The sequence below is a fragment of the Primulina huaijiensis genome, chromosome 7 (assembly GCF_012295235.1).
Source record: "Primulina huaijiensis isolate GDHJ02 chromosome 7, ASM1229523v2, whole genome shotgun sequence".
Lineage (NCBI taxonomy): Eukaryota > Viridiplantae > Streptophyta > Magnoliopsida > Lamiales > Gesneriaceae > Primulina > Primulina huaijiensis.
In genome coordinates, this window is record NC_133312.1 from 18,631,328 (window position 1) to 18,703,416 (window position 72,089).

Genomic DNA, 72,089 nt, shown 5'->3' on the forward strand with positions numbered 1-72,089 from the left:
TAAGTAAATGCAATAAATAAATATACATAAATTTGTTTATGGATGTTCGGAGACTTCAAATGCTCCTACGTCTCCCGTTCTTCCCCTTCAGAAAGATCCACTAGAAGACTTTGATTTATACTACACCTTGTACAAACGAATTTCAACTTATGACTTATATATTGCCTAATTGAAACTCCTAGCACACTCTCTATTGTAGGCTGCAACCTCACGATTCGCATAATGTCTAACGTCTGTTATGCCAAGATTACAAACGCAATCTTTAATATCTTTGTGTAAAGACTCACTCAACTAATCTTTGAAGTTTAACTCTCTTGTATATGTGTGAGTGATTGTGTGTAAGGAATTTATCTTTTATAGTGTACATCTCAAATATATCCTCACGCAAGGGCTTGTGCTCTCAACTAGTAGATTTTTTCATGCTAACTGCCCATGATTTGAATCTCCTTCAAAAACTCTTGTTCGATCTTCAAAATATTGTATTTATGGGCCAAAACAATGATATATATATGTTAGATACAAAAATATGATCGTTTGGAAAGTTTTTGTACTGTTTTTGGAATTGCAACGGTCAAATTCATCTTGCTGGACATTTTCTCGATCCTAAACTGGTCAACTGGTTTAGTTCAACTGATCAGCTACTCAACTGGATCAATTTCAGCTGGTCCGGTTCATTTCAGTTCAGGTCTGGTCAACTGGTCCAATTCAGTTTCAGCTTGTGTGCTAAAATCAGCCTTACAGATTTCAGTTTGTGCAGAACCAGTAGATTAATCATCATTTATCAGCATCTTAAGTTTCGATTCAGACTTTGACTTCTGAAGATGATTTTTATATCATTGTCTTATATTTTCAATGCATACTGAATCGCTTCATTTCAATAACCGAACTGAGAAATATAGTCAAAATGCAACAACTGCTCATACCCAACTGATAACTGTTTTCGTACAATCAGTTTGCAGCGATCAGTTAGACCTAGATAACATCCGATTTTTCCCAACTTACGTGAAATACGACTTGTTTCAAATTGAGTTTTCTGATCAGTCAAGTTGATGGATTGTCATTTGAGTCATCCTACTGAGAGATATCATCAAAAGACCGAAACTCGCCAGAAATTCAGTTTGGCTAAATTCAGTTTCAGTTTTTTTCTTGTGTTTGCAACTTCACACGTGAGTAAATATATTAGAAATACATTAACAAGTTTTGTTAGCATCAAAATAAGATTTCGAACTTGAAATGTTCCAACAATCTCTCTCTTTTTGATGATCACAAAACTTGGTAACATATTTCTCCCTATTTTGTGTGAATCAAGAAGTCATATTTTCAAAAAAATTTAAGCACAAAATTTTCTCCCACTCAATATTTAAAAATAATCTCTCTATTAAAATTATAATGAGTTCTTCCCCTATATATTTTTTAAAATTTGAAATTTATAAAACAAGACGAGCGACTAACTAATTTTTTGCATGGCTCATTTTGTGCTGCAGCACATATGCTTTGTCTTCAATGAATAAAATGATTTTACTCAGGCATAAATAGGCTGCAAATTTTATACCGCTGTAATCGTCTACGAGTCTAGTTTGCACCGCAAAAAGTGGTTTGTCATTTGGACACTTGAGCAAGGAGATATGTCATTTTTCCCATGATTGCTACATGCTGCATGAAAATTCAATTTTGCATATATATGTTCTAAAAAATCTGAAATTTTCGAATTTTAAACACCAAAATCAGTTTCAATATTCTTTTAAGAACAATCAGGTTGGGTAAGGTGTTTAAAAGAAGTGTTGAATAAACATCTCAGTTTATAACAATTCTTTTTATAAACATTAAAAACTTGATCTTTTTTTAGTTTATCCAAAAAGCTAAAAACACTAATAACCTCCTTGGACAGATACATCACTTCTGTTAACAGTTTTTTCTAGATAGGAACCAAGGGGAATGTCATCCACCTTTGGGGAACTAGTCAAGCAAAGCCCAGTTACCTCGAANAAAAAAAAAAAAAAAAAAAAAAAAAAAGGGAAAGAAATGATTAAATTTACATCGGGTGTTAAATGCATGTTATTTTAGCTTGTAAAAAATTTATATGGTACTGTTTAGGCTAAAATTAAAATTTCGCCCTATCGTCAATGCCCAATATTTGAAAAGTTTAAATGAGTTTAGTATGTGATTAAGAATGAAAAATCATTTTTAGTTATTGTTATGATTTAAATTATATTAATTAAATTAATATATTAAATTAAACATAAACACAAATTTTAAGAATAAATGAATAAATTTTTAAGTTATCAAAGCATAATTCTCAAAATCACAAATTATCTGGAGTAAGAATTTTTTCAATCGTTATTGAATCGAGTGTTGTCTCTTAGTCGGTAAAAAATTTTATTTCGATGGATTTAGATTTTCATAAATATTTATTAATGAAGATAAAATTTAAAAGTTGAAATTTCTAAAAGTTAAATTAAAATTTTATCTAAAAAATAGGGTTGTTTCTATTTTTTTTCACTTTTTTTAAATGCTTTTTACACGTTTAATATGATCGACGAAAAAGTTGACGGCTTTTTCGCGTTTTGCTGGAAGAAAAACTTTTCCAGCTTTTTTTCTACGTTTGAAAGCACTGGTTAAAACTAAATTTAACCATTCTGTTCCACTAAACCTAAACCAGTCCAAGAGAAACCACTCATCAATCAAACAATGTGCTTATGTTATAGTACAAATTTAGTGGGGGAATTACTCGACCAACCATATAAATAGGGATAGGGATTAAGTCTCTTGTGAGACAGTCTCACGAATCTTTATCTGTGAGACGGGTCAACCCTACCGATATTTACAATAAAAAATAATATTCTTAGCATAAAAAATAATATTTTTTTATGGATGATCCAAATAAGATATTCGTCTCATAAAATACGATCCGTGAGACCGTCTCACACAAGTTTTTGCGATAAATAGGATAGAAATGCTCAAGAACAAACGTTAATGTCAACTACGTATCTTATTATTTTATTAATAGTTTGTCACATCCTTCCCCAATTCTATATACATTTAATAATTCTTTTTACTCATTAAATTATAAAAATCACGACGCTTTCGATTCAAATAACGTAATTTCCATTCTCAATCTTCAATGCAAAAATATTTACTTGTTATTTTGAAGAATATTAATTATACGATTATCCGATGACAAAATGTGGTTTGACATTAGGAGATAGTTCTATATATGTATATTTTCATATTTATTTGAAGGAAAAAACTTGTGTGAGACAGTCTCACGGGTAGTATTTTGTTAGACAGATCTCTAATTTGGGTCATCTATGAAAAAATATTACTTTTTATGCTAAGAATATTACTCTTTATTGTGAATATCCGTAGAGTTGACTCGTCTCACTCACAGATAAAGATTCGTGAGACCGTCTCACGGTATATATACTATTTAAAAAGTATGATCCCGCTGCACACATTGAAATTCGGAGTTTAGTGCCGTGTGTGTGATATAAAATATTCCAATTATTGCGCCTCGTGGGAATAGGTATTAGGTTAAAAAAATATAAATAGTATGGTCAATGGATTCATATTTGAAGTTGATTTATTTTAATTCAAATGGGCACGTTGATTAAAGATTTAAATAACATTTATTTTGTCTTTTATCTTGGTATTTGTTTCGTGTCTATTAATTAATTCTGGTGTCGTTAATTTTTTAACTTATCTAAATACCTTTACTCTAACAATTATTTTGTGAAATCCAGAAAATAGTTACATGCTAAAATGACCAAAATATCAAAATCTTAAATACCAATATACCTCTAGCTACTAAACAACGTTATAAAATAAAAATTCCTAAAATTCTTAACATATTTATACATTGATCGATTCAATTCCAATAAATATACATAGAATCTCTAATATAAGCATAGTGGGGTGCATGTTGTCACATTAGCGCCATTAAGTTCTTGAGATGCCTTTATTTGGCCCCCTCCTCTTCGCCGTTATTCTAAAAAATAGCTCAAGGGGAAAGGAAATTCCGGCATCTCTAGAATCGCATTTTCGGGAGGTCATGGTCGGAGATGCCTCCTACTCTTCCACTACTCCAAGAATGTATGTCATGACGGTATGACCTTATAAATCAAGAAATACATTGGTTATTTTTATCGCGGAAAGAGAAATAATTCTCACGTAAAAAGGAGAGAATAAAAAGGAAAGCTAACTTTCAAAAAGCCAAAAGGAAAAGGAAAAGGAAATGAATTTCCTTAAAATGTTTGATACTCATCAATGATCCTCCTGAGTTTTGTAGTGTGATGTTTGAATTATTAAAACCAAGACATTCACGGGAAAAACATTTAAGAAGAAAATAATACTTTGGAAGTAAATAGCTGTTTCTGAAAAGTTTAGTAACAGTAGTTTCTGAAAAGTTTATTTCGACTATATGTAGAAAAAATATCGAAATTTCAGTATAACGAGATTATCCTAACGAAAAATATCAAATTTACAAAAAACAAATTGATATGTTATGGAATTGATACCGAAATTTTCGATATGATAATGATATGGAATTTGAATTTTTTTTATATGTATCGAAATACCAATATATCGAAATAATATTTATAAATTAAAATATATATAATATTTTTAAATAATAAATTTTATTAAAAATATAAAGTATTTTTCGGTATAAAACGATATATACCTATACTTTATCAAAATCTAAGTATACCTAAAATATTTCGATATAATCAGTATATTAGGTATATCAAAATTTTCAGTACATTTCGATATAAGCGTTTTTAATACCTAATTTACGATATGGTATAAATATGTATTTTTTAATACTGTAGGATATGATATATCACCTCTAATTTCGACATCAAAAACCACTGAGAAACAGTACTAACTTAATGTGCATAAAATGGAATGATGTTCACATGCTATGTAGGGCCCAAATACTTTTTAACTTTTCTATTTTTTTACAAGAATACTTTTAACTTTTCACCAGTGAATTATTTAGATTATTTTTATACAATAATTGAAGTATTGAAAATTAGCATCCCATGACAAATCTATGAGTAAAGTCTGGGAAAAAAAAAAACAAAAGATGACATATTGAATGTAGTTAAATAATGCTCCATTTTATACAACAATTTTTGTTACACAAATATATATTTCAATAATTTGAAAAAATATTGTCAAAAAATGAAAATTAAGGGTCAAATTTTTTCTTTACATATCCTTAATAATGCTATACTATTCTACTCTCAGTTAGTTTTGTTAGTCAAATTGCTAATAAAAAAAAATATAGAAGTAGAGAACGAAAGCAATCTCGTAAAGATACAGACAGAGCGGCATCTTCAAGAGATAACTTTATCTAATTATACTCAATATAGTAATCTATAAATGAAAAATTTTTGAACCACTGTCAATGAGTAAGTATATCTATGTTCGGCAGAGGGAATTCATCCTTTGGGCAGGCCTTGTTGAGGTCTCGGTAGTCGACAATCAAAACATTATACGAAAATGAGCATACTATTGAAAGTATGGATATCGTGTATAAAATAACAACAATAAAACAGTAAATCAAACTGAGTCCTGTACGAAGTACAGTTTACTTAAAACAGATTTGTCCCCTCCGACGGTGCTTCGAAGATCTCGTCGGAAAACTTTTTCTCAGGATACAACGACAAAACCTTGCAGCAACTTAGCACGAAGTAACTACACCGGCGAACTGAAAACTTACCTTCACTTTATCATCGAAATTTAACGGTGGTCAAATGAAAAGCTAACAATTATAAGTCTCAAAATGCACACCAAGAGTCATGCAAGATTAATTAACTCAATTAATCTTCCCATTAACTCAAGAATATGAAGAGCCAAAAGTCTTCAATTAACTCAAGAATGTGGAGAGCCAAAAGACACTCCCACATTCATGAGACGTAATTTTTATTCAATCTTTAAATTTACTTCAAATTTCCAACAATCCCCCACATAAATGAAAATTAATACAAATCTTGGTGACAAAGTTCTACAGTTGAATCCTGCATAGGATAGGTAGGTGTTATCCTTTGAACATTCCTTTATGAAATATATTTGCTTTACTAGCTAACCAGTACACATGATGTCCTTGAACTGTTCTGTCATTTATGTAAATTAAGATATATTTCACACAAGACTCTCCCTGATACTATTCAGTTCTCATGATCGTGTTCGTTTTGGCCATGAACACATGTGTGGTTCTGCGAAAGGGTCTAGAATTGAGCCTAACAATTCCTTCGAAGCGGCCCCACTTCTCTCTCACATAGGTGATTCTATATTCTTTGTTGAGTGCAATAATTGTCCCTGCTTGGTAGAGCGATCGAACCGTGGTGCTTGTGCTGCTGTGCAGTTTAAAAGATTTGAGTTGCACCATTGCCACCAGCTATAGTTTTTGGTAAAACGGTAAGCACTCGATCCTACAATTGGTATCAGAGCCAAGGTCACAAGTTCGATTCTCATTGATTGCAAGGAGTGCAATTATTGGGAGGGAGATTGTTGAGTGCAATAATTGTCCCTGCTTGGTAGAACGATCGAACCGTGGTGCTTGTGCTGCTGTGCGGTTTAAAAGATTTGAGTTGCACCATTGCCACCAGCTATAACTTTTGGTAAAACGGTAAGCACTCTGTCCTACATTCTTCTCATCAGAATCATTAAAAGTTGTAAGCTTATCCTCAACATTCACGGTTTCATAATAAGAATGGACTAGGGATAACTCCCACAGTGATATACCAAATCAATGCGATTAGGTTGTCCCGTTGAACCCGATTCTTGGGATCTCCAGTCAGCGTAGGTTATGTTTTCCTTTGCACCAATCTATTCTATAGGCTTGAGCCACATTCCCCTTGACGATTTCGCAACTAACTCTCTGTTTAATCCCTTGGTTAGCGGATCCGCTATATTATCCTTTGACTTTACATAATCAACAGAGATAACTCCAGTTGAGAATAGTTGTCTGATTGTATTGTGTCTACGACGTATATGCCTAGACTTTTTATTTTGTGCCCTTCCAATCGCAGATTGGCTATCACAATATATGCATATAGCTGGCACTGGTTTTTCCTATTCTGGAACATCTTCTAAGAAGTGAAGCAGTCATTCAGCCTCTTCACCACACTTGTCAAGAACTATAAACTCATATTCCATCGTGGATCTGACTATTACAGTTTGTTTACAAGATTTCCATACAATTTTTGCACCTCCTAAAGTGAATACAAATCCACTTGTAGATTTTGAGTCTTTCATATCAAATATCCAATTTGAATCACTATATCCTTCAATAACAGCAAAATATCTGGTATAGTGCAGCCCATGATCACGAGTGTACCTTAAGTATCTTAGCAATCTGATAATTGCTTTCCATTGTTCAACTCCTGGATTACTCGTGAATCTACTCAATTTACTCACTTCATAAGCTATGTCTGGTCTTGTACAACTCATTAAATACATTAGACTTCCAATGACTCGAGAGTATTCTAATTGAGACATACTCTCACCTCGATTCTTTGATAGATGTTGACTGATATCTATCGGGGTTCTAGCCAATGCAGAGTCATCCTTATTGAATTTCTCAATTATTTTGTCAACATAATGTGACTGACTTAGAACTAGCCCTTCTGATGTTCTATGAATTTTAATTCCAAGGATTACATCGGCTAAGCCCAAATCTTTCTTGTCAAACCTTGAGTTCAAAAACTTCTTGGTAGATTTGAACATCTTATCATTACTACCAACGATAAGTATGTCATCTACGTAAAGACATAAAATGACTTATCCATTTTTAGTGGTTTTATGTATACACATTTCTCACATTCACTGAATTTAAATCCACTTTCTATTATGTCTTTATCAAATTTTTTGTGTCATTGCTTTGGTGCTTGTTTTAAGTCATATAGAGACTTCACCAGTTTACAGACCTTGTTTTCTTGCCTAGTCGCAGAAAATCTTTCAGTTGTTCGATGTAAATTTTCTCTTCTAAATCTCCATTTAGAAAAGCTGTCTTTACGTCCATTTGATGTACTTCAATATTTCGCAACGCCGCAATAGCAAGTATCATACGAATAGAGGTTATTCTCGATACAGGAGAATATGTGTCAAAGTAATCAAGCTCTTCACGTTGATGGTAACCCTAATTACCAATCTGGCTTTATACTTATTCATGGTTCCATCTGATTTCATTTTCCGTTTGAAAATCCATTTATGGCCTAGTGGTTTGCTTCCCGGAGAAAGATTCACTAATTCCCATGTTTGAATTTGTAAACTGGATTCCATTTCGGAATTGATAGCCTCTTTCCATAGAGGTCTCTCAGATGAACTCACTGCTTCCTTGAAGCTTTGAGGTTCACTTTCCATTATGAAAGTGATGAAATCCGGACCAAAGGATTTCTCAGTCCTAGCTCTTTTGCTACATCTAGGTTTAATATATTGGGTAAGCTCGTGTTCTTCAATCATCTCATATAATCTTTTGGATGAACTTGGTTTTTCCTTATATTTGCAAGAAAAGCTGTGTTCAAAGAACGAAGTATTTCTTGATTCCATTATCGTATTCTTGTGAATATCAGGTATTTGAGATTCGTGTACAAGAAAACGGTAAGCGCTGCTGTTTTGAGCATATCCAATGAAAATGCAATCAACAGTTTTTTGTCCTAACTTTACTTTCTTCGAAGTGGGTACTACGACCTTCGCAAGACACCCCCACACTCGCAAGTATTGGTAGGAAGGTCTTCTACCTTTCCATAACTCGTATGGACTTTTATCTTACTTCTTTCAGGGCACTTTATTTAAAAGGTAATTTGCTGTTAGAACATATTCCCCCCACATGTTCTGTGGTAAACCAGAACTCAATAACAACGCATTTATCATTTCTTTCAATGTGCGATTCTTTCTCTCTGCAATGCCATTTTGCTGAGGTGAGTAAGGTACAGTTCTTTCGTGTTTGATACAGTGTTGAGCACAAAAATCAGTAAATGATGATTCATATTCACCTACATGATCACTTCTTAGCACCTTAATTTTCTTTCTAAGTTGGTTTTCAACTTCACTTTTGTAGTGGACAAATTTTTCAATTGCTTCATCCTTAGTTTTAAGAAGATACACATAGAAAAATTTTGTGCTATCGTCAACAAAGTAATGAAGTATTTATTTCCACCACGTGTTTGCACACTTTTTAAATCACATATATCACCGTGAATTAGATCAAGTGATTCACTATTTCTTTTTGTTGGAAGGAGAAAATTTCTCTTTTTCGAGCTTTGACCATGCTCGACAACATTTGCCTTGGCAACAACAGGAGAAAACAACCGTCTTTCAGAACTCTTGTTGTCTTCCTCAATACGAAGTCGAACAATGAGTTCTTCAACATTCATCTCCCTTCGTTTGTATTTCAAATAGATTCTGAAATCCTTCCAGGCCGGTGGTAGCTTCTTAACAATAGCTGCCACTTGGAAAGATTCGTTCAAAATCATCCCTGCGGCGTGAATCTCGTGAAGAATCACTTGGATTTCTTGAACTTGACTGATCATTATTTTGGAGTCAACCATCTTGTAGTACAAGAATCGACTAACAATAAATTTCTTGGCCTCGACATCCTCGGTTTTGTATCTCCGATCCAGAGACTCCAACAATTCTCGAGTCGTTTTCCTTTCACTATACACATTTTATAGCGAATCAACCGAACCATTTATTTTCTACACAAGAAATATGAGTGGTGACATGCATCAATAGCACTAGCTCTCTTCACATCTCCGTCAACCACATCTGGTTTGGGAGCATCCTCGGTGAGAAACCTTGCTAGATTTAAGACGGTAAGATAGAATAACATCTTCTGTTGCTTCCTTTTGAAATTTGAGATGTCGAATTTTTTTCGTGTATCAGCATGGCTGGAACATCGACAGCAATGACTTTCATCATGGACTAACTTTTGGCACATTCGAGTCAGTAGCCATGTCGCCAACAAATCATATAATGAGTATAATAAAATCTGTTTTAAGATTGTTAGCCAAATTGCTAATAACAAAAATATAGAAGTAGAGAACGAAAGCAATCTCGTAAAGATACAGATAGAGCGACATCTTCAGGAGTCATCTTTATCTAATTATACTAAATAAAGTAATCTATAAATGAAAAGTTTTCGAACCACTGTCAATGAGTAAGTATATCCATGTTCGGCAGATGAAATATATATAGTGCAATAAATTATCACTTCAATTATTGTTTGCATTGATTATATTAATTCATTTAATTCAATTTTGAATTAAAATAATTTTTAAATTAATTCAAATGTAATTTATGTATTATATGTTTTTTATTTTTTAACTCAAATTGAAACTAAACTCTATTGAAAACGTAAATTATATTAAAAAAATTTCATTGATTATATCAATCAATTTAATTAAAAACTGTATAAATAAATTTAAAATACAAATGATTGCAATGTTCAGTATCACTTATGAGGTAAATCATTCAAAAATACATTTTGCTATTTTAAGTAATTTCCTGCCCAAATTACTTACTAACAGAGAAATACAATATTTAATTAGTTTATTTAATTTTTTCTAAAAATAAAATTTGTTGAGTGTTAAAAGTTAGAGTAGGTCTCTTGTGAGACGGTCTCACGAATCTTTATCAGTGAGACAGGTCAACCTTACCGATATTCACAATAAAAAGTAATATTCTTAGCATAAAAATAATATTTTTTCATGGATGACCCAAATAAGATATCTGTCTCACAAAATACGACTCGTGAGACCGTCTCACACAAGTTTTGCCTAAAAGTTATCACTACAACAAGATTTTCCAATGGACATTAAATTATCATTTAATAATCATAAATTTTTTATCTCAAATGCATATTATTTCGAAATTACCTTAATTTGAAAGAATTAATGTATTGTAGTTTTCTTCCAAAATCATATGTATATTGTATATCTTGAATTGTCTTCTTAAAAATTCAAATAAGAGAGCACAAGAAAATTAAAAGAGATAGATTCAAAAGAGTTTTAAATGAACATTAAATTACTCTCAATAAACATGTATATTACCCTCAATAATCAGAAATATTTGACACTCAATGCATGCAATTCGAGATTTTCATAATTTGAAAGAGTTAATGTATGGTATAATTCTGTCAAAAGCATCCAATGTATAATTTTTGTCCTTTGGGATGTCTTATTTAAATTTTAAATTATAAATAATGCAATATTGCATATTATATTAGAAACCAATTTTACTCTATTTATCTTACTAAATTTATCTACTCCAAAATTGAATTCTGAAATGACTCCTCTTTTCAGCACTACATATGAGTTGAATCTTTCCAAGATGTAAAGTTCGTTTAAATCATCCAGTGCATCGCACGGGTTAAATACTAGTAACAACAATAAAACAGTAAATCAAACCAAGTCCTGTACGAAGTACAGTTTCCTTAAAACAGATTTGTCCCCTCCGACGGTGCTTCGAAGATCTCGTCGGACAACTGTTTCTCATGATACAACGGCAAAATCTTGCAGCAACTTAGCACGAAGTAACTACACTGGCGAACCGAAAACATACCTTCACTTTATCATCGAAATTTAACAGAGGTCAAAAGGAAAGCTAACAATAAGAAATGCAAGAGAATGCTTGAAAGAGATCTTGAATGTTTGTAAAAACCATTTTTATGCATATGGAATGAGGAAATGAACACTATTTATAAGTCTCAAAATGCTTACCAAGAGTCATGCAAGATTAATTAACTCAATTAATCTTCTCATTAACTCAAGAATATGAAAAGCCAAAAGTCTTCAATTAACTCAAGAATGTAGAGAGCCAAAAGACATTCCCACATTCATGAGACATAATTTTTATTCAATATTTAAATTTATTTCAAATTTCCAACAAATTTTGGTTACGTTTAATTATTATTATTATTTCATATAATATATCCGCTTTAATTGTGGTATGTGATAAATGTTGATTTTTTTTTTGAGATGGGGTCGAACCCAATACTTTGTTCCAAATTTGAAACTTTGTACTGAGATAAATTATTGACAAAAATTTGTGTGAGACGGTCTCACGGGTCGTATTTGTGAGACGGATCTCTTATTTGAGTCATCTATGAAAAAATATTACTTTTTATGCTAATAGTATTACTTTTTATTGTGAATATGAGTAGGGTTGACCCGTCTCACATATTAAGATCCGTGAGACGGTCTCATATGAGACCCACCCTAAATTATAAGTCATCTCGAAAAAAGAAAAAAGTCACAGCACTTGTAATTTGCTATGCTCATTTTAATCCCTCGAATCACGTGATAATCAAATTTCAACTAACGATCTCCTTGTATTTAGATAAATGATTTCATTTGAATAATACATAATGAATATTATAAATACCTTAGGTGAATTTACGCTCTAGTAGATTAACTAAATGTATGAATAATTATGATACATTTTAAATACAATCAAGATTTATACTAAATCATAAATCCAAATTTGAAATCTATTTTCGAAATCATACCCCTCGCGATTAAAATAATTCATTCTTTTTTTCTACGATTACATAGATTGGGGCCGTTGGGGTGTTTTTGCTATCACCTGAGAACGAACTCATGTCTTCTTCCAATTGAGAGCAGTTTTATGTCACTTCACTACAAATTAAGTAAAAAAATTCATCCATTCAAACATAATTTAGAAACGACTTAAATTTAAAGTCCGATATCCACCGAATCGTTCTGCCCAGATACAACTTCAGTGACAACACAATTTCAATAAACACCTCTTAATCAGATCTCCAAAACATGTGCCAAGATTGCACAAGTCAAGAAGGTCTGGATCTATTATAATCAATTATCTTTTAAATTAATTATTAATAATTAAAATGGGGAACTCGTGTTAATTATTTAGTCTTGTGGTCCAACTCTAATTATGGCAGTTTACGTGGTTCAATTAATGGCGGCCTACCCTTCACACTATATTTTGTTTGATTGCCCCTTCACACTAATTTCAAAATGAGATATGTTTAATATTTGACAAAAAATTTATGTGAAACGGTCTCACGGATCGTATTTTATGAAACGGATCTCTTATTTGGGTCATCCATGAAAAATTATTACTTTTTATGCTAAGAGTATTACTTTTTATTGTGAATATCGATAGGGTTGACCTGTCTCACAGATAAAGATTCGTGATACCGTTTCACAAGAGACATACTCACAACATTTATATTTTTTAAACTAAATTATATCTCTCCATAAAAAAATTATAAAATTTTCTACTAATACTGCTTATATATATACTTCAATATATATAATTGGATCTCGAACAAATCACTTCGTCTCAAACTTAAAATATTTGTGTTATATTGGCTACAAGCCACATATAAACTTCCCAATTGATACTCTAATTTTCTATTTGTCCTTGTGCGCGACAAGCGAGTTAAGGCAGCACTTTGCTTGCTAGGCTGTGCACAAAATAGTATATTTTTATTAAAAGAAATTAATAACTTAAAATAGGACTGGAAATCAATTAAACACTTCCCGGTTAATATGCTAATTTTCTGTGGTCTTGGTGCACGACAAGCGAGTAAAGTTACCACTTTTCTAGACTGTAAGGATAGCTCTCATCTATATAACATTACTAATAGAATTTTTAATTTTTACTTCGTAGAAGTCAAAGTTACTTCGGTGATTATTAATTATGAAGTTGTATGTATAAATAAACTTCGGTAATAACACCGACGAAGTAAAACATTATTTTTTACTTCACAATTTAAAAAACACGGGCTTCACTTCTAATTTTTTGTAACATTTTACTTCGACAGAGTAGTTTTGATGAAGTAAAAAATAAAAAAATTTGAAATTTATATTTAGTGAATTAAAAAAATGAATCATAATTTTAATTAATTTCTCTTAAATTATCTCTTAATCCATTGAGATCCTCATTGAAAAGAAATCGAGATTTGCGGATATATGTGTGTATATAGTGGTATTATTGTATATTAATTAAATTATTTTGACAAAGTGAAAATTATGATTGTACCTCACTACTTTATTAAATTGGTGTGGTTATAGTGATCAAGAATTACTTCGTTAAATTAAAATTGTATTGCAATAAAATATGATTATTTATTTCAACACTAAATTAAATGATGAAGTAATAAAATACAAAATAACTCGTCATATTAAAATTGTGTCGAAGTTAAAGAAAAAATTTATTTCACCACAACTCAATAATTGTGAAGTTGTTCTCTATTAATTAATTCACTACAATACAAAAAAATGATGTCATTTAAATCTACTACTTCGTCATTAAATGTAAATCGTGAAGTCTATTAAATCTAAAAGTTTTTTTTTTTTTGTTTGGGCGGTTGTTGTGTTAAATATTTTCAATTTTAGCGACATATTATAAACTGTCGCTACTCACGGTTTAATACAGTCCGTCGCTAAACTAAATCGGCGACGGTTTTTGAAATTGTCGCTAATGGCGACTGTTTTTAAACAACCGTCGTTAATTAGAGACAGTACAATTAAAACAGTCGCTAATACCTTAAACCGTCGCAAATTACCTATAAATATCTCCATTCTCCTCCGCACCACTTCGCATCTTCGGTCCATTTTTCTCTCTCAGGCGATTTCAGTTTCGCTTTAAGTTAAATTTTTTATCTTCAATTTTTAATTTATGATCAGAAATTTAATTTTGTTGTTCGTTTATTTTATCACAAGTTTAAATCATTTTATAGATTAATTACAAATTTAAAAATATTATATTTAGATGAGTTGAGGAAATTATTTAAAAATATATACAAATAATTATAAAACTAAATATATTTTTTATTAAATTATAAAAATAAATTTTTTTAAAAAATAATATATTTAACCGTCACTAATTAAGACGGTTGTAATAAACCGTCGCTAATTAGCAACGAATTTTGGCTTAAACCATCGTTAATTCACCTCACAATAATACAAAACATGTGAAGTTATACAACACATTTACTTCGTCATTCAATGTAAACTATGCAGTTATATATAAGCTATTACTTCTGCACTTTACGAAATCGATGATGTATAAGACGTTGTTCTATTTCAGCATCGGTCTAATTCCAGATCGGTTTTCTCTCGTTGAACTGGTAAAAGACTTCGCTAATTTCTTGTATACGACTTTAGTGATAATGCGAAGTAAAATGGTACCCTATTACTTCACGTGCGTCTAATTCGACAATTATCTATCTATGACTTCATTGAATAAGCGAAGTAAATCAAGGAAATTCTACTAATGCATGTGTAATAAATAGTATACCTTAATTTTAAAAATAACTTTAAAAGTTATTGTTTGCACAACATTTATGTGACGCGGGTGTGTCGGGTATAATGATAGACCAATTTGTGTAAAAAATCTAACTCCTAAAAGTTCAAACGATGTAGGAGCAAAATTTGATCGCAATTTCTAATTTCCTAACAAAATATTATGCTAAAAACAAAAAAAAATATAGTCTTAAAATTGAAGACATAAACTCCAAACATAATTTATGTATCTACAATATTATGTAGGAATTTAGAAATAATAAAAATATATTAAAGTTGCTAAAAACGCTCGACTGGAATGAATATTGAAGAAAATGTCTAGAATCTAATATGAAAAATTGAATTTACTTGGACTAATTGATACGAATCCGGTTATCCAAGAAAATCAAACGCGATCTTGACCGAGTCGTGCCATCGATCATATGAACAACATAATTTCTTTAAGCCGGATCTTTAATCTTTGAAAACAAGTAACATGTATTCGCCCCTAAATCACGTTGTTTAGTAACAAATAAACAATCGAACTCCACAAAGATCGAGTACTTGATAAGTTTGGTTTGATAAAACACACAAAAGTGTGAAACAAAAGCCGAAATTTCTTGTTGGGAGAAAAACTCACAAAACCATTCAATAATTATCAAATATCCTTCAACAATGTTTTTACAAGGAGGAGCGATGGGGCGCTTGTTTCTGGCCGCTCGACATGTCTTCATGAAAAGCTTCATTGAACTCCTTCAATCGTTCGAATGTGCTTGATTCTTCACCTTTAATCATCATCAAGTTTGTACGATCGAGACAACACAATTGTTTGAATCTCCTCCGAAAATTTAGCTCATCACGCTCGGTCATATTCATATCATCATTCTCTCCTTCTTCAAAAAGATTTATACCAACACAAAAACGAAGCACGTTAGTAATAAAAAATATTATATTATCAACATGATTACCTCTGAACTATAGTCCATAGGTGTTATCGCCCACGTGCTCCATCACCGCTTGGAACCCTAACTCCATGGTTACCTTCACCATGTAGTGATCAGCTTCACCATAAACCAAATAACATATGACACCAAATGATAATAAAAAAAATATCGTTAAGTATCACAAATATCATATTCCTCTCCTTCTTCGACCTAATTAGCACAAAAATAAAATTCGTACACATGAACAACTAGAGTTCACTAGGAATAAGATTTAGCTCATGCAATACAAAAGAATCAAGCATAGATGCCCTCTTCCTATGTACAACGCACCTATCACAATCACACTCAACATATCTCTTCATATGCAACCAACACATAAAATCATGCATTATATCTAATCCGTACGTGCCTCACTATCAACTAGCTCAAGCAATTAATAAAGATTGACAATGTTATACTCGCTAAACAAATATTCATCATAAACATACATATTGTCATTGCCAATCATGCACATCTCAAAACCATCACCAAACAAATATAAATCATGTAAATAGAACATACTAAATATATTATCCATGAAATTGAAACGTCTGCTATTCGTTTTGCTTAAAAAGTAATAGAAATTTTTTTTTTACTCTCATAACTCGGCCGAACCCTTAACCAAATTATAAAATACTTTGACACAATTTAAAAATAAATCAACCAACTAATATTTGAAAATCAAAGGAAATATTTTAACATTAAACCAAACCTAAAAAGCATTAATTTGAAAAGTGTAGCACATACTAAACATCTCAAAAAGCATAAATAAATAGTTTTAAAATCTTTAACTTAAATCATAAACTTGAATGCGGAAAGTAGAAGCGCTGGTCCTCGGGTCATGTGCACTTTCAGTCCAGTCAAATCAGACATCCAAGCCTCCCTCAACATTATTATCATACTCACCTGCATCAATCACACCTTATGAGTATAAAGACTCAACACATCATATTCTTGATACCAAATAATACGTATAAAAGCACAAGCAATAGTGAAAAATACTTAAACGTAAAAATGACATTTGCATGACATGCATAAACTTTAACCATACACATTATCATAAGCATTTTCATATCATCTTCAACATATTCATATACATATTATCATCAACATATATGTATTCTTTTTTCCTTTTCGTTGAATTCAGATCGTTAATTGTGACTTTCGTGTTCATCTACGTATTAACATATCATCGTATACATATCTGTATCCAAGAAAATACGATCGTCGGGGCTCCCACTGGGACAGTCAACCTCACGAAATCTCCAACATATCCTCGTGTTAGTCACAATTATTTCACTTCCTTCAACATTTCATATTCTCATCACTTTATAAAATCTAAACATGCATATAACGTTTTTCTTTTAAATCAAGCATGCACATGTCTTTTAAATGTCCACGTTAAATCATAAAATTCATAAATATTTTAAAAATAACATTTTTAACATATACATATCCATGAACATTTAAAATACTCATATTAACATATAAAACAGCAATCAGAGCACTGCCATTACGTTTACTAATTTCAGGGTGTAAAATTACCGTTTTACCCTTAGACCTAAAATTTCCCGTTTTTGACATTTTCTTAATTTTATTGACTCTAGCATGTCTCAAATAATTATTTAAGCTTAAATTAAAATTCTCATAATTTTATTTAGCTTAAATACTAGGCTTTTTAATTAATTCTTAATTAATCATTTTGAAGGCGTTTTAATCCCGAAAAATTCCAAACTTTAATATAAAATTTTCATATTTAAAACTTTTTTATAATATTTAGCCCTCGTGAACCATGACTCGACCCCCATGAGCCGTGTTTTGATTTATTTAGCAAAGGAAAACCCTAACTTGACTTATCTTTCTCAACCCCGAGCCATGTCCCGATTTCCTCGAGCCATGCTGGACCAGAACCTGACCAACCCCTTAGGACACCCTCCTGGACTCTTGGAACCCACAGACTAGACCCCTAGCTCGAAACCGAAGAAATACACTCAGAGCTTGCCACAGCCTAGAACCCTTCATGCAATGGACTCTACGTTTTACTCGCCTAGGACTCTATCCGACCAAGCCACCCTTGAACCAACCTGTTGTGCACTCATCTAGGACCCCAAAGAGTCACCCTAGCCTAGCCCTGAGCACCTTGGCCGAGCCCCTTAGCCCCTGGACGCCTGCGAAGCTTGCGCATGTGAAAGCGTTTCTCAGGTGGAAGTCCTAGCAAGCTAGGACTCCTTCCCCAGCCCATGACTCGAGTCCTAGCATGGCTAAGACTCTTCCCTTGACCCTTCCCAGACTCTGGCTAAGCCCTGACCCAAGCCAAGACCAAGCTGAGCCCCTCCTCCACAACATGACAGCAACTTGATACCAGCTTTGTGTTTCGTTTTGTGCAGCGTTTGTTGCTTGTTTCTACGGCTCTAAACTCATGTAAACAATGCTTGATCATAACCTATATCATGGCAGCCCCTTAACACATACAAACATGATTTTTGAAATCAAAAACACAAGTTTAGAACACATATGCATGAAGTTACGAAAATTCAACTTGTGTGCCATGTTTTTCCTTCAAAATAAGTTTAGATGATTAATATGGTGTGATAGATGTTGAAGGAAAAAATATGCGTGTCTTTGCATATTTAACACACGATTATTCGTTGACGAATCGAAGAATGATGACGACGGAACCTTGGCTTGAAACCCTTGAAGCTTTCTTCGAATTTTTCCTCTTAAATTGTGTGTGTGTCGTGTGATATTGGGGAGGGGATTTTCTGAAAGTGGCGTGTAGTATGTAGGTTTGGGGTGGGGTTTTTTGTACTTTACGTACCTTTAATTAATCAATGATAAGGCTTAGGCCCATTAAGTAGGTAATTAGGCCCATTAGTGCTTAATTAAAGTTTAAAAATTAATTTTGTTTAGGAAAGTTTATGAATTTATTAGCCGGGTTGCTATTACGTTTGTATTTTTGTTGAAAAACCAACACCGATAAAATTTACGTCCCGGCGTATAAAATCACCTCAAAACCCCTTATTTTCAAAAATAAGAAAAAGCATCAATCATATTTTAAATAATTAAAAATAAATATTTAATAAAAACATTTTCTATTTTTCATCCCTCGGTCTTCGTTCCTCGATCGCAACTCGAATAATTCTTAAAATACAGTTTTATGTATAATGACAATAAAATCTTTTTTAACATATAATCATGCATGTCACATAATCAATTAAGCAGCTAAAATCAATTAATTTTTCATTTTGCATATTTCCTAGGTTTGCATGCAGTTGGATTACGTCGTCTTAATTTTGGACCTTACAATTCCTCCCCCCTTAAATAAAATTTCATCCTCAAAATTAGAACTTACCGAATAGCTCTGGATAGCGACTCCTCAAGTCCCTCTCGGTTTCCAAAGTAGCTTCCTCTTCCAAGTGATTCAGCCACTTGACCTTGACCATTAGAATGAATTTGTTTCGGAGTCTTATTTCCTGTCTTTTCAAGATTTGGACAGGTCTTTCTTCATATGTCATATTTGGAGTCAATTGTAGAGGTTCATAATTTAGCACATGTGATGGATTTGACATGCAATTTTATATGCCGCTGCATTAATTCGCATCAGACCAAGTGCATATCATAAATACTTCCATCGCAGCTTGCATTTGGTAAAGAACCAGACATTTCTCATCTGAGAATTTTTGGATGTATGGTGTATGTGCCTATTGCACCACCTCAAAGAAAGAAAATGGGACCTCAAAGAAAGATTAGAATTTATATCGGCTATAATAGTCCATCAATCATTCGATATCTTGAACCTCAGACAGACGACGTGTTCACAGCACGTTTTGCTGATTGTCATTTTAATGAGGAAATCTTCCCAATGTTAGGGAGAGAAAAGAAACATACCGAAAAAGAAATTACATGGTATGTATCATCATTGTTACATCTGGATCTAAGAACAAAACAATGTGAAAAAGATGTACAACAAATTGTGCACTTGCAAAGAATACCAAATCAAATACCAGATGTATTTACAGATGCAAAAGGAGTAACTAAAAAATATATACATGCTGTAAATGCTCCTTCTCGAATTGAAATTCCAAAGAAACAAATTGAAAAAACTCATGATGTCGTAAAACGCCTGAAGCGTGGAAGGCCAGTCGGTTCCAAAGATAAAATAGAGAAACACGATGATCTTAAAATAGATAATGATGTTCCTGAAAAAACACATGATTATCACAAAATAGAGAATGATGTTCCTGAAGAAACACATGATGATGAAATGTTTTGTCAGAACCACAAACTGAAGAGAATCGTGAAATCTCTATCAATTATATTAATACTGGAAAAATATGGAACCGAAAAAATATAGAAGAAATTGATGATATATTTTCTTATAATGTGGCAATCGACATTATAAATGATAATGAAGATCATGAACCAAAATATTTTGGTGAATGTAAAAATCGACAGGATTGGATAAAATAGAAAGATGCCATCCAGATTGAATTAGATTCGCTAAATAAACATAATGTTTTTGGACCTATAGCCACCTGAAGGTTTAAAACTTGTTGGATACAAATGAGTTTTTATTAGAAAGCGAAATGAGAAAAATGAAATAATAAGATATAAAGCTCGACTTGTAGCACAAGGTTTTTCTCAAAGGCCTGGAATTGATTATGAAGAAACGTATTCACCCGTGATGGATGCAATTACATTTCGGTATTTGATTAGCTTGAAGGTATCTGAAAATTTAGAAATGCGTCTTATGGATGTTGTTTGTGGGGACCCGGACGCTAATCCATGTCTTAATCATTATTAACATCAAATAACAATTAAGAAAAGTGGGACTAAAAATTTTCTTTTTAAATTATGAATGCGGAAACGTAATGTAATCTAGTTAATATACATATCAGTATAAAAGTACAACATATGTACTACAGATATCTATCTCAACTAGGTGCAGCATCTATACATCAAGGGCTGAATCCTACTCTGCTTCTGGGCCCGGATCTCCACGCTAACTCTACTCTCTCATCCTCTTCCTGATCCTGATCCTGTCCCACCTGTTGTCAAGCACACATACAAACAAGACAACAGCCGGATAACTCCGGTGAGAATTACATTCCCAGTATAAATCATGTATACATGCATTTCATATAAACAGTTATAAAAACATGAAATAAACATTCATAACATGTATCAAATTCAGAAACATGAATCAATATAAACTCTGAATATAACATGTATCAAATCCGACACATGCATCAACGCAAACTCTGAATCACCCTCAGTGACTCATAGACTCTGACTCGACTCGTCCTAATCTAGGGATCCCGATCTGAATAAGAACTTAACACCCACCTACTCTCCCGATCGCGATAGTGGTAAGTCCTCATTCACGGACTTTGGCCCTCTCTATATCGAATTTCAGTAATAGAAGAAACTCCAATTCTATCCACTTCGATATGACCAAACATCCGGTGTCTTGACCTATCCGTCACAGACTTTGGCATTTTCACCAATATCCTATCCTGTGACAATGTGCAGTGTGACAGTGATGATTCCATCACTATCCGGCACTACTGTCACAAGATTACTCATTTACAATTAGGCGTACCCGCTTATGACTCAATACATAAATCAATAAATCAAAGATATCAATCTCATTTAATTGCAAATATCAATGCAATAAAGTAAAGTATGTGATTTTGGGAAACTCAAGTCAATCGGACTCGAGTTGTGCAATCCCGCATCAACATAAATTTATACCTTTGTCTTCTTCGTTTTACGAAGTCGAAGTCTCTATTTCAAATCTGTCCATACTCAATCTGGCAATGGCAATATCGAATAGGCACAATATCAATATACATTCTCAAATCAATACTGAATATACTGTGTCACTGTACAACTCAATTCAAGACACGTTCTGATCAATGCTCAAATCAAAACCCAATCTGATTAATATCAACGACATACGATACATTCTCAACCAATACAGAATCTGATCAATATCCATCTACTGATGTTGCGACGGCATAATAATACAATCTCAGTAATCCCGTCAATCTCCACATCACAGATATACTATCACAACTCATAATCGATATCAATACAATCATAATCTCAACCATAACCGATCATAATCTCAAATCTGTACAATCTCAGTCATATCATTTCAGAAAATCATAACAATCACATAGACAGTCTGTTCTTCGATCTGACTTCAATTATATACTGATCAGTATATCCAGAACACATAATAATAAGCAAATCACAATTTCCCCAATATCATAATTTCAAGCCATGTCTAAACACAATAAAACTTATGTCCAGTCGAAGCTCTCGTCGAGAGGATCACGGTACTGTAGTTGGATGCAAAATCGAATAAGCGAATCTTGCTAAATCGCAATTTAAAACTACGATGGAACTTGGAGGATTTCGAAAGAATTCTCGTTCTTTGTTTTGCTGGGAATCTGAAGAATACATTATATATAGATATATATATACATAACAAGTGGCATGCCAAGGAAACGTAGCTGATTTGCAAAATGCATGCGTCGCGCATATGCGCGCCCAAGGCCCGCGCATATGCACCTGACTTCCTGTCCGGCGTTTCAGCAACTCGCGCATATGCGCGCACTCTCCTCGCGTATATGCGCGAGACCTACTGTCTCGGCATACAATACGCGCGCATATGCACGCCTCTACGCCGCGCATGTGGGCCCAACTCTCTGGACTCGCCTTCCGGGAAATCACCCTCTCGCGCATATGCGCGACATGTCTCGCGCATATGCGCGAGATGTTCTGTTTTGCACAATGCTCAGCTCATTATTCCGCGCTTGTGCGCGCCTCCAGCAGCACATGTGCGCGCAATGTTCTGTTCCGGCTTCTTGGTTACTGCCTTCTTCAACAAATTCCATGCTTCCTCAAGTCTTTTGCTACTCAATTCAAGTCTCGGAATGATCTTTTATAATTATATTAATTTGTTGATCATTAATCTCAAATCACCGAAATCAAATCTCGGGCCTTACATTGTTACAGCTTACTTATATGGATAACTTGATAGTAATATATATATATATATACGATGCCTGAAGCAAAAAGTTCAAAACCTAGAGAATGTTATTCTGTGAAATTACAAAGATCATTATATGAGTTAAAGCAATCCGGCCAAATGTGGTATAATCGGCTAAGTGATCACTTGATGAAAAAAAAGATATGTAAATAATTCAATATGTCCTTGGTGGATTTGATCATCTTATCATTATTACCAATGGTAAGTATGTCATCCACGTAAAGACATAAAATGACATATCCAATTTCAGTGCTCTTTATGTATACACATTTGTCACATTCACTGAATTTAAATCCACTTTCTATCATGGCTTTATCAAATTTTTCGTGTCATTGCTTTGTTGCTTGTTTTAAGCCATACAGAGACTTCACCAGTTTACAAACCTTATTTTCTTGCCCAGTCGCAGAAGATCCTTCAGGTTGTTCCATATAAATTTCCTCTTCTAAATCTCCATTTAAAAAAGCTGTCTTTACAACAATTTGGTGTACTTCAAGATTTCACAAGACGGCAATCGCAAGTATCACACGAATAGAGGTTATTCTCGATATAGAAGAATATGTGTCAAAGTAATCAAGCCCTTCACGTTGATGGTAACCTTTAATTACCAATCTGGCTTTATACTTATCTATGGTTCCATCTGATTTCATTTTCCTTTTGAAAACCCATTTACAACCTAGTGGTTGGCTTCCCGGAGGAAGATTTACTAACTCCCACGTATGGTTTTGTAAAATGGATTCCATTTTAGAATTGATAGCCTCTTTCCATAAAGGTCCCTCAGATGAACTCATTGCTTCCTTGAAGCTTTGAGGTTCACTTTCCATCATGAAAGTGATGAAATCCGGACCAAAAGATTTCTCAGTCCTAGCTCTCTTGCTACGTCTAGGTTCAATGTCTTGATCAAGCTCTTGTTCTTTATCAATTGTCTCATATAATCTTTTGGATGAACCTGACTCTTCCTTAAGCATTTCTTGATTCAATTATCATATTCTTGTGAATATCAGGTATTTGAGATTCATGTACAAGAAAACGATATGCGCTACTGTTTTAAGCATATCCAATGAAAATGCAATCAACAGTTTTTGGTCCTATCTTTACTTTCTTTGGAGTGGGTACTGCTACTTTGGTAAGACACCCCCACACTCGCAAGTATTAGTAGGAAGGACTTCTACTTTTCCATAACTCATATGGACTTTTATCTTGCTTCTTTTGGGGCACCTTATTTAAAAGGTAATTTGCTGTTAGAACAGCTTCCCCCCACAAGTTCTGTGGTAAACCAGAAATTAATAACAACACATTCATCATTTCTTTTAAGGTACGATTCTTTCTCTCTGCAATACCATTTTGCTGAGGAGAATAAGGTGCAGTTCTTTCGTGTTTGATACCGTGTTGAGAACAAAACTTAGCAAATGGTGATTCATATTCACCTCCACGATCACTTCTTAGCACCTTAATTTTCTTGCTAAGTTGGTTTTCAACTTCACTCTTTTATTGGACCAATTTGTCAATAGCTTCATCCTTACTTTTGAGGAGATACACATAACAAAATTTTGTGCTATCGTCAACAAAAGTAATGAAGTATTTATTTCCACCACGAGTTTGCACACCTTTTAAATCACATATACCACCATGAATCAGATCAGGTGGTTCACTAGTTCTTTTTGTTGGAAGGAGAAAATTTCTCATTTTCGAGCTTTGGCCATGCTCGAATATATTTGCCTTGGCAGCAACTGGAGAAAACAATCGTCTTTCAGACTCTTGTTGTCTTCCTCAATACGAAGTCGAACAATGAGTTCTTCAACATTCATATATTTTCGTTTGTATTTCAAATAGATTTCGAAATCCTTCTAGGCCGGTGGTAGCTTCTCAACAATACCAGCCACTTGGAAAGATTCGTTCAAAGTCATCCTTTCACGTGAATCTCGCAAAGAATCATTCGGAGTTCTTGAACTTAGCTGATAGCCGGCTTTGAATCCACAATTTTAAAATCCAGAAAGCGGCCTACAAGAAATTTCGTGGCCCCGACATAATCGGTTTTATACTTTCTGTCAAGGGATTCCTATAGCTCTTTAGCTATTTTCTTTTCGCAAAACACATTGTAGAGCGAATCAACCAAACCATTTATTTTCTACACAAGAAATATGAGTGGTGACACACATCAATAGCAAAGTAGTCTGCACATCTCCGTCAACCACAGCTGGTTTGGGAGCATCCTCGGTGAGAAACCTTGCTAGATTCAAGACGGTAAGATAGAATAACATCTTCTTTTGCTTCTTTTTGAAATTTGAGCCGTCGAATTTTTTTCCGTGTATCAGCATGGCTGGAACATCGACAACAATGACTTTCATAATTAGGGACTAACTTGTGGCACATTCGAGTTGGTAGCCATGGCCCATGTCGTCAACAAATAACATAATGAGTATAACAAAATCTGTTTTAAGATTGTTAGAAAAATTGCTAATAACAAAAATATAGAAGTAGGGAACGAAAGCAATCTCGTAAAGATACAGACAGAGCGGCATCTTCAGGAGCCATCTTTATCTAATTATACTCAATATATCAATCTATAAATGAAAAGTTTTCAAACCACTGTCGATGGGTAATTATATCCATGTTCGGCAAAGGGAATTCATACTTTGGCATACCTTGTTGAGGTCTCGGTAGTCGATAATCAAAAATAGCATACAAAAATGAGCATACTATTGAAAGTATGAATATCGTGTATAAAATAACAACTATAAAACAGTAAATCAAATCGAGTCCTGTACGAAGTACAGTTTCTTTAAAACAGATTTGTCCCCTCCGACGGTGCTTCGAGGATCTCGACGGACAACTGTTTCCCAAGATACAACGACAAAACCTTGCAGCAACTTAGCACGAAGTAACTATACGGGCGAACCGAAAACGTACCTTCACTTTATCACCGAGATTTAACGGAGGCCAAATGGAAAGATAACAATATGAAATGCAAGAGAATGGTTGAAAGAAATCTTGAATGTAAAAACCATTTTTGTGTATATGGAATGAGGAAATGAACACCCACTATTTATAATCCCCAAAGTGCACACCAAGAGTCATGCAAGATTAATTAACTCAATTAATCTTCTTATTAACTCAAGAATATGAAGAGCCAAAAGTCTTCAATTAACTCAAGAATGTGGAAAGTCAAAAGACACTTCCACAATAATGAGCCGACACTAACTCAAGAATGTGGAAAGCCAAAAGACACTCTCACATTCATGAGACATAATTTTTATTCAATCTTTAAAATTACTTGAAATTTCCAACAGAACGTTGAAAATAAGAGTTTTAAAAATTAGAAATTTGTGTGTGATGATGAAGGTAATGATGTAATTTATTTTTGGATTATTACCAAAGAAATTATATAAATAGCCTCACCATTTGTGAAGAAATTCTCAATTGCGTTGAGAGAAAAATATTATAAAGTTTGTAGTTTGATAATTTTGAGAGTTTGATATTTTTTATTTTTTTACTATAAATTTTTACTTTTTCATAACATAGCAAAACTAAAATTTTTTTAAAAAAATTATATTGTTTTTGTTTTTTTGTCCACCTACACCATTAATTGAGTCATACCCCGTCTTTCCACTTTCAATAATAGAGTGCACATATTTTTCAAATTCAATAATTGTCCTCATGTTTAAACACTTCTTATAACTTTAGACTAACTTTCCATTTAATTCTAATTCTACGGCAATCGATTTTTCACACCACATCAATATTTCCCTTTTGATTTATGAGGGTAATGGAGAAGTTTAAGTCTCAAATTAAATAGATTATTAAATATCATACAAAAAAACGTGGGATAAATTATACTTGATTGGTTAGTAACATAGCTCTCTATCAATCCCATGAATTTTGTGATTTACCTCAATCTTGTAACACAAGGACCAGTAAAAAATTTACAGTTTTTGATCTTAAAATAAATTAATTCATGATTTTAATTAAATAATTTGTATTTTTTTATTTTATTTATTTTTCATCTGAATGTTAATATGACGTTGAAAATGATGACACGACACAAAAAGTTGCTAATGTGACACCGTATATTAACGACGTATTTAATGACAAATAAACACTCCCGTGAAAAATGATTAAAAGTGTTTTTGAATATATATGAATTTCAATTTTTTTTTAAATAAATAGTTTATTGTGCAAGACAAGTAGAGGTTTGGAAGAATTTGCTAATTGTATTTAAATATTTTTTAAAAAAATTAGCTCATAATAATATAATATAATCTAATCTAATCCTCGCACATCCAACTAAAATACATTTGACGGCTCAACCCTATCGATATTCACAATAAAAAATAATACTCTTAGCATAAAAAGTAATATTTTTTCAGACCCAAATAAGAGATCCGTCTCACAAAATACGACCCGTGAGACCGTCTCACACAACTTCATGTCTTATAAATAAGCACATATGCTGAATGCGTTTCCAAACCAAAGACAAATATGGCTTCAATTCACCTACCATGCGCCGCCACCTCCACCACCACCAATCCCTCCGCAACATCCCGCCCTCTCTTTTTTAAGCAATCCCATTTCATCGCCTCCGCAAGGCGCACCCGACGCCTGCAAGTTTCTTGCACTAACAATGGCCATAACCAAAAGCACTCCTCCGAAGACACTGAGACTTCCGAAGGGAAAGTCGACAGGAGGAACATGCTTCTCGGTTTGGGTGGTCTTTACAGTGCCGCCAACTTGATTTCGGCTCCAGACAGCTCTGCGAGTCCCATACAAGCACCGGAGCTCGACAAATGCGGTGTTGCTACGAACTTGAACACCGGCAAACAGCTTGATACAAATTGTTGTCCCCCGGTTGTACAAAGTATCATCGATTATAAGATCCCTCCAGTCTTGAAAATGAAGACGAGGCCTGCCGCACATAAAGTCTCGTCTGAATACATATTCAAGTACAATTTAGCCATTGATCGGATGAAACGTCTTCCGAAAGAAGACCCGCGTAGCTTCATGCAGCAAGCTAACATCCACTGCGCTTACTGCAATGGCGCCTACGATCAACCCGGGCAGGGAACTCTGGATCTTCAAGTTCATAATTCTTGGCTTTTCTTCCCTTTCCATAGATGGTACCTGTATTTCTACGAGAGAATCTTGGGGAAACTGATTAATGACCCCACTTTCGCGTTGCCATTTTGGAACTGGGATAACCCGAAAGGGATGGCCATTCCGGCCATGTTCAACGATCCAAAAGCAGCTCTCTACGACGAAAAGCGCAACCAAGCAAACCTCCCACCGGCTGTGGTGGATCTTGGCATGACCGGAAACAAAGATCCTCTTCAAGTTGTGTCTAATAACCTCACCATTATGTATTCTGAGATGATTCGAGGCAACTCGAGCGCGACTGATTTCATGGGACAGCCTTATCGCCAAGGAACCCCTGTCAACCCCGGGCCTGGAGCTTCCGAGCGGGGCTCCCACACAGCCGTGCACGCCTGGGTTGGAGACCCTAGAGAGCCCAGTGGGGAGGACTTGGGTAACTTCTACTCGGCGGGCCGAGATCCGTTGTTTTACGTCCACCATGGAAATGTCGATCGAATGTGGACTTTATGGCAGTATTATCTGCCCAGTGTCAATGTGCCAGACAAGAAAATAACAGACCCTGATTTTCTCAATGCCCAATTTTTATTCTACGACGAAAATTCTCAGCTCGTGAGGGTGACGGTAAAGGACTGTTTGAGCAACATAGATATGGGATACGACTACGAAAGAATCGACCTTCCCTGGCTCGACTACAGGCCCCCACCTCAAACTGCCACTGCTAAGGTCACCAGAGCTGGCACAGCAGCCGCAAAAGCAGATACAGTCTTCCCTCTCAAACTTGACAAAATTGTCCGAGTCCTAATTCCGAAAACAAAGAAAGGAAAGGCCGATGAGGTTCTGGTGCTAGAAAACATAACTGTGGACACTACCAAGTTCTTGAAATTCGACGTGTTTATCAACGACGAGGACGACAATGTTCAGGAACTAGACAAGGCCGCATATGCTGGAACATATGCTCAGATTCCACACAAGACAAAGAACCAAACGGCAACAACTTCGATTCGATTGAAGCTGACGGATCTGTACAATGATATGGATGTGGCGGATGATGAAGACGTGTTGGTCACATTGGTGCCGAGGCATCAGGGAGAAGGTGTGACCATTGGTGGTATCAAGATTATTGAGAATCCAACACCAGCAGCAGCACCAGCAGCAACACCAGCAGCGGCACCTGCGGCTTCAAGTTAAATTATCTGTCGATTTCTCCACAGTTTACGGATTGCATGTTTGCCGATTATTGTAATAAAGATTGTAAGGGGTCTGTGGTGTTTTGTTTACTGTTTTTCCGATGATTCTGCATTGCTTTCCTTCCACTCACTTGGTCTTGCACATCAAGTTTTTGATCATTTCGAATAAAATTTCCCTTATTTGACTTCAAAGTTTCGAGAAAAAGCATTGTGTGATCATTAATTCATAATATCTCCTTGCCTGCTAATTATTTTGTAGCATCATTTCATTGAAATTATTGTGATTCATGGAAGATGATATAATCAATAGTTTTATTCATTAACACCATCCCACATAAGGCAGATCGTTAATTAATTTTCAAGTTATCGTGCAAATAATTCTATTAGAATCGTAACAGCCACAGCAGCTATTGGACCTAGACGATAGGTGAATAAACTGTTGACTCTCTTGAAATATTCTCTATTGAAGACAACTGGACAACTTGCATCAGAGTTTTAGTGCAGGAGCCAGTACTCCACGGGAATTTTACCGGTAACAAACAAAATAAGGCAAAGTAATGACACCATAATACCGTATCATATTGGATTGTTCATCGGGATGGTTCGATTCTTTTTTCAAAAGATTCAATTTTTCAAATTAAAGCCTATAAAACACCTAATCCAATATCGTACTGTTTTACTTCGATTAGATTTTGATTATTCATAACATGATTCAGTTTTTACGATTTGGGTTTTTTTTTTTCCAAGACAAATTGAATCATATATGAGTCTGGTTGTTTTAAAATACTAGTCAATGCTGAATTACTTCTAAAGACAAATTCTTTAGAAGAATCAAAATTATTTTAAAATTTGGATGTAGGTAAAATAAAATATAAATTCGTTTTTATTTTTTTTTGGAAAGTGTGACGTCAAGTTTATTACTGACAGTGAAAAGAGCAGAAAAATAAAGATAAAAAAACAGCAGGTAAAACAAGGGGAATGGAAGGGCAGATTTTTAAAACCCTAAATATTTGTTTACTTAGGTGTAGACTTCAGAACATGTTTGGATATATTATCCAACAAAAATAAAGAAACAAAAAAGTATTTGTTTTTCAATACTTGCCCCTAAATATATGCTTACTCTAGCTTCCATCCACCTCCCAGGAAAAGCAAAACCAATAAATGGTTAGCTGGAAACCTTTTCTTCTTTCCTTTTTCAAAGGGGAAACACAAACTCAAAAAACACGAAAAGAGAACCAGACATGCTCTGTTGGATAGAGTAATGCCACAGCTTGATCCAAAGAAATGCCAATGAAATCAAGTACAAGAACGTGCAAACTATTCTTATTGTCCATCTTCATCATCTTCATCACTTCCATATAGCTGGCATAGCGAATGTAATCCACCGTTTGTCACTGCATCGTCTTCCTTCATAGGCTTGGAGTCTGCCACTGTTTTCTTGACGATAGAAACTCTAATGGAAGAAGATTTGAAAACAGATTTACCGTCACCCTTCTCTGTCGACAGTTACAACATGGATGTTTTAAGAAGTGTGTCACGAGGAAATGATCAAAAGATGATCTTTATTCATGTGATCAAATGCTTCCACTCAACCGACACGAACTGATCAAATACCAAAGAATCATATACCAGACAACATATAAACACTCCAATTCACAATTTAGCAATTGTACCGATGAGTTCTAGCTAACATACTCATATTTGTAAAATCAAAAACATGTAAAATACACTTGAAAAATGGAAATACAGAGAGGGGGGAGGAAAAGAAAAATGCTTTAGCACATACCAAAAGATAAACTTATATTTAATCTTTTAAGAATATAAGAGAAATTTGAATAAGAGAACTTATAAGCTAACAAAACAATTAAGGAGAAAAATGGTTAGCCTAGCACCGGGGCATAAATGCAAAATGGTAGAGTATAAAGGTACAAGGCAAAGACATTGGCAAAATCATTTTCTAGTGTGTTGACTAAATTGATTTGAACTTAATTCGAACAGCGAAGCCCCCAAAACCTGTAGTACAAGCGACGGCAATTGGAGAAAATGTAGATACTAATCACAGAACTCCCCCAACCAACACCAAGAAAAAAATAAAGAAAAAGCAAATAAAAATTCAGTATTTTCAAAGACACTAGACTTGTACACACCTTTGTTATTGGAGTTCTCAAAAGCACCGGCTGTCATCAAAGAATCGGTTGGAGTTGGATTAGAAGGTTGTTCTTGGGATTGTTTTCTCCTCTGCATCAATAAGAGTAACAAGGTCGGTATCAAAAATTCAACAAAAACAGGCTTCTGCTAATTAAGGTCTCAGGATAAACACATGTGCTTATTTATAATGATTTCAAAGAAGTCCTCTGCTAGCAGGACACAAATTATGACAGTTTGAAACACTGTAATTCTATCACAAGGCTATTGTCAAAAGAATATTTTAAGATCAAAGAGAAGATGACAGATTAAGGATCCTAGTTGCTTCAGAAGTCCCCTCTCTCACATCAGAACACTATAAATGCATATGCGAGGGTAACATTTTAATCATATAGAGTGAAACATGTCTTAAGGGGACAATCCCAGCAAGCAATAAGGATAAAGGATGCAAAATATAGTCTACAAGTTATTTGTTTCCTGGAAAATAAATGAAACACGTAGGATATTAATTTAAGGATTGAACAGTAAAGTTTCTAAAAAGGCCTCAAGAAAGACAAAACTCAACCAAATAGCCAAAAAGAAACTTTTACCTTCAAGAAGCCTGTGGAGGTTTCCCCATTATCAGAGGAAAACAAAGTTAAATCCTCATTGTCATCACTGATATCTTCATCATCAATTCTTCGTATGATAGAAGCCTCTCTTTGTCCCTAAGTCAACGATGGAATATGGAAAGTCATATCAAAATACTGCAAAACAACACATATTGGGAAGAAAAGGAACGAAACAAAGAAAAAACAAACTCCTCACAGTTATTTAAAGCTCAAGGCAGAGAGCGCACCTTATTGAACTAAGGCGCACAAGTAAGCAATTTTTTAAATATGCATATGTAAAATGAATTATACAAAATAATAAATTTTATATATGCATGCAACAAAGATAAATTTCACAAAATATTAAATAATAATGCAGCCCAAAAGTTCATTAGAAAGAGTTGGGGTGATCTTGGAATTAAACATGTTGCTGGAATTAATTTATGGTAAAAAAACGAGAGTGGGAAAGAATGGCTGCTGTCATGTATTTATCCAAATATTTATGCGTAGTGAAAATAAGGAAGACAAGATGATGATGCAATTATAAAACTGTGGCAAAACTTCAGGCTTAGATTATTGGGCCCAATTGGCCGTGGGTTTCTTTTAAAAAAGGAATCAATCAATTGAGCCATGAAAGTTTCATCTCTCGACGAAGAGGGCAACATCACGGCCATGGTGTACGACCTGTGGCGTGCCTTTTGCTGGAGTGCACATGAGGCAACTCTCAAGTGCAGCCCATGTGTCCGCCTTTAAAAGTGTGAGCAAACCAGACCAAGAAATTGGACCACACGTTCTCACCTTAAATACTGATTTTATAAGAGCTTCATCCTCCTCTTCCAATATCCTTTCCTATCAAACAAACAATATGATATGAATATATGTTGTGGTTGAATAAAGTGTCTCGTGAACTAAAAAGAAACAAAGATTAATACAGAAAGATCTACAAATTTTGGAGTTTTTTGGCCAAAAGAAACTGTAGAAATGAAATCCAAATTTGAAATTCCATAAGATGTAAGATTTGTGTTCTATTACTCACAACCAATATTCTTCATTTGCATTCTTTAGTTATGATTAGTAGTAGATTACTTAAATTGCATTATTCAATGCATGCAAGATATTTAAAACTAAAATAGCTATTGACAATTACCTTTTTCTCATTGGAACGTTGAAGAGCTTCAAGCATTGCATCTACACTAACAGTTGCATGTCTTGACTGCAAAGGGAACAAGAAAACAGAAGAGGAACAAAAAAAAATCAGAATTGGGTACGTGTGATTCATATTAATAATCCACTGCATATAGCAAGGCCCAACGGTTTTCAGAAGCACTAGAGTAAGGTAAGGCATGAGAATTATCAAAGTAAGTTGCAGTAAAACATAGTATTCTAGAACCTCAAATATAAATCTCACAAAATTCAGGACAACGAAAGAAAAAAATTATATATTCACTAATATAGAAGCAAAAATTATTTACTATTGCATTGCCTCTCACAAGCAAGCTGACAATCTCTACCTATAAAGAACCTCGAGCCTTCAGGGAGACGGATCACAATGAAGAATAATTTTCAAATTTTTAAAAAGTGTTAGTGATGTGGGGGATTTTCAGTGGACCCCTGGCCATTTGTATTCTGCGAATAAAGTAACAAAGCATTAGAGGAACACTATACTCTTGCTTTTTTTGGATTATTCTCAAAAAAAAAAAAGAAAATTAAACAGGATTCAAAGCTTTAACTGTAAGCTTAGATGAGTCCAATTATTTGTCCCTCATTCTACTAATGAACCATCTCTTTGAAAGAAATTCCAAATTGAAATTCTTGTCATTGCTTCAACTAATCTTCCCCAAAAAGTGGAACCCGCTCTGATAGCTCTAAATGTACACCATGGGATTTCACTTGATTTCGATACCTAACCATGGGTTTAATGCAAATGATCTTGTTAAGAATTATAAAGCTTTATCAATTAATATCACATAAATGAGATTAATTGTAAACACAAATACAATCAGATCCACTCTAAATAGACAAACTTGAGATTTGATCCAATCTTGGTAGACAAACTTGGGATTTCAGATCCCAAGTAAGAAATGTTCAGGATCATGGGATTCACTCTACCCAAAAGGAAGAGTTATAGCACAAAATTTACTTCTGAACAATTACCCCATAGATCTTATATTCATTTAGCTAAACAAGAAATCATGAAGGAGATGACCTGAATTTGTTTAGAGGTGCATCGAATTTGAACCATGGTTACTTAAGGAGCAAGAAACATAAAGGATAATCTGTCCAGGAACCAAATGCGCAAGGCTAGGAGCACATTTTATCGAAATAAGACACACCAAGCATGATATTTTATGATGAACATATATGAGAATTTTTATTACATAGAAACAAATTAATACTCTACAGACTAATAAACGATAACTGACTCAAATTTCTTCAATAAATACCTACTGTAATTAAACAAAAAACATCAATCATCTGAATCACCAGACCCTTCATCATTAGAGGCACTAGAAAGTAGAAGAGTAGAATTCAGAGTGATTTTGGAATCGAGAATTTAGTATTTTAAGCATTTAAGGCTGGTTTTACTTTTTTCAAATCATGTGCAACGAACTAGCAACATGAGTTCAGGAAGGAAGAAGTCCGTGACTCTGTTGAGCATACAAAAAGTCAAAATCTTGCTAGGCCATGATTTTTTAACAAGATGTGAGCCTTTGTTTTCCCTTTTTTAACATAAACACAAGAAGTGTGCTTTTCGTGCTTAAGGCACGACTTACACTCCAAGGGTTTGTACCATAGGGGGTATGCAGGCCGCATGGGCTGCACCTGGTTGACTCCAGCACCCAGGTGAGGCAAGCCGCGCCTTTAACAACTATGTAGGGAATGAGCATGAAGAAATTAATGATACTTCCTCATCCTTTAGATTCTTGTTCTAGGCATGCAACCCAGCCAGGGGGGCTGTGTCTAAGAGTGTGTCTTTCGTGGTTTTTAATCTATGGTTCAGAAACTAGAAGAGTACTGATAACTGATGATAAACCAAATACCAAAAGTATCTCACTTGAATCATTATATACCTTCATAGATTTCATTTCATCCAAAGCAGCAAGAATATCCATTTCCCTTTTGGAGTCCAAAGTTCTATTCTCCAATGATTTCATAGCATCTCCCATCTCTTCAGCATTCCTTTTTTTGGTTGCTTCATCCGTAGCCTGCATATAAAGAGAATGTATTTTAGATCATAACTGCAACAATATACACACACATCACATGGTAAAACATATGGTTGAACTTGCTACAATTCTAACAGGAATACAGCCTCATTCTCAAAATACAAAACATGAGAAAATTACACGAGTATGAAGTACGTAAGAAGAATACAGTACCTCATCTACAGCTCGCCAAGGTTCAAAATTTCTTGTCGCCCCTGATTCAACAACATAATCAGAGTTCTGTGGATCGGTCTTGTAAGTTATTTCAGCTGAGCATTTTGTGCATTTAAAATAGAACCTAAAAATTTGGATTCCCAGGTAGGTCTGCATATGAATAAATACAACCAAGTCAGGGAGAGTGTTGTTAAAACTGCAATATTTAGTGACAAAAAACACCTAGCAGAATTTCTAGTCTTTATACCAAAAGTAGTACAGTAGTAGCCCTAATGTTATCGGGTCTTTACACCAACTCCTAGCTACATACAACAAAAATACTTTAATAAATATTAGAATGAGTCTGAAACACAGAAATTGAGGGCTCACATCCTTGATTCCAAATTCCATAAGACATCCAACAATGAATAACAAACATCAAAGACACTAATAACCCATACAATGGCATAACAGAGGCAGAATAATCACTTCTTTTGAAAGTTCTAAATGCATATCATTTTCTTGTAAGTAATTTTGATGGCTTCTTTTTAACAATAACATAGAAAGAACAGGATGAAAAAGTGAACAGCATGGAGCATCTGTCAATCTAATACTTAGCAGCACTAGTATGATGGTGGACTACTGATGTTATAGCCCGTAAGTCAAATCCGAAACTGAAGAAAAACTTATAAAATCCATTAAAACATTGAAAGAACAATTGACTGGAATGTAAACATGAGTCTACACAAACACCCACATGAAATATGCAGTAACACAATAGACTTACACGGGCTTATTGAACATACAGTACCACACAAAAACAGCTTAGATTTCGCCATACGTGCTTGCGTTTAGAGTAATTAAAGGAAAGTTGAGCTTAAATGTTGAAAGACGACGCCTGATCACATTTTCAAATTTACTGCATTAGTAATAACCCTAATGCCACATGCTTACATCGAATTACGAACGATCAATTAAAAAAACCCTAAATTCATTAACTGGCAAAAGACCCTTCATCCGGGAATTTGATCATAAGATCAATCACTACCCTCCACAAATAAATCTAAATAAGAACAAAACAGATAACTCAGAACATCTCGTACCTCTCCCATGACATCTTCTTTGCGGGAGTTAAATTTCGTTCCTTTATAAATGTAATTCCCGCAAGTACCGCAGCGAATGCTCATAGGCAACATCATACGGACCTTCATCTGCTGATTTTTTAGCTGCCGCCGCCGCGGAATCTTTGCCGGATCGAAGTCCGGGGGGTAATACTTGTTGAGAACTTTTCTCTCACCCATCTTGCTTCTCTGTACTCAGCCCCAAATCTGAGATTCCAGTAACGATGATAAAAAGCGAAGACGCTCTTTGATTCGCCTTCGATTTCTTGCGAGAATTCTCTTATTGCTGTATTATTATCCACTCCACCGTTAGATCGTTGCTCGTATTCGGTGTTATGCGTCGGCGACTCGATTAATAAATTTTATTAAAAACAATATTTTTCATAAATTAAATTGAATAATAGATTCGTTTAAATTTTTTTATTGAGCGTAGTTTATTGCAATTGAGTTTTAAAATTTGAGAAATCGTTCTAAAATTGAATGTTCATATTGAATGTGTTTTGAGTGATCAGTATTAACCACAATCTCCAATCTATTTGGATTGTTAGAGATTAGGGGTGAAAATTTCTCAGAATTCGACGAAGAATTCGATATCTGACCCGAATTAACGTGACTATGGAGAGGATTTTTTACTCGATTAAATAATTGGGTAATCGAGTATGGGGATTTTCGGGTATGAAGAAGTTAATGTTATTTTTGTAAAATAATGATGTTATGATAGATTGTTTCAAATATTTTGTTATTTTTCTATAATATTTAGTTTGATAATTTTTTATATTAAATGTTTCCTTATTGTTCTCAACAATTTAGTAAATATTCATATTTTTGTTGAAATAATTCAAATTTAAGAAAATACAATTATATGCGATAATATGATATTTGGGTAGGTTATGAATATTCGACCCTATGACGTGAATGGAGATAAGGATGAAATTGAATAATCGAAAGAGATGATGAATATAATAAAAGGAGATGGAGATGAAAGATATAGAATCTTAATCAAACCCGACCACTTGTCATCTCTATCATAGATTAATTTAGGTGTTTTATATTTTAAAGAAAAAACCATTGCATATATTTATCTTTTGTATAATAATTAAAACAAGCCCATTGATAGTCAATTATATATTCATATTTTCTCAAAACATCAATCACTACTCTCTACAAATAAATCGAAATAAGAACAAAATAGATAACTCATCACATCTCGTATCTCTCTGATGACATATTCTTTACGGGAGTTAAATTTCGTTCATTTATAAATGTAATTCTCGCAAGTACCGCAGCGAATGCTCGTAGGCAACATGTTGGGATTAGATTAGAGTTTAGAAGTGAATGGATAAATCTTTTAAAATTTTCTGAACTTTGAATTGTTCTTAACAAGTTTCTAGGGTATTGCGAAATATTTTTGAATGACTAGACTTGTTGGACCACTAAAAATGAGTAAGTGCGTAACGGCCTGACTTGACTAGTGATTAACTATATTTTATCATTGAACAAGAAACAACTTCAAATAAGATTTGAGAGAATGTAAAGTGCATAGTAAAATAACACAATTATTTTTATGGATGTTCAGCGATAAATGTAAAGTCTAGAAAATTGAATGACGTAACCCGACTGCATGCAAATCTAGGATATTATGAAAATGTCCGATTTATTATTCTAATGCATTAAGTGCATGATCACGACATGATTTTAATGATTATATGGCATGGTTTACTTGAGGGCATAAAATAGGGCTTTTAGCAGCATTCGATGCTCGAACGAGGAACGAAGACCGGAGCAGTTTGAGAAAATTTTTTTATTAAATAATTATCTTTAATTATTTAATATATGATGTATTTATTATGAATTTTTGAAAATGGGCACTTTTAAGATACTTTAACACGTTGAACCATATTTTAAACCGGTAGGCGATGTTTAGCAAAATTGAAGACTTTTTGAGGGTTCGGGTAATATTTTTGAAAACGTACCAAAATGAAATATTTTACGTGCGTATTATTGGGCCTAATGGGCTTGTGTTAGTAGATTTTTTGGTCAAGCCCACTAAACTTCACTATTTTAAAAACCTAGGCTCAAATATACACTTCTTTTTATTTTTTAAAAACACTCAAACCCTAGCCCTCACCCTTTCACTTCGGCCGCACCAGCTCCTCCCTTCCAGCAGCTGGTTTTCGATTGGTTTTGCAAGGAAAAATGCAGCGAAGGTCTTCCCCGTCCCTCCGGTGTCCGTCTCTCGCGTCGTTGAGTTGTTTTTCGAGCGTATAAACGCAAAGACACGTCATATGCCTTCGTTTTCTCATCTTTCACACCATACTATGTACTTTCGAATTATTTTGCATGATAATTGTTATATCTAATGATTTGGATCGGCTTTATATGGTTTATACATGAAATATTGAGTTTGCTTGCATTACGACTCATGTTTTTGATGTTACAAGGGGGCTGTCGACTTAGGGACCATGAGGGCACGAACCAAGGGAGGTCTAGGAGTCGTAGAGGAGTTCGAACCAATCTGGTACAGCAGCATATGAGGGCCGAACGTTTTCTCGGTCTTCTTGAGGTTACTTGGATGTTAGGGTTCGATTTGGCCCTTGGAAGGTACAGGCAGGTTTTTGGCCATGGAGGCTGCGTCCAGAAGGTATCTAAGGCCGTGTAATGGTACTAGGAGGGTTTGGTGTTGTCTAGGATAGAGCTAGCATGTAGCTGATCGGGTTTGGCTCATGGGATGGTTAAGGCTCATGGTTTTGGGGGAGTTCGGGTGGTTCACGTGCGTTCGCGTGCATGGGGCTGAGGGCCAAGGCTAGGGCAGGTCAGGAGGGGTCTGTCATAGTCTAGTAGAGGTTGGTTCGAGTCTGGTCCGGACGGATCGGGCGAAGGATTGAGTTTTGCTTCGAGGTGTATTTTGATTTTTACTCGCAAAGGATGGCGCCGCGGCGCTGCTCATTTGGCACTCCAACGCTTGATCTTCGGTACTTGTAGCGCCGAAGCGCTTGAACTTCAGTGTTTGTAGCGCCTAGGCACTGGTAAGCGCCGCAGCGCTACACAACCAACGTTTAGGCGCTGGTCCAGGGTAGGTGTTTTAAACGATTTTGGTGAGCATGACTCGTTTTGGGTGTTCCAGTAGGTTATATCGACATGTCTGAGGTTATAGATGGTTTAAGTTGAGTCACACGTGGTTTGGGGAGTCTTTGAACTATGGTTTAAAGTTGGTAGCAGTCCTAACAGTGCCCTGATAACTGAAAAATACATATTTAAAATGTTATGTGAATTATGAATATGAATTTTTATGATAATGCTGGAAAATACAATGCATGATTGATTTTAAGAAAATATATGTATATGCATGAATTTTACAAATGATAAATACGACGACATGTTTTTGAAAGAGGTGAGTTGGTTGTTACTAATATGAACACGAACACGAACACGTAAGGCCAAGGCTCAGTGGACGGATAAAACTGTCGTTGTCCCCGTCGTCGGGTACCGCTATTATACGTAGATGGATCCATCGACCTAAAGCTGATATGAAAGTCACAACTAACTATCTGAATTCAATAAGGAAAAATGAATACATATATGATGATACGATATGACATGTTTTGATATGAATATGTTTATGTTTATGTTCATGCTTTTGAAGATCATGAAAGTTATTTTGTTTACAGTACTTTTCATTGTTGCATGATATGTATATGTACTTGTTGTAACGGTTCAGGTGTGTTGATTCTTTAGACTCACTATGTGTGATTGATGCAGGTGAGCAATTTGTTGATGAGGAGACTGGAGGTGCTGAGGACTGAGTGGACTAGGGCTGGTGGTGCACTGAAAGCCCGAGGACCTTGCGTTTCTTCCGAATTTTTATGATGTTACACGATTTGATGAAGGCAATGGTCAATCCACTTTGACTCGTTTTTATAGTTTACACACTTTTGTACTGCCGCTTCTTACTGTTGTATTAATGTTAATGCACTTTCTAATGATACGTAAACAAGGTATTTCTGGTCCTTTATAGAGAAGATATCTACTAAATATTTGTAATCAATCATTTATCACTTAGAGGAAGGAATAATTGGAAACAATATTTCAAAACATTTATGATTTTCATACTTTGAGGTTTGACGTGTCTTTACTATTATGATGTGGTAGTTTTACTTTAAACAGTAAACGTTTTTATTGGTCTTACCTTTTAGATTTTAAATGCATTTATTTTATTCGGTATTTGGATCGTTTATTTCAAAGAGAAATTTTATCTTATTGACTTTCAGAAAAGATCAGTGTTGGTAAGACCATTGGGCATGGAGCAATTTCTCTTTGAGCCGAACAAATGGAGAAGTTTCTCTCGCATGATCTCTTGCATGCAGGCACGAAGACTTATTCACAAGGGGTGTGAGGCTTTCTTGGCCAGTATTATTTCCGCACCTGACGCACCCACTCCGTCAATATCTGATGTACCAGTAGTCAGAGATTTTCCTAACGTTTTTTCTGATGACGTCACAGGCCTTCCACCAGATAGAGAGGTGGAGTTTGCCATTGACCTTGTGCCAGACACTGTGACAATCTCTAAGGCACCGTACCGTTTAGCTCCAGCTGAGATGTTAGAGCTCAAGCAGCAAATTCAGGAGCTCTTAGAGAAAGAATTCATCCACCCTAGTTTCTCACCGTGGGGCGCACCAGTGCTCTTTGTAAAGAAGAAGGATGTGAGCATGAGGTTGTGTATCGATTACCGAGAACTGAACAAGGTAACAATCAAGAACAAATATCCATTACCAAGGATCAAGGACCTATTCGATCAATTGCAGGGAGCTACAGTGTTCTCTAAGATAGATCTACGATCGAGGTATCATCAACTGAATGTAAAGGATGCAGATGTTCATAAGATAGCCTTCAGAACCAGATATGGACACTACGAGTTTTTGGTGATGCCGTTTGGACTGACGAATGCTCCAGAAATTTTTATGGACCTCATTAATCGAGTATTTCAGCCTTACCTAGATCAATTCGTCATAGTATTTATTGACAACATTCTTATTTACTAGAAAAGCCATGAAGAGCATAGTCAGCATTTGGATACAGTTTTGCAGGTCTTGCAGAGTCGCAAGTTGTTTGCAAAATTTAGTAAGTGTGAATCCTAGTTGGAAAAAGTAGTATTTTTGGGTCATATAATATCTAGCAGTGGTATTGAGGTGGATCCAGCTAAGGTGGCAGCAATTAAGGAATGGGTTGAGCCGAAGAATGCGTCACAGATTCGCAGTTTCCTAGGCTTGGCAAGCTATTACAGGAAATTTATTCAGGGGTTCTCCTCGATTGCAGTGCCACTCACTTCATTGACTAAGAAAAATGCTAAATTCGTATGGAATGGAGAGTGTCAGAAGAGCTTTGATACTTTGAAGCAAGCTCTTATCACAACACCAGTGTTAGCCATGCCAGTAGGGCAAGGCAATTTTGTGCTATACACCGATGCTTCTAAGCTCAGTTTAGGCGTAGTATTGATGCAGCAGGGTCGGGTTATAGCTTATGTCTCCAGACAGTTGAAAGTGCATGAGAAGAACTACCCGACTCATGATCTTGAGTTAGTTGCCGTTTTCTTTGCGTTAAAAATTTGGAGACATTATTTGTACGGCGAGAAATGCCAGATATTCACTGATCACAAGAGTCTCAAGTATTTCTTCACGCAGAAAGAACTGAATATGAGACAAAAACGGTTGTTGGAATTCGTGAAAGTCTACGATTGCGAAATTAGCTACCATCCAGGGAAAGCTAATGTTGTGGCAGATGCATTGAGCAGGAATGTAGCAGTCGTAGCACAGCTATCAGCGTAGAGATCTCTTCAGTCAGAGATTCAGAGGTTTGGCTTAGAAGTTTATCCTAAGGGCAGAGGTCCCAAGTTGTCTAATCTGACCATCCAGTCTTCTTTGTTAGATCGAATCCGTAGAGGTCAGCCTTCGGATGAGCAGTTACAGAAATGGAGACTGAAGGATGAGGCCAAGGGCAGTGTACTCTATACAGTGTCTGATGGTATTGTGAAATACAGAGGGAGAATGTGGGTGCCCAGTGTTGATTCGATTAGAGAAGATATTCTGACAGAGGCACATGCATCTCCTTATTCAATTCATCCAGGGGGTACCAAGATGTACAAGGATTTGCAGATGCTGTATTGGTGGCCAGGTATGAAGCGAGACATCCTTCGATTTGTATCTTAATGTCTCACTTGTCAGCAAGTGAAAGCAGAGCATCAGAGGCCAGCAGGAATGCTTAAGCCGCTCCCTATCCCCGAGTGTAAATGGGAGAATATCACCATGGATTTCATGGTTGGTTTGCTGAGGTCGGTCAGAGGATCCAATGTCATTTGGGTTATAGTGGATCCACTTACTAAGTCGGCACACTTCCTGCTAGTAAAGACGACTTTCTCCATGACATAGTATGCAGAGCTCTATATCAAGAAGATAGTCCGATTGCACGGGATCCCAGTTTATATTGTGTCCAACAGGGACCCGAGATTCACATCGTCCTTTTGGAAAAGTTTACATTCAGCCATGGGGACAAAGTTGTTATTCAGTACGGCATTCCACTCTCAGACTGATGGCCAGTCTGAGAGAGTGATTCAGATATTGGAAGATCTGTTGCGAGCTTGTGTAATCGATTTCCATGGGAATTGGGAATCGAATCTACCTCTAGTGGAGTTTACCTACAACAACAGTTTCCAATCATCGATAGGTATGACTCCCTACGAAGCATTGTATGGAAGGAAGTGCATATCGCCGATTCATTGGGATGAAGTCGGTGAGAGATCAGAACTTGGTCCAGAGATTGTTCAGCAGACCGCAGACGTAGTGGTCAAGATCCGAGACAGGATGAAGACCGACCAGAGTCGCCAAAAGAGTTATGCTGACAAGAGAAGAAGGGATCTTGAGTTTGCCATAGGAGATCACATATTCGTGAGGATAGCACCTATGAAGGGTGTTATGAGGTTTGGAAAGAGAGGCAAGCTGAGTCCGAGATTTATTGGACCATTTGAAATTCTTGACAGAGTTGGGACACTTGCTTATCGTGTAGCCCTACCTCCGAATCTGACCGGAGTACACAACGTATTCCACGTCTCGATGTTGAGGAAGTATATAGCAAATCCTTCGCATGTCTTGAGTTTTGAGCAGTTGCAGTTGGCTCCAGATCTGACGTATGAGGAAAGACCTGTCCAAATTCTAGACTGACAAGAGCGGAGGTTTCGGAACAAGGTGACCAAGTTGGTCAAAGTTCGGTTGCTGAATCAATCAGTGGAGGAGGCCACTTGGGAGGCCGAAGCGGACATGAGAAGCTGCTACCCGGAGTTTTTTGGTAAGATTTAATTTCGAGGACGAAATTTATTTAAGTGGGGGAGGAATTGTAGAGCCCAAAATCAGTACACGTAAAACCCATGCATTTATTTAAATTGATACCTATTTATTTAATTTTAAAATGATTTTTAGCGACGCATGATTTATGAAATTTCATTATTTTGAATTATTACAAGTTTATGGGATGCACGTTAAAATATTTTCTAGAGTTTTATGTTTCAGGCGATTACTCGATGCGGGTTCGGGCAAAAGTGACCGGCGACGATTTGGGCGATTTGTAAAATGTGGTATTTTATTTCAAGTCAAGAAAGTGTCATTTTAAATGATTTATGAAGTTTTAAGTATTTTAAAGCCTAATTTAATTATTAGATGATTTTTAAGATTTTAAAGTTTCAAAGTTATCACTTGAGTATTTTATTCTAAATTATGGGATTTTTAGAAAAATTAATAGTGTGTTAGTATTCTTAATTAACAAGTTAATTATTAATTAAACCCTTAATACCCCAATAACCCACTAACCCACCAACCATTAACACACACACACACGTGTTACACTCACACACACATGAACAATATAATATACACACACACTTGGCCTATGACACACACATCTCTTGCACCCTTTCATTTTTTTTTTGGAGAGAATTTGGAGGGTTCTTAGTCTCTTTCTTCAGCAGCCCCATCTCCACCTTTCTCCTTCAAAATTTCAGCAACCACACGTTGATTTTAGTAGAAAAACCATGCCTCAAGTCGCCCAGATCGCTTCCCGCACCGCATCGTTTTGTTATTCGTCGTATCGTGAGTTTTAAAGATCCAAAGCATGTATGTTCTTTCGTTTTTGTATCGATCTTGTCATAGTAATTATTTTGATGTATATTGTATGAAAAACATGTGTATGTTATGCAAAAGTTTGAGCAAAAATGTTTGAAACGATTTTAGATCAAAATTTTGGATCTAAACAACTGAGTCTGCTGTCATTTCGAGTGCTAGGAATTTTTGGTCGATTTTTTGAAAAAATGTCAACATATAAAACGTAGAATTTTTTGATACCTTTGATTTGACAGTAAATTCGTAATTTTTGGACAAAACACGAGTGAGTTATGATCATTTTTGTGAGACTGCTCAAGATGTGAAATTTCTGTATCACAAAATCTGTCACCCTCTGTTATTTTAAATTTTGCGACTTATAGGTTGGTTTTCTGGAAATGTTTTTAACATATGATTTGTAGTACTCTGTGTTATCTTTGATTTGACAGTGAATTCATAATTGTTTGATAAGAAATGAGAGAGATATGATTTTTATCGTAAACCCGCTCAAGCTATAAAAATTTGTGCATGTTCTTAATGTTTTTTCGAGTTTTAGTTGCAGGCTTCGTCGGGATCTCCTGAATCTTTGCTGCTATGGTTAGGGTAGAATTTTCAGAGCGTTCCAACAAAGCCATCGATGTTTTTAAGTATGTTTGACGTGCAAAAGAAAATAGTTTATGTTTTTGAGGTATGCTAAATGTCTTGTGACCAATTATGAACGGGTTTGGAAGTCGGTGAACGTGGCCGAGGACCTCTCCACCTCGGTAAAGTATGACCGGGTTTGATCAAGATTAGAAAGCGGTAAAGTATGACCAGGGACCAATCCACCCGGTAAAGTATGACCGGGGATCTTATTTATGTGGTAGTGGACATCCCTGCCAGCCCATTACTGTGATTTAGTCTGATCAGGCGCATTTATGTTACGGGTCACTTGATTTGAAACATATCTCTACACAAAATGATGGAGTTATGTATGTTCAAGTATGTATGATGCAAGTTTGTTTACGAAAAGTTTTATGATGATGGCACATCTTTGTTTATGATAGTAAGTTCAAGTTTCAAGTATGTACGTTCTACTTTAAAAATGCATATGGTTTTATTATGTATTACTCGTTATGCCCAGTTTATACGTGTTGAGTTTTTAGACTCACTAGGCTTGATCGATGCAGGTGAGGATGAGGATGAGGAGACGAGGGGTGGGGACCAATGAGCTGGCTTGGGCTGCGCATGAGGCTAAACCCGAGGACCGTCCTTGTTTTTAAGAATTTTATGAATGCTTTTTCAAATACTCTGATTTTTATGTCAATGCTTTCAACGTTTTGAACGTTTACTTTTCGCAACTATGTTTGTAACTCTTTTACTTCAAATATTTTTGGACGAACAATTTACTTCTACCGCATTTTGAATGATTACTATTTATTTAAGAAAATTTTTATATTTCCGTAAATTTTAAATTAGTTTAAAAACACGGTACGCTACATTTTCAATCACCAAAACTTATGATAAAATATATAATCTAACAATTTTCTCTTTCTTTGTAATGACAAAACCAAGTTGCAAGTCTATACAATGTAATATATGAAAATGATAGAAATGAAATAATAAATTTAATTATGTACAACTGCAAACAATTTAAAACTCCTAATACACCTACAAAATATTTTAAAAAAATTACTTATCTTCTAAAATCTGAGCCGCTGCTACCTCCACTACCTTTTTTTCTTCTTTCTTCTTCTTCTAGTTTCCTTCTTTCGTCATTGTGCTTTGACTCTTCATACTTGGCCCTTTCAGCTCGCCGCTTGTGCTCTTCAAGTTTCTTGAGATCGCTTCCTCTTTTTGTCATTACCGCACTACATGTATTCTAATATTTCCTGCAACTTGCCACCCATGGAGTCGAACCACTCACACATATGTTGATAACCTGAGCTATTTGAGTTTTTAAATCTAACTTTAAATTTGTCTGACACATCTTCTTTGTGGGAGTTAAATTTTGTTCCTTTATAAACGTAATTCCCTCTAGTACCCTAGCGAATGCTCATAGGCAACATCATACAGAACTTTATATGCTGATTTTTGAATTGTCGTCGTCGTAAAATCTTTGTCGAATCGATGTCCGAGGGGTAATACTTGTTGAGAACTTTTTTCTCAGACTTCTGGCTTCTCTATATTCAGCCCCAAATCTGAGATTCGAGTAACGCTGATAAAGATCGAAGATGCTCTTTGATTCGCCTTCGATTTCTAGCGAGAATAACATTTTATCAACCGTTGTATTTACCCCCAATGAGCTCATCAATCAATCTAGAAAAAGGTGAAGGGAGAATATAAGTGGAAAACACTAAGTACAGAGGCTTGATTGGTTCACTTTTATATCTGATTGCAAGTCGGCTAGACATTATTTTGCAGTCTGTTTATGTGCTCGTTTTTAAGCTAATCCTAAACAATCTCATTACACTGCAGCTAAACGCATACTTAAATATCTCAAAGGAACTCCATGTGTGAGTCTTCGATATTCCAAAGAATTAAGTTTTAACTATATTGGATATTGAGCTGCAGATTATGCATGTTGCAAGATCAACCGGAAAAACACCAATGGATCATGTCAATTATTAAGAGATAGACTGATCTCTTGGTTTAGCAAGAAGCATATCCCAATTGCTACATCAAAGAATGAAGCAAAAATTTAGATAATGTAATATACAATGCAAAAAAAAAAACTTGTTTTAAACCATATAATACCTTTATAAACATAGCTGGGATGAATGTGAATAAAAAATCTAAAAGCTTGTTTAATATAAGCTTCTTTATTAATCAAACAGATAATAAATGCTGACTTAACATGCATTTGATAAACCTCAAAGTCTTTAAAGGTGGCGTAGGCAAGAAATATTCTAATGGATTTGATTCTAGTTATAGAAGAAAATGATTCATCAAAATCTATTCATTCTTCCTGTCTATATCCTTGTGCAACTAATCTTGCTTTATTTCTTACTATTGATCCACTCTCATCTCTTTTATTCTTAATTATCCATCTAGTTCTAATAACATGTAGATTGGCCGGCCGGGAAACTAGATGCCAAATCTTGTTTCTCTCAAACTGATTAAGTTCTTCTTGCGTAACATCTACCCAGTTTGAATCACCTAAGGCTTCATCAATTTTCTTAGGTTCAAGTTGTGACAAATGCAACATTCAGAAATCCATCTATCATTTGTTTTCTAGTTTTAAGAGGAGCGGTCGGATTACTGATGACTAGCTAAAGTGGATGATTTTTATTCCATCGGAGTCTTGGTCCAAATGGATTTGAATCTGGCGGTTGAACTGTTGAATCACCCTCATCTTAATGTATTTTGGGCCGTGATCAATCACCGTCTCGAATTCTTCAGCGGTCTGATTTTAATTAGTTTCTTCATTGTCGGCTAGATTCACCTAGACTTGCTTCAGGGCTGATTCCAACCGTTATTCTTAGACCTATCTATTATTACTGCTAGAATTAAGATTAGTAGCATCTAATCTATTTCTTAAATCATGTACATTGCTACTATTATTATCATGACATATAGAAGATTCATGAAAACCACATGTACAGATTTTTCAATGATTAGAGTTCCATAATTGTAAACTCTTTAAGTTTACTAACTCAAGAGTATCCTAAGAACACACAAGCGTTAGATTGAGCATCAAAAGCAACTAGATGTGTTTTACCATTGTTATGAAAGAAAAAATTACAACCAAATATGCAGAAATATTTTATTTATGGTTGTTTTCTTGTCCAAATTTATAGGGAGTCTTTCCATGATTTTTATTAATAATTGGTCTGTTCTGAGTATAGCATTCGGTGTTGACAGCTTCTGCCCAGAACCTTTGAGAGATAACAGAATTTGCTAGCATTGTGTGAGCCGTTTTTTTGAGTATTTTGTTTCTTCTGTCAGCAACACTATTTTGTTGAGATGATCTTGTGATTGAAAGCTCATGCTTGATGTCACTATCTTCTAGACAAGTTGAAAATAGTCCATTGGTGTAATCAACACCTCTTTCACTACTGATCCTATCCACATAGCGGTTATCTTAGTCTGTAATATTCTTAAAATCTTGATTAGCTGGGCAGTGATATGATCTTTAGAACTCAAGTAGATCAACCATGTAAACCCTGAAAAGTCATCAATAATCATTAGGGTGTACTTCTTTCCCCTTAGACTAATCACTAGTATAGGACCAAATAGATTCATGTGTAAAAGTTCAAAACATCAAGGCGTTGAGGTACTTCTTTTGTTCTTGTAGGTTGATCTAACATGTTTACCTATTGACATGCATAGAAAACTCTGAGACAAGCTTTTGCTTACTTAGATTGGCAATAGATTTAAAACGTAAATGATTTAGTTGTTTATGGCAAAGTCAGTTCTTATTTCTATGCATTGTAACAAAACACGTAGGGTTACAAAATTATTATCATTCTAGCTCACTTTATAAGTTTTTGTTCTCTTAGTCCAATTAGCATAATATCATCATTTGCAGATTTAACTATGCAAATGTGTTTGTGAAATTCAACTAAATAGCCATTGTCACAAAATTAGTTTACACTAATCGAGTTGTAACACAAATTTTGAACTAACAAGACATATTTAATGATTGTCTTTCCATGGATAATCTTATACTTACACATGGCCTTACCCTTGGAGTTATCACTGAATGTGATTTTTGGTTCTTTGTAATAAATGACCTTAGACAACAGCTTGAAGTCTCTAATTATATGTTTTAAACACCCTCTATCCAGAAACAAGATTTATTCCTTGTGATGTTCTTCCTTGACACATGCAATCAAACAACCAAACTCTTAGTGCCCAAAAATAGTTGGGTCCTGAACGGATTAATCCCATCAGGACCCACACTTGAACTAACATAACTAGCTTGCTCGTGTTTGTCTCCAAAAGAGTACGAGCTTTTGCATAAACTGGTGAAGTAGTGTGATGAGTTCTTTCTCTTATCAGATGTTGTTTAGGTCATTCATTCTTCTCATTTACTTGTATCTCTTTTGAACTGATCGACAATTGTGGTAACAACTAGATGTTATCTTCATAGAGTACTGTCCAGTTAAACTTGGTTTTCTGTGAGACTAGTTCAAGCCATTATAATGTGCTTGACTTTGTCGGTATTTTAACAATGTCCTTTTGGACTTAGAACTCTACGGTTCGATATAGCCTAACCTATGGTGCTTGCCCCTGTTCTCAAGATCTACATTCTTGCTAGGTTTTACTTCGGGCATGTCATGTTCATATACCGTTCTAGACATGACAAAATTATAATTTTAAATTTTCCCTTATCTAGGCACGATTGAGTTTTTTTTAACCTTAGAAGCACTAGACTCATTGTCGCCTAACCCTAGCTTGGTTCTATCACTGGATGGATTTTGAAACTCATGCATCTTCTTAATGGAGGTAGAATATTTGTTCCAAGAATTGACTATAGGTGTCAATCATTTATTTTCATTTAAATTTTCTTGGAACACTCTGCATATCATCGTTTTCAGCCACTAGCAGATTGAATTTTACTTTCAGACTGTCAACCTTTTTTCGAAGCAAACAACTAGATTTTGTGGACTTATTTGTTAGCCTTTTAGTTTTTACTTTAGCTTCATCAAATAATTTCGAGAGTTTTTTCAACTAATCTAACATGTCATGCAGTTCAATGACACATGTAAATTCATCTGAATTTAAGTTAAATACCACATCAATGGCAGTTTCCAGCTCAACAACTGAATTCTTCAGCTCAAAATCAGTCATAAGACAATGAAATTCTCATCATCACTCTCGTCGGTAGATGTCGCTGAACTTGTTCTGAGTCTGAATCAGCCCATTTAATCTTGCTTTCCTCAGCTACAAACACTTGCTGGCTCCTTATTCTTATTGAATATTTTCTCATCTTTGGATCGTCTCTTCTTCTTTGGCTTCTTATTATCTTTCTTTGGCATGTTGAAATCCGAAACTAAATGACCTTCTTTTCCACAATTGAAACAAGCTTGAATACCATCAGGTTTGGTTTTTTTAACGATAAGAGTTAAATTTTGATTGATTTTCTTCATAAATTTGCCAAATTTCTGAACAAATAATGACATAGCCTCATTGCTTATTTGGTCAGCATATTTTCTGCTAGAAGCTTCTTTGCCGACTGTTGGAGTTGCTGTAGTGGAGGCTAGAGCTTTGGTAGGTTGAGGATTTTATGGCTCTTTTTTTTTTCTGGATCCTCAGCTCAAACTCATATGCTTTAAGGTCAGCAAACAAGACGTGAAACTATATTTTGTTGAGATCATTGGACTCCCTCATACCACTGTTTTGACATCCCATTATCTAATAAGTGCTCTCATGACCTTCAAAAAAATCTCATGGTTAGAGTATTCTTTACCAATTAGTTCAATTATGATACTACTAAAATATCATCAAAATCATTAAGAGTTTTGCTACGCTTCATTTTGGCATTATCAAACTTCTGGATTCCAACGATCAGCTTGTTCTATTTGGTTTGATCATTTCCTTCGCAAAGGTAGGTCATATTTCTCATATTTCTTTGGCTTTTGTACAAATCTTTATTTTGTTGAACACGTTCTTGTCCAGAGTCTTGTACAAAATGTATTTGCTTTCCGTATCTTCATTGGACCTCAGTCAGGCATGCTTATCGGTTCCATCGAACCGTTTCCTACCGGTTCTGGGTCTGCTGAGTTCGGAACCAGTCTGAACCTGTTCGGAACGGGTTCCGCATTGGTTCTGGTTCCAATTTGAAATCCTTGGAACCAATCCAAACCCAAGACCGATTCGGTCTTTAATAAACCGGTTCCGGTTCGGGTCAGACCGGTTTCGAACCCTAATTTAATATATTTTAATATATAATTAAAATTAATAATATTAATGGACAATTTTTTTATTTAGTATTTTGATTGCAAATAATTGTGATTACATAAAAAAAACTATAAAAAAATAACTTAAACATTTATTTTTACAATTGAACATCTAAAATTCATCACGATTTACTAAAATATATTTTGAATACTCTGGATCTTCGTCGGAGCTTGAGCTTTGAAATCCGTCGATCGCTCCAGCGGTCCTATTCTTTTTTTCTGTTGTAAACCAATTTTGTATGTTAGCATGCTAAGTGTTTCTAACTTTAAATTAGTTCTTTGTTCACCGATGATTCTTCCACATACTGAAAATATTGATTCAGAAGCAACACTTGAACTTTGAATGGCTAGGAAATCTCTTGCAATTGCCGCTAATACTGGATACAGTTGAGAATTTACTTTCCATCAATCTAGAACATCAAAATTCTCTGTAGTCTCAATATATTGGCTTAGAAAAATTTGGATCTCATTGTAATTTGTCATTGTCATTGATTTTCCATTGAACTTTTGTTGTTTTAAACTTTGAAAAAAGTTTAGTGCTCTACTTTTGCCTTTTTCTATCGGTGTCTCCTCCGGCTGTTACTGTTCACCAGCATACAAGTCAAACAATTCTTGAAGAGAACACATTATTGACTTCTTTTGATCGTCAACATTCTTCTCCAAAAATTTAGAGTAATATTCAAAAAACATATCTAACATGCCTTGATTTTGACTAGGATCAAGTAATGTTGCTATACCGTGCATAATTGAGATTTTCTCCCAATATTTTAAAATTGTTTTTTCCATATTTGAAACAAAGTCATACATAACAACATCACCACAAAATTCAATAAATCTATAAAGCATATTGAAAATTAAAGGTAGAAACATGGTTGAAGTATGATAGTTAATACCATAAAATTTTTCAGTTGTTTCTTTAAAAATTTCTAACAAAGAAACACATTTACTCAAAATATTCCAATCATCATCAGTCAACATTAAAGACTCTACCGAAATATTATTGTAATATGGAGTAACTAAATCTTGAAAACGTAACAAAGTGTGAAGCAAATGATATAAAGAATTCCATCTAGTTTCAACAAGAAGAGGAAATTTTTTAAATTTAATCCCATTTGTTTCGAATAGTGTTTTCTAATCACGTCCATGTATTCTTTCACGTAATAATTTTCCGCATACTTTGAATTTTCTATTACAATAGCCATTTGTTCATCACATGCACATTTTACACATAAGTTGATAATATGACATGCACATCTAACATGAAGCAAATTACCATCTAAAATTGGTTTTAATGAATCTTTAAGATATTTAATCGCAAGAGTATTGGCGCTAGCATTATCTAATGTGATCGACATTATTTTATTTTGAAACCCATAAATCTTAACAATATTTGACACATATCTAGCTATAGTGTATGCGTTGTGTGTTGATTCTAAAATATCTAACGCTAAAATTCTTTTTTGCATATTCCAAGTTTCATCTATCCGATGACATGTAACAAAAAGATAAGATTCATATTTCAAATTAGTTCAAATATCAGTTGTTAAACTAACTCTACAAGAAATATTTGAAATATGTGATTAGTATTTTTTATATTCCTTATACATATAAAAACAATATTTCTTAAGTGTGTGTTCAGAAATATTATGAAAACCAGGTTGAATAGTACTAGCAAATTAAACAAAACATTCTTGTTCAGCTATTATAAAAGGTTGACAATATTTCATAACAAATTTAAATAGCTTTTCCAGATATTTCTTTTGTAATCGTGAAAGTTTTACCAGATGAAAGATTAATTTGTTGCTGAGTTGTTTCCCTACCGAATGGTTGTAGAGTATCAAAGTCAAGCATATGTACCTTGACTAAATAATTTTTCAAAGTGCCGGTACAACCGAAACCACCACCTGTTTTATAAGAATATCTATTTTTGCAAATTCTACACACAACAAAAGAGTCGTTTGTACCATGTTATTTTCAATGTCTAAGTGATCCCAAACTTTTGCTTCGCTTTGCTCGACCTGTCGTCGTGCTCGTCAGAATGTTGCTTCCTCCGGTGGATGATGATGATAAAAATATCCCGCCACCTTCGTTAGGAAGTTCCGCAACATTTTCTTCCTCGTGACTAGGTTCGAAGTCTTCAAAATCGGGAATGTAGGCAAAATCTTCACCAAAATCTAAATTACGGTTTGAAGACGACGTCATTGAAAATATATTTAGTAAATATGTATAATGAATAATAACAAATAATAATTGTGTTGAAAATATTAACAATTCGAGATTGAGTTCAAAGAAATATAGAATGAGATTGTTGGGTGAACATTATGAAAAACAAGCACATATTTATAGGGATGAAAAAATATATATTCACAATTTTATCCCAAAAAAATTGTAATTTAGCCCCTAAATTAGGGGTCTAATTGCAATTATTTCAAAAATATCCGTTGGGCAACAGTTGCCCAAATGATATGTCAATTTTTTTTCATTTTTTATTATTTTTTTGGCCAACGGCATGTCATTTTGTATTTTTTCCGTTTCAATTATTTTTTAAAAAAATTCGAACCAAAACCGGATCTGGATCCGGTTCCAGTTCGGATTAGGTTCTAGAACAAGATCCGGAACCTACTTTGGTCGGTTTTTTTTAATTGAACCAGTCCACTCCATTTAAATACGATTTTTGGCCGGTTCTGGAACCGGTATGGACAAGCCGGTTCCGATTCCGGTTCTGGTTCCGGTTTTTCGGTTCGGTTCCGAGTCGAAACAATCCAATAAGCATGTCTACCGTCAGTGACGACATATCACATGTCATCATCTTGAGCTACTAAGTATGTCTGCATTCGAATTTTCTAATCATCATAATCTTCTTTGGAAGACATTGGAATATTTTTAAAAGATGCAATTCAAAAAATAGTTATCAGAGTTCAAGAAAAACTTCGAGCCGTTCTTGATGAGTTTTTAGGCTATTAAGAAATATTCTTGAATAGTTAGACTTGATGAACCACTAAAAACGAGTAAGTGTGGAACGATCCGATTCGACTAGTGATGAACTATATTAGACGGTTTAACAAAAACAACTTTAAATAAGATTTTGAGATAAAACTCCTACATACTGTAACTTCCAAAAGTCAACCCACGTAAACCACATGCATGCAAATGATTTAAATTGCTTTATTTAATTGATTTTAAATACTTAAATGATACATATTATATGATTGAAGGTCTAATTGCATGATTTCAAGAAAACTGAAGATTTTATCCGAATATTCGATAAAAAGATGGGGAAAAGAGAGCGGAGACGACCAAGATAAAATATTTTTTGATAAATATTTTTGAGGCTTAATAATATGATCATATATGATTAAAATTTTCTAAAAATGTTGGAACCCAAATTATTTTACGAGACGAGCTCGATTTTATCCAGAAAACCGATTTTGGTCAAACGAAGGACTTTTAAAGGCTCAAAAATTATTATTTTTGAAAACAAATTTTGTAAACTTTTATTTTACAATTAAATAGGTATTATTGGGCCTAATTTACCTATTATTGAAAGATCCAATTACACCTAAACTAAAAAAGCTCAAAACCCCAACTCATTAACAAGTAAATTTCGAAAATTATAAAATAGAAAGCTAGGGTTTTTGAGCCTCCTGGCAGCCGCACACCACCACACACAAATTTTCGAGATTTTGGAAAGAAATTTTAAGGTCCTTCGTTGCCCGTTCGTCTCCCTTCGCAACCCACGCCAACGGTCGTATATTCGAGCGTTTTAAACGCAAAGGCACGCTTCTAAACTCTTTTGATACGCCATTCAAATCATAATATGCATGTTTTATGTATTTTAGCATGAAAAATATTTTGAATACAAATCGCTTAACGTTTTGTTGATTATTTTCGAAGTGTTGATGATTTTACGATTTGTTTGAGAACGCTATGAATTCTAAGGGACATGTTGCCAATGCAAGGTGTTTAAAGGATGGAAATAGTATCATTTAGGAATGAGACGATGGCTGGAGATGAGCTAAAGGAGCCGTGCATGGTGATGGGTAGAACCTAGGGTTTATGGGTTTTCTTTGGGACTTAAGGGTTCGGCTATGGGGAGAGGTGCACCAGGGCTCAGCCAGGGCTGGTCAGGGTCCTGTGTTGGCCGTAACCAAGCAATCTATAGGGCTGGTTGGTGGCTGCACGTGGTTGCAGCAAGGAGGGAAGAGTCCACAAGCCCTAGCACTCTTCCCCGTACGCGTGTACGACTTGTTTCTGAAGGAAGGGTGCACGGATCGGTTAGGGCAGCCTAGGCTGGTCCAATAGTGTCTAGGGATGATGGCTCGAGGTCCAGGCTTGGTCTGGTGCATCCGTGGTCCATGGTGGCTCGGTTGGTGAGGGCCGCAACCTAGGTAATTAAAAGAGAGGAGCGCGCGGCTTGGGTTTGGGCTAGGGGCTGGTGCGTTGGGCTAGGATAGGTCAAGAAGGGTCCAAGAGGTACTGTGAGGGTCTGGTCCTAGGTGGCTCGAGGGTGGCTCGGTGTTTGGGAGCCGTGGCTTGACTTAGGGCTTAAGGTTCGAAATTTTTCAAGGAATAGAGGTATAACGGGTTCGAACCATGGTCCACGGTAGCCGATTCATGGTTCATGAGGGTAGTTTAGGTATGAAAGTTTATGTTAAAAAATTGGGAAGAAAATATTAAGTTTGGAATTTATTCGGGATTAAAACGTTCACTGTTTAGTAATTAAAGAAATAAATCGAAAGGATCAGGTTTACATCTTAGAAAATATAAAAAATCAATTTTAAGCTTATATGATGGTTTTGGATAGGCTCGAGTCGATAAAAGTAAGAAAACGTCAAAATCGAGAACTTTAGAGCCCAAGGGCAAAATGATAATTTTACATCCCGGGTAGTACGAAAGGTTTAGCAGTCTCCCAAAAAATCATAATACATGCTAAATCATATTTTAAAACGTTTATTATGAAATATGATATTTTAGGATTTATGCTAAAATCTGTACGATTTTTCCTGTTAAAATGCTATTTTACGAAGTTGGAAAGGACACGATATTTTATGAATAAAAAGGAAAGAAAAATATTTTGAAGGATGTGAATTGACTGTGACAAATATGATATGATATGATATGATTGGGAATATCGTGAGGGAGAAGGCCCCAGAGGGAGCCCAACGATCGTATTTCCATTTACGGCGGTGCCTTGTGCTCGTCCCCATGCACAATGGTGAGCTAAGAATGATCGGTTGACCACATAATACGATTACAGCTAGTCACTTTCAAGGATCAAACTTCACCCAAAATTATATATGATAATGGAAAGCTTTACGATTAAATAATTTATGACTTATTTATGCTTGCAAAATTTATGCTAGCTTATTTTAAATAAAAGTATGATTTTTAATGCATGTGCATGTGTATGTATTATTTGTTACATATGGTTTGAATGTGCCGAGTCATTAGACTTATTGGGTTTGGATGGTTACAGGTGAGGATGATATTGAGGGGGGTGCTGACGCTTAAGTGGATCGAGTCCGGCAGTACACTCCTGAGAGACATTTATTTTCCGCATTAGCTTGATAGTTGAAGTTTTGAAGTAAAGATTTGAGAATGATTATTTAGAGATTTTTATGCTTTATTTTGAAGTTTAGTTTTGATCATGTTAAATGTTGACGTAGGATTTTTTTTAATTGACGGCTTAAGAATTTTTATGTATTTAAGATATTTAAATGTTAAATTAATTTTTTGATTTTGGAATTGTTGAGTCATGCAAGTTTCGACTTTTAAATTAAAAAAAAAATTATTAGCATTTTAAAGGTTAAAAGTAGTGGACATTCCAGTTGGTATCAGAGCCAAGGATCCTTAAAGGGTTGTATTACTGCCACTCCGAGAAGCTCAAGAAGTCATACCTCAAGTCTGTGAGTTTTTACTGCTTTAGATTTTATATACTGAACTTTGAATGCTTTTATGATACATGACATAGGAGGTTAGATGCATGCTTTTTTTTTAAAATGTTAAATGCATTTTGGTTACGTGGTATGGACGACTTGTACAGAGATGTCTCCTAGACTAGTTCTTCGTCGAGATAGTGAGGATAGGCAGGAGGAAGAGGTTTTACCGCCTCCACCTAATCAGGATGCTAGTGTTCATGTGCTAGCTGGAATGGATCAATTACTGGAGCAGCATGTTGGGAATGCTGTGAGGGTCTGACCCGAGGCTGTTTCTGAGCGATTTAGGAGGATGGATCCTGAGGATTTTTCTGGCACTACTGATCCATTCATGGCTGAGGGATGGATTAGGTCGTTGGATGTGCTTTTTAGGTATATGAATATGGCAGATGCTGACCGAGTTTGTTGTACCATTTATTTGCTGAAAGGCGACACTTTCTTATGGCAGGAGGGAGCGGAGCAAGGAGTGAATCTGGTGACTTTGACTTGGGAGGGCTTCAAGAGGGTATTCTATGACAAACACTTCACTACCGACGTTCGTACAAGGTTAAAGAGAGAGTTTATGAGCCTCCGCCAAGGGGATTCGTCTGTTGCTGAGTTTGTTCAGAAGTTTGATAGGGGCTGTCATTTTGTGCCCTTGATTGCAAATGATGTGGAACGGAGAAGCTACGACATTTCGTGGATGGTTTGAGGCCGACGATCAGTCGAGTTGACCATCGACTATACTGCTGTTGTTGCTAAAGCTTTTCAAGCCGACCAGTCTCTGAAGGACATTGACTGGGAGATGCAGCGCAAGAGGAACCATGCCCAACAATCAAGTCAGCAGAAAAAAAAAGCCATTTACGGGACCACCGAAGGGGTTAGGACAACATAAGCCACAAGGACAACCACCTAAATAAAAATTCACGAAGACTGCGGAGAGGCTACTCCGCAAGGAGCGCAATCGCCATCATTATAGCAAGTGCATGTGGGGCAGCTACAAGTGCTTTAGGTGCGGAGGAATGGGGCATAAGGTTACTGATTGTCCAAAGTTTAAGCAGCCTGCGACTGGAAGGGCTTACGTGATGCATGCTGAGAAAGCGGAGCTAGACACTACGCTTATTACATGTACTCCGACTATTTAAGCGTTTTATATTGCCTCATTACTTGAGCTAATAACCATGAATGCTAGAATTCAATAGAAGTACATTGAACATGATTCTTTAGAATTGCATGTTTCAAATTCCTAGACTTAAGGAATTGAATTTTTGCAAGTAAAAGCTAAGGGGATCGAATTGTAGGAGATCGAAAATTTAAGGGACTAAATTGTAATTTTCGAAAATTTATGAGGAAATTGTGTCAAATTAGAAAATTATGAAGGGTTAAAGTGGCAAAACATGGGCTAAATGGCAAATCATCGAAATTTTAAGGGGTCATTTGGCAAAATTCGAAAATTCTTAGAGTTGAAATGCAAATATGGGAAACTAGATGGGCCTAGATGATAGGAATTTATGAATTTTTATGGCCTTGTTTGAGTATAATTCGAATATTATCACAGGCAGAATTTTGTTAGCGGGCATAGCTACTTACGCTTTGTTAGATTCTAGAGCTGCGCGTTCTTTCATATCTGAATCCTTCGTTAAATGATTGGGAATCTTATCAGTGGATGTAGAGTCGGGATTCAGAGTTACAGTGCCTTCTGGCGAACATATGGTCTCTACAAGCATGGCTAAGGATGTGGAACTCAAATTGCAGAAGAATGTCGTTTGAACAGACCTTATGGTATTGCCAATGCCTGAGTTCGACATTATTTTGGGCATGGATTGGCTCAGACTGAACGGAGCTACTATCAATTTTCAGCGAAGGTCGATATCTATTCGACCACCCAATGGGAAAACATTCATCTTTGAGGCGGCGCATAATGTTGAAAACTTAATTTCGGAGTTTGACAAATTGATGTGAAAAGATTGAACAACTGATCAAGAAGACTGAAAGTAACTGAACTGAAGATTCGTAAAACTGATAGTTGTTCGAACTGAAGATTAATGCGTATATAATCAAAGGCAACTGAACTAAGCAAAGCTAACTGAACTGTGTAGCCAACTGGACAATCAGTTAAGACTGATCAGTTACACAACGATCAGTTAATCCTATCGGCTATGCCAACTGATAAATCAGCTTGACACGTCATCAGTTAAGGAACATAGCTATCAACTGACAATTGTACAATAGCAGACTGCAACGTGTAGTGGGAACGCCGCATTTTAGAAAAACTACAGTGTACGATTGCCAGAAGAATGTTGACGTGGCCATACAACGGATATAAAGATTCAAAATACATTCATTGTTATCATTGGAAGCAAAGCCTATAAATAGCCAAGAAGATCAGTTGTGATAGAGTTACGAAGTTACCCAAGCTATCAAGCAATACAGTCATGAACTCTACGCATATTCTTTCAAGTCTAAAAGCTCTCAAAAGCTCACGCTTATTATACACCTTCATAGCTTTCAGGCTATACTTTAAGCTTAAAGCACAAACACTCATTGTTGTATTATTCGATCTTGTAGAGATCAATTGTGCTAAGAAATTACACATCCGTTAAGTACTGATAAATTGTATTGAAACTAAGAGTTTTAGTCTTGCCAGTGTTAAAACCAAACTGAAGTGGGTTTGTACAAATCATTGTATAGATCAAAGTCTTTTAGTGAATATCATATCTTCGAGATAGAAGGGGTGACGTAGGAGTGTTTTAAATATCCGAACATCCACAAATATTGTGTTCTTTCTTATCAATTATATTCTATTTGTCTTTCACTTATTTCCACATTTTCATTAAGTTAACTATTTGACATTGACAACAAGATTCGCGAATTCAGTTTATCACTAAACTGATTCATCAATCGAAGAAGTTGTAAAATTTTAAAGGGTTTATTCAAGCCCCCTTTCTAAACACTTTTTCACCTACAACCGATCCTAACAAGTAGTATCAGAGCAGTTGAATCTTGTTTCTGAATATTTCATATCTACAAATCTGATTACCATGACTTCTTTCAATAAAATCCCAATGTTTTCCAAAGAGGACTTTGACGATTGGAAGATTAGAATGCAGACTCATCTAGCTGCTCAAGACGATGATATGTGGTATGTTATCACTAAAGGACCTATGAAAATAGTGAAAGCAAATACTGCTGTTGCCATAACTGACGGTGTACCACAACGCATCGACAAACCCAGAGAAGAATGGACAGCAGAAGATAAGAGGAAAACCATCTTGGATAATGTGGCTAAAGATATTTTGTACAAAACCTTGGATAAGGTTACATTCAGTAAAATCAAGCTCTGCAAAACAGCAAAATAAATCTGGGAGAAATTAATTCAGATGTGTGAGGGAAATGAACAGACTAAAGAAAATAAACTCTCAGTTGCTGTTCAGAAATTCGACAATATTAAAATGAAGACTGGAGAGTCTATGAACGAATATGATGAGAGGGTCAGCGGCATCATAAATGAACTGAATGCACTTGGAAAAGTGTATTCAAACAAAGAAGTTGCGTTGAAGGTGGTCCGAGGTCTTCCCAAGGAATGGGATGTTAAGACCATGGCCATGAGAGAATCAAAAGACCTGAATAAGGTCGAACTACACGATTTATTTTCTGATCTAAAAGCCTATGAGTTTGAGTTGCAAACAAGAGAAGGAGAACCTTATAAACCAGCAGCTACAACCGCTCTTAGTGCTAACAAACTAGAACCAACTGGTTCAGCTGAGAAAACTGCAGACCAGCTAAGTAATGACGCAATGTGATTATTTGTAAAGAAGTTTGGAAAATTCATGAGGAGAAATCAAGGTTCTTACCAACAAAACTATCAGAAGAGCAATTCCAAGGAAGAACAAAACTCTTGCTTCAACTGTGGAAAGCAAGGTCATTGCATAGCTGATTGTCCAAAACAAAAGAAGGGCATCGAGCATTCAACTGATAAAGGCAAGAAATCATTTGAATACAAGAGAAGAGACATGAATGATAAAAGATCATTCAAGAAGAAACATGAAGTACTTCTAGCTGAAGAGAGCAAATCTAAATGGGCAGAGAGACAGTGAAAAATCAGATTCAGAAAGCTTAGTCAGCTCTAGTGATGATGAAGAAGAAGTTAAATGCTTAATGACAAATGAGGCAGAACTGGAGTCTACAAGTGAACATGTATTTGACTTAAGCTCTACTGATTTTACACGTGAAGAACTCATTGACACTTTGCACAACATGGTGAATGAGTATCACAAACTTGCTCGCTCATTTAAAAAAGCCAAAGCTGAGCACACTGATCCCATAGACAACAAAACTGAAACTGACTATCTTGTCCAATGTGAAAAAGTGACTTGAAAAATGTGAGCATAAGGAGAAAAACAGAAAAGAGGTAAATAAAAAAAAATTGTTTAGAAGAAAATGGAAAAAGCTACTTAGAGGAGTCCATTGAAGACCGTTCTTCTAGTGTGGGAGCCACCACTTCTAAGTCAAAACAGTAATGGAAAAAGCTACCTAGGAGAGTCCACTGAAGATCGTTCTTCTAGTGTGGGAGCTACCATTTCTGAATCAAAAAATTTTTTTATGAAAGTTTCACTAAAACTCAGCGGTGTTGCCAACACTAAGTTCAGACACAACACAATTTATACACTGCCTAACATTTCGATAATTCATCATATTGGAGGCATATTTAGGACATGCATATTGATTTTGTTTCGTAAATTCATCATGTACAGTGACATATCAATGTTGACTTATGACGATTGATGAAGACCTTAATTACCCAAAATTAGAATTTATGTGACTACTTGTGTCAGTGAGTTATAATCGATGTGGGCTTTAACTGGATAATCTTATGGAATAGTCATAACACATGGTTGAATCAATTTTACCGTCGAATGAGGGTGTGACGTGTAAACCGGAAATCAAGTCTGCAAATTATTATTGTTACTGGCGGATTTTTCGGAGCTGAAGGATTAAATTGGTGTATTGTTTTTCTGTTATGGTAAGAGTATATATGTTTTGTTGCCGCTAAATCCCTGATAATTACTCTTGCTTGTTCTCATTTACTCTCGCAATCTTTCCTTGCTCTCGTAATTACTTTGCGCGTTTTGTGCGTAATTCTTGAATTCCTTCGTAATTTCCTCTTACATTTTACAGGTGGCTGAAGTTGCTGCTGATGTTGAGCCTAATGTTGTCAACACCGCTGACAACATTGATTCTTCTCATTATGATGTGAGCCATTCTTTCTCCACCAATTTCTACACTGAAGCTGCTTTAGTCCTATGGCTTCTCCATGTGAATAGAGACTTTATTGAAGAGAGGAACACTGACATGGATGCATATGGCCAACAAAATCTGACGGCATTCTTCAAAGATCAAGGACTGCTTGCTACGATTTTCAAGTTCTCTCCGGTTGTCATCAATGAATTCTACAATACCCCTGCGGATGAAGAAAATGAAATCACGGAAGACATCAATGCTATCACTGATGTACTCCTTTTTCCTCCCTGATCTTTGGGATACTTGAGTTAAAGGGGTTTCTCAAAGAAGATGATGAGACCTTTTTTGATGTGAGCGAAACCCTCAAGATCGCTTCTCCTTATTTCAGGGGTAACAGGAAACTGGACCTACCTTTGTCAGCTACTGGTGTTGCCATTGGTGTTGGCAACACGGTGTCCTCGTCCACTTCCACTTCCACTCCCGATGGATTTTTCATGCTCTATGCTTCTTACTTATAGGCCCAAACTTAGTTTGTCTACAGCAAATTCAAAAGGCCACAGAACTCATTGCTTACTACGAAGAGCAAGTGACTGAGCATAGGCTATTGTTGGAAGTTGGCCTCCATTCTGGCCAAAAAGAGGGAGCCGAAAAACAAAAAATGACAAAGAGAATGGGTGGTGATGATGATGCCGAAGCATCTGTAGGAGCTGAGACTATTTTTACTTTAATATCGGGTTGCTCTTATATCTATTTGCGTGATTATTGAATTTTTCTTTTGTATGTCTTCTTATTATTTCAAGTGTTCTAACAATAATGTTGACAACACTGTCAACAACACCAATGCTCTGACATGTTTAATTCAGGGGGAGATGAACTTTGACTCAAGGGGAGATACACTCTGACGTTGGGAGAGCTTAACTGGCTGTGATGCTTACAAAGATTATCATTTTTGGATGTTTTGTCCAGAAAGGCGAAAAAAAGAAGATTGAAAAGAATATTTTATTCTTTTATAATTTTTTTTTCTAAATTGATAATACCAATTTAAGATTTTGCCTTTCTAGATTATAAGATCTTGCTTGATTTATTTCTAGGTGATAAGATCTTGGTTGATTTATCTTTAGATATTATAGGATTTGTTTTTAATATGATTTTTATCTCTAAGATATTTTATCTTTGTTTAAAAGAGTTTTATATCTAATGAAAATCTTGTTTCCATATTTCTAGGACTCTTTTATGGAATTGTTTGTAGGTCAAGCATTGGATATAAATATGGAGGGACTCACGGCCGCAAAGTGAGAGGAGGATATAAGAGAGTCTTTTTCGTGAGAGCTTTTCGTGTGTGACTTTTCGTGAGGCTTGGGACTTTTTAGAGAGTTGGACGGGAGAGCTTTTCGTGGAGAGAAAATCATAAGAGTCCAACATATATTTGCTCTGCAGTTTTTCTGTGATCGGGTGATCAGTTTTGTAGGAGCTTTTTGGTGAGTCTTTTGGTGTGAGCTTTTGAGAGGGTCGGCACAAGAGTACTTGCATAGAAGAAAAATACGAGAGCCGAGCCTATTTTGATGAGAAGCTTTTGTGTGATAGATTGATCACTTTGCGCAGCTGATGGAGTTTTTCTGAACATGCACAAGTTCAGTATTGGAGATTTTCGTGTGAAGAGTTTTTGTTATTGATTCACATAATCACCGTGTTGCTGATTGGTGTTGACGACACTCAAGAACAACACTGACGCAGAGTGTCGATCGAAGAGTGGTTTCGTTTGGTTTTAAGGAATACATATTTTGATTCATGCATCTAGTATTTACTTTGAGTTTTTGATGCATTTTAATTCCTTGGACATTGAAGGAATTTAGCTTTGTTATATTCACTAGTATTGTTTTGGTGTAAAAGATTTACCTATTTTTCTAGTGAATTTTTGTCATGAGATATTGTACAAATATTTGTACTTGTGCATAATTTAAATTCGGTGCTTATTTATTAAAGGTTTACGTGTGTGTTAAATAATAAATTTCCGCTGCATGTTGTGTGCTCGTGTTGCCAACACCCGAGCACAACACTATATTCTGATACACACACATTAATTTATTTCCTGTACGTGTATGATCAACATCCCCCTTTCAGTTCTCGTTTCATTAGTGATAAGTTATATATTCGATGAAAAAACAATTAACAAAATTAAAAAGGAATAGCTGGATAAGAAATAAACAAGCATTTAAATGAAATAAGACATATATTTTATGGATATTCAGAGAGAAAACATTATTACATCCCCATTTCTTTCACTTAGGATATGATCCAATAAAAGACTTTGGTTTTACAACTTTCGTAACAATTCACTTCAACAGAATTATCGCTACTTAATCTGAAACTCTTAGTGCTCACTTTACAAGATGTGGGTATTTAAGAACCCTCGTTTACTAGAAAACAACACAAAGAACTAACAGTTAGCTTGAGCGGCTTGAGTTGATAGGGTATCACAAAGTGATCATTGAAGATCTGATAAATTTTGATATATGTGTGCTAATAATGATATATATGTGCTAAGTGAGCAACTTGAAGTATGATAGTTTAACTGTGCTAAGAGATCTTTGCAGACTCGAAAGATGTAAACTTGAAATTGTGGTTCAATTACTACTTGTTCTTCAATCTAGAATGTGCATATATAAAGTTGAAAATTTCAACAGTCGGAAATTCTTTCCAACGAACATCTGTATTTGTTACTCGACAAAATGGCCTTGCTATAATGTTCGATCGGGCTTCAACATCTTGAGTGAACAATGCAGAGTCGAATTTTTTGAATCTCAGATACAAAGATACTAAATGGGTAACATCAAACTCGCATGCCCAGTAACTCATGTGTAGTATTTAAAACGTCTTCCTAGTTATATTGTGAATCTTTTAGATAAACTTCTTAAAGAATTAGAAGGCCTAGTTTATTGCGATGTGTGATTTGATCAAAATTTTGATTTTACAGATTCAGAATGAGAAAATGTAATCTTAGTCAATGCAATGTATACATCTTGAATTGCTCATATATGACAGGTGCAGTTGGACTACAACGTTTATGCTTGTGCACTTTATTTGATGTGGTCTGGTCAGAAAATAGATGATCTGCAGCTAGGGTTCTTTGGAAATATGTTGAGCGATTAGAATTTGATCTAGGGGGTCAGAAAACCCTATAATTACAAAACTGTAAGCAACTGGATACTGTAACAAAACTCTAATTAGTTAATTAAGCAATTTTTTTAGCCTAAACTAATCCCTACACATGCACACACAACACACGCACACACATTGAGTTAGAAAGGAATAGCTAGGGTTCTTACAATAAAAATTTAAATAATAAAATTGCATCTGAATCTTACGTTTCCAATCCATGGTCAAAATGTAATTAAAAAGTTGATTTTCGATGTCATGAATCCTTGCACGACTTTAAATAGCATTACACATATTGAAAATTAACTTCGCTTCTAATCTTTTCACGATAACATTTAATTTTGATCATGCATCATTATAATATTACAAAAAAAGGAGTCACTTTTAATCTTTTCGTTGTAATATTCTAGCAATGTAATGATACTTTTCACAACATACACACATATTTGAAATTGTACTTGGAATTTCCAAAGGTTTTTATCAAATTACAAAAATTAAGAATTTCGAGATATGTAATTTCCTTTTCTTGGAGATATATTTTTCAACACTATAAATCAAAGATACTAAGTCGACCTCGAACCAAACACGCGTGCATGATCTTGAATTACAATATATACAATTAGCATTATAATGAAAGCCCTTATCTTAGTGTTTGTGCTTGTATTTAACCTTCATGTCAACGCATCATTTCCATTAGAGTACAAGCACCATTGCTTTACAAAAAGGTATTATGTCTCTGTGGCTAATAATCTTCCTCCGGGATCTGCATTAACGTTGCATTGTGCGTCTAAGGACGATGACATAGGATACCATACTCTTGCAGTGAATGAAGATCTTCATTGGACCTTTTGCGACTCGTTTTTATTAACCACTGTTTTCTTTTGTCATCTCTGGTGGGGATCCAAGAACAAAGCATTCGAGGTTTTCTATTCAGAGCTCGGCAAAGATTGTGGGCTCTACGCCTTTTGTTATTGGCAAGCACAAAGTGATGGCATTTATTTCCGTGGGTCGAAAAAATATGATTGGGATACAAGTAAAGCAATGTAATATGTATGAGTAATCAGTCATATCTTTGATTATATCATATTTATCACAGATTGTTTTGGTTAATCACACCAGAATCTATGAATTACCAACCAAACAAAAAAAATTTCAAATCAAGACTCATAAATTGCCGAACCGAAGCACGTACAAAAGATCGATGTTGACAATACCTTAATGTAGCTTGCAGGCTAGGGTTGACGATTCGAATGGAAAATAATCCCAAAACATTTTTTTGGATGATAAATTTCAACCCAAGAGATGCATCAAGCACAACGCCAATAAGTATAATATTAAATAATGTGTGAAAGATTCATTCGTCGGAGTGTCTTGAACTCTTTATTACCTTGTAAGAGTTTATGAAATAGTATAGAGAAGACATTTTCTTTATGCTTCAAATATCATAGGATCTCGTCATGCTACTTCGTCAATTCAGAGGGTTTATCCAACAAACACTGAAAAATATTGATTGCGGATTCTATTGTCATAAAAAAAACGCTTGATATTTTAAAACAACTGCTAGTAAATAGTGCCATATTATTTATGCATATTATCTTTGTGTCAATAAAAAATCAAATATTTTATTCATTTCATTATTATTAAAAAAATTATATTACTAATATATAACGCATGTATGCAGTGACAATACATAATTATTGGTGATTCTTGGAGCATCGTAGATATCTCCAAGGTTTGAAGTATGCAAATAAATGAAATATTCAAGTGGAATTAAGATTGTGGTCCTGTGAATTAGTTTGTTTTAGATTTTAGTTCAGTAACTTGTCAAATTTTTGTTTTAATTCAAAATTTTGGATATGTTTTTGGTTTTGAATATTTTATTTTTCTCGAAGTCACTAAATCCAATTTATATATTATTTATTTGACACAAATTTTATTTATTATGCAGTTTATATGGTGCAATAAATCTCATGTTAACATTATACATATCAAAATCCATTTAAAAAAGAAAAGATAAAGCAGTACGACTTCTATTATTTCATAATAAGAGGAAAAAATTTTAATTTTTCTTAGGTTGATTTTTATATATGTTTTATTATCGCCATGTAGGAGATCATTAATTTTAAATATGCAATATTTGTTGAATTTAGTGATTTTCGACAAAAAAAGACCCAAAAAAAATAAAGTTACTGGATCGAAATCAAATTTTGACAAATTTCATATTTAAATTCCAAAACATACCGACTTACAAAACCAAAATCCTAATTTTTTCTGTTCTTCTTATATTCCATCAACAACAAAAAGAACAAAAGTATTATTTGTGACTTGTAGATCGAGTCAGAGATCCGACGTCATGTTTCTTGCTTTCACTGAAAAAAGAGAAATAATTTATTGTTTTATAAATTAAATTTTGACAGTGGTATCATACCCCATTATTCGCTATCTCTGAATATAAATGTGTGGTTCTAATGTTTATTTTTCATATGGCATATAGAGATTAATTTTACCAAAGCTTCACCTTTTAACATGACTTGAAAATTACATAGACAAAACCGTGCCTTCAATTTTGGGATTTGAATTGAAAAGGCAACATAAGTGGTATCACGAACAAGTTTTGCCCTAAAGAGTGAAATAACTCTAAATTATATTATAGCTGTTGGTGATCGATTTTCTCGTGTCCAAAACAAAGAGAAAGTTTTAAAATTTTTATTTTGACGTTCAAGAAACATCTTTGGACATTCAAATTCTTTAAACAAATTAAATAATTCATAGGATATTAATTATTATACTTTTAGCGAACTAATCACTTACCATTACATTTAATTTAATCTTTTATAAACTCAAATTCTCAATTTTCATAAATTAAACTCCTTGAATTTACTATATCATAATTTTATATAAATTCAACTCCTTGAATTTATTGTCTCAACGAGAACAAATGATCTAGTGCTTGTAGTTCAGTGATACAGCTAGGCGTGGATTCACAATTCTTTGTGATTCAGGATATTTTTTTTTATTCGGGCTTACCTTAATTTGCCACATTCCATGCACCAGTATTTGATAATGAGAATGTCAGAAATCATTTTCTGATTAAACTAGCGCTGGTCCTCGGGTTATGTGTACCTTAAGTCCAGTAAGATCAACCATCAAATCCCTCAACAACATCAACATCATGCTCACCTACATCGATCACACCTACTGAGTCTATTGACTCAGCAAACCATAACCATAATAGCAAGTAGTACATATACAATCACATGCAACATTGAAAATACTTTTACATAACATAACTTTTCATGAACATGCGTAAACTTAAACATTTTTCCTTTCCTTTATCATCATATACATATAAATTTTCATTTTCGTGATCGTTAATTGTGACTTTCGTATGAGCTGAAGGTCGATGGATCCATCTACGTAATATCACAGTACTGGGCGGCGGGGACATTAGCGACACTCTAACCCTTCAACTGAGCCTTGGCATTACATATCATCGAATCATCATAATCAGTGTATCAATGTATTAGTCACAATTACTTCACTTCCTTCAACAGTTCATATTTTCATTACTTTATAAAAATTGATGCATATAATAATCATTTTCCTTTTAAACCAAGCATGCAACATATCTTTTAGCATTTACGTTTCAGCATAAAATTCCATAAATATTTTAAAATAAGCTTATTATCACATTTTATAGCATTCAGAGCACTGCCAAGATGTTTATTATTTTTTAGGTGTAAAATGACCGTTTTACCTCTAGACGTAAAATTTCTCAATTTTGACTTTTTCTTACTTTCGTTGACTCTAGACCATCCCAAATAATTATTTAAGCTTAAATTAAATTTCTTATAATTTTATTTGGCTTAAATTCATGGTTTCCTATTTATTTCGTAAATATTAATTTGTAGAGCGTTTTAATCCCAAATTAATTTAAACTTTAATATTAAATTCTCAAATTTTAAACATAGACTTATTATACCTAAAATACCCTCATGAAACATGATTCGACCCCCTGTGGACCATGGTTTGAACCCTTAGCCATTAAAACACCAAAAACCGAACCCTAGGTTTAACCCTTGAGCCATCCCACGGTTTTATCGAGCCATGCCCAAGCCACCTTGATCCAACCTCTTCCCAGACCACCCATGGACCCTACTGACCAGCCCTGACCCCTTGAAACAGCCTCTAGCCTGCTGCAACTTCCTGAACGTAGACAAGAGCATGCGCGAGTTCCTTCCCTAGCGTGTCTATGGACTCTAGTTCACAAAGACCCTATGCCCGAGCCACCACCCTCACCCTCACCCTCGTGACCCTCACTGGACCACACTCAGACCTATCCTAGCCCAGCCCTGACCACCCTGTCCGAACCGTGACTCCCCACGCACAGCTGCTATACATGCTTGGCTCGGGAAGAGTCCTATCTCGCAAGGACTCCTCCCCAGCCACTGTGCTTGAGTCTTAGCATGGCTAGGACTCTTCCTCACACTCAACCACGCCTGGCTTGAGCCCTGGTCCCGCCCTGGACAAGCCGTGTGCTGGTAAGCTTCAGTCGAACCATTGTATCTAAACATGCAGTTATTTCGTTGCAGCCCTATCCCTTCGTGTGCAGCCTTAACCATGCATCATATGGCCCTTAAACTCGTGTAAAAACATCCCTCCATGATTTCCTAACATGCCAGCCCCTTCATGCAATAATAACATAAGTTTTTGGAACATGAAATCATACTTTTATAACATCACAAGCATAAAAACGAAAATATTCATAAGGAAATAATGTTTTTCATGCAAACGTAATTCAAAACAATAATATGGTGTGATAGATGAGAAAAAGATAGTTAAGGCATGCCTTTGTGTAATTTACGCACGAAAACGTTTTGACGATGCGAAGAACGGAGACGTGGAACCTAGGCTGAATTCTTCCTTAGAAAACCGATTATTCTCTTGCAATAATACATGCGTGTGTGCTGTGTTTGAGGGGGAGGGGAGAGTCTTTGCAATTGAGGGGAAGGGGGCGTGCATATGAGGGTTTGGGGTGGGGTTATGAGCTTTAAATAATTGTTAATTGGTAAGTGTACAAGCCTAGGCCCATTAGCATTGTACAATAGGCCCATTAAGCCCATTAGTGCATTTTTAAAATATTTTGTTTAGGTAAGTTCGTAAAAATATTAGCCGAGTTATCGAAAAATTCATATTTTAGTCGAAAGTCGAATACGTTAAAAATTACGACTCGGCGTATAAAATCACTTCAAAACACCTTATTAGTAAAAATTTCATAAAGAATCAACCTTATTTTAAATAATTAAAGACAATTATTTAATAAAAACATTTTCTTTTCTTCAGCCCTCGGTCTCCGTTCCTCGATCGCATCTCGAATAACCTTTAAAAATAGAGTTTACATGCATTCGTGCAGAAAGTACATTTTATACATGCAACCATGCACATCATATTCAATTTATGCAATTAAAACTATTTAATTAACTATTTTCCATTTTCTTAAATTTGCATGCAGTTGGATTACGTCATCTTAATTTTGAACCTTACATGATACATTAATGAAATATTCATAGTGTCATTTGCACAACTAAAGAACTCTTGTCCCTAATGTAATAGGTGAGCGGTGAATTCTCGATTATAATGCACTGGCTCCTACATATGTCGCAATTGCACCCAATCTCACTATCTTGTGACCATCGCGGAGTCGGTAAACGAGTCAAAGCACAATCTTAGTATGCAGAGCCTCAGTATTGTCCAGGGTCGTAAGGACTAATGATGTTATACAGTCATAACCACATACTTTTTCTCTCGATGAATGATAACAACTTGGAAAGTTCGATGGAGGGTTGTTCGGTACAATCATCATATGATTATATATCTGCATGATTGGACATCTCTATGCCCTTACCATGAAACACGGTACAGAACATCACAGATGTTAGTCTCAAGC

The 72,089-nt window shown here is 35.1% G+C and overlaps 2 protein-coding genes across 2 annotated transcripts; one reads left to right on the forward strand and one right to left on the reverse strand.

Annotated features, from left to right (window-relative positions):
* Positions 1-27,769: 27,769 nt before the first annotated feature.
* LOC140981392 (polyphenol oxidase I, chloroplastic-like) lies at positions 27,770-29,609 on the forward strand. The gene has a single exon (XM_073447779.1). It carries the CDS (start codon positions 27,795-27,797, stop codon positions 29,589-29,591), a length of 1,797 nt encoding a protein of 598 aa, XP_073303880.1. The 5' UTR covers positions 27,770-27,794; the 3' UTR covers positions 29,592-29,609.
* A 972-nt stretch (positions 29,610-30,581) lies between these two features.
* Positions 30,582-37,172, reverse strand: LOC140981290 (uncharacterized). The gene is made up of 8 exons (XM_073447651.1): positions 36,788-37,172; positions 35,706-35,855; positions 35,397-35,531; positions 33,473-33,538; positions 33,124-33,174; positions 32,326-32,442; positions 31,738-31,828; positions 30,582-31,086 (listed from the first exon to the last, which is right to left on the reverse strand). Exons 1-8 carry the CDS (start codon positions 36,983-36,985, stop codon positions 30,914-30,916), a joined length of 981 nt encoding a protein of 326 aa, XP_073303752.1. The 5' UTR covers positions 36,986-37,172; the 3' UTR covers positions 30,582-30,913.
* Between the last annotated feature and the right edge of the window lie 34,917 nt (positions 37,173-72,089).

Bases quoted from the DNA above. Each gene is read 5' to 3' on its own strand.
- LOC140981392 (XM_073447779.1), top strand. From the start codon at position 27,795: ATGGCTTCAATTCACCTACCATGCGCCGCCACCTCCACCACCACCAAT.
- LOC140981290 (XM_073447651.1), bottom strand. From the start codon at position 36,985: ATGGGTGAGAGAAAAGTTCTCAACAAGTATTACCCCCCGGACTTCGAT. The intron at 35,532-35,705 runs GTACTGTATTCT...CTTTATATGCAG, and splicing joins CTTGGCGAGCTGTAGATGAG to GCTACGGATGAAGCAACCAA. The intron at 31,087-31,737 runs GTGTGTACAAGT...AACTGTCGACAG, and splicing joins TGAGAACTCCAATAACAAAG to AGAAGGGTGACGGTAAATCT.